Source organism: Triturus cristatus, chromosome 7, assembly GCF_964204655.1.
Source record: "Triturus cristatus chromosome 7, aTriCri1.1, whole genome shotgun sequence".
Lineage (NCBI taxonomy): Eukaryota > Metazoa > Chordata > Amphibia > Caudata > Salamandridae > Triturus > Triturus cristatus.
In genome coordinates, this window is record NC_140590.1 from 122,715,033 (window position 1) to 122,787,121 (window position 72,089).

Sequence of the window (72,089 nt, forward strand, 5' to 3'; positions counted from 1 at the left end):
ATTCCGATTGAGGCCAGGAAACCACTAGTTCAGAGACTTATAATAAACCGCATGGACTACGGCAATGCCCTGTTGTCCTCAATCAACGAAGGTCTTCTTACAAGGCTTCAGATTTTGCAGAACACCGCGGCTAGGCTGGTTCTTAACCTCCCGCCCAGATCCCCTTTGGCCCCTAGTTTGAGGTCTCTACACTGGCTTCCAGTCAGAAAGCGGGTTCAATTTAAGATTCTCTATATAATGCACACAAATATGAACGGAATAGGCCTGGGGTATTGGTCCAAAAAACTAAGTTGGTACCAGCCTTGTAGGACCCAGAGATCCTGCAACGAATCATTTTTCACACCTCTCAGATTTGGCACCGCTAGAAATAGAGGAAGGTCCTTTTCTTTTCTTGCCCCTGCATCTTGGAACAAACTGCCCTAAAATCTACACACCATCACAGATCACAACTGCTTTCGCACAAAGTTAAAGTCATGGCTGTTTGACAACTAATCAACCAATCTTTCAGAGCTGTCTACAAGCGCCATGAGACTTCCGAGTGATATGTGCGCTGAACAAATGTCCCTGGTTTGATTTGATTTGATGGCTTCTACTGGTAGGGCATACCTATCCGACAACGGAAGGATGCAATCCCTATTTCTCAATTGCCGCTCACTACCCAAACATAAATTGGAAATAGCAGACCTAATATCTGAACTTCGGCCTGATGCTTTCTTCTTATCTGAGACCTGGCTAACAGAAGCCTTGGCTCCTGACACACTAGATGCAGTGCCTACAAACTATGCCATACATCACCTTGACAGTCCCAATCTTTAAAAGCACTTTGCGCTGCCAGCTGCAACCTATTCACATTGCGAATTCTGAGACGGCTTTCTTTAGCCTTACTTTAAATAGTAAGGTTACACTGAATGGATTCTTAATCTATCGCCCATCAGCATCAGCAAAGACTTTTGTTAAAAGCCTAGCTGATATAATTCTGAACTACGCAGTCAGATATGCAAATGTTATAGTGCTAGGGGACGTCAATATTCATATAGATAACAAGGACTGCCCGATCATGAAAAACCAAATGGAAGATTTGAGTATGTTGGAACTCACCCAGTTAGTTAATGCCCCTAGGCATGATCTAGGCCATATTTTGGATCCCATCTTTACCAACTCTCGTTCTTTAAAGGTAGCAAAACCCATTCTGGTAGCATGGTCAGAACATCACTTGATTCCTTTTGGAGCTACGGAACCCTTACAGGCAGAGATGCTGCTCCAAAAATCCACCTCGTGCAATTTGGCTCCGATTACCCCCAACAAATTTACGATGGCCTTAAACTCCCATAGACTCACTTGCAGAATGTCCATCACTAGCTAATACACATATTAAGGGGTGGCTTAATCTAGCATTAGACTCTTTAGCACCACTGAAGTCAATTACTAGCAGGCGGGTTAAACCTTCTGCAACCTGGTTTTCAGAGGCACTCCAAGAAACTATGAGATCTTGCAAAAAGTTGGAGCGAGTATGGCGCAAAAAAAGTAATGACCATCAGAAATCTACATATCTTGCAGCCTTAAAGAAATACCACAAGATCTTAGGCATGCCCGGACAAACTATTATGCCCTACAAATCGAGCACTCAAAAAATTCTACCAGTGATCTCTTTCAGGTAATCAAGTCTCTCACCTTCCTAGAATGTGCTACAGCAGTAATACCCCCATCTCTTGAGTGCTGTGATCAAATTGCAGTCTACTTTGTGAATAAGGTGAATAATATCTACGCTCCTTTCCCGGAGAATGCTAGGACCTGTAAGAATCCCTTGCTTTCGAGCACTCCATTAGACACTCCAGGAAAACAATCTATCTCGGGGACGGATACTCACTGTCTAATGCTTAGAGTTGAATCCGGATTCCCCTTAGACCCTGCCTCCCCAGCTATGTTTGAGAAGGGCAGTGCCTCTATTGCTCCGGTATTAACGGAACTTTTCAATTTGTCTTTCTGCACCGGCCTACTCTCGGAAGAATGGAAGCATGCCATGGTCATTCCTTTGCTCAAAAAGCTTACATTAGACCCATTACTACCTGAAACGAAGGAGGTGAAGAAGTTTGTCAAGCAACAGCTAATGCAGTTTGTAGAGGAATTCGACCTCCTCCATGAGACACAGTCTGGATGTAGACCCCTCTTTAGCACAGAATCGGTGTTACTTCTAGCTTCAGACTCAATATGTAAAATTGCTGATGATGGTCAAACGGCAGCTCTAGTCATGCTAGACCTAAGTGCCGCCTTTGATACAGTTTCTCATGGGCTGCTACTTGCCAGACTACACCAGGCGGGTTTAGGAGGTCTGGTCTTGGGCTGGCTGATGAGCTTTCTGGAAGGTTGCACTTTTCAAACTTTCTGCAACCCTATGTCTCCTCCATTCAACTTCTGAAACAAGGGGTGCCACAGGTCTCCGCCTTGAGCCCGACCCCGTTTAATCTATATATGCAGCCACTGTGTGATCTGTTGAGCAAACATGGGGTGAATGCGTTATTATATGCAGATGACATGCAGCTGATCCTCACGTTGGCCCAGGACAATGGCAAAGCAGCAGAGGATTTTAATTCCTGCATGGACAACATGGCTAACTGGATGGAACACAGTTGCACCAGGCTTAATGCTACCAAAACTGACATTCTAGTGGTAGGAAAACAGCCCTCCATCTGGTCCTTAAGCTGGTGGCCTATTTTGTTAGGATCTCTTCCCACTACGAGCCAGAAATTAAAAATCTTAGAGTTTGGTTTGACTCCACCCTATCCTTCTCTGATCAGATTTCAACTCTTACAGGTACCTGCTTTGGGATTTTAAAGATGCTGAAGAAAATCCTAGGACTTATCCCGGACGATGCTAGAAAGACAGTGGTACAGGCACTTGTGACGTCTAAACTGGCCTACTGTAATGTCCAATATCTGGGGGCACCAAAAGGGAGCATATATATGCCCCAACGGGTGCAAAAAGCCGCAGCTCGAATGCTTCTAAACATCCCTAGATTCTCTCCAACAGGGACTGCTCTGGAGATTCTCCATTGGCTCCCTATTAAGGAGAGGATCTCCTTCAAAGCCATATGTTACGTCCACAGGATACTGCAGGGTAAGGACCCAGAACATCTACGCCCTATGATACCTCCCTATCATCCCACACAAAGTCTAAGATCAGCCGGAACCAGACTGGTCAGCATCCCAAAAGACAACAGTAAACGCTTTTGAGGTATCTCTTTTAGGTACCTGGCAACTAAAAAATGGAATTCTCTTCCTATATACCTAAGACAGGAGACCTCAGAATCAGTTTTTACGAGGCAACTTAAAACTGGGTTGTTTAAGAGAAATCTTACTCCCTAGAATTTCATCATCTCCAGCTTTTAATTATGATCTTAGTCTCTAAAGGAATTTAGCGTGGGGACCCTCCGTAATGGAGTAACTATTGCACTTTACAAACTGTCATAACATAACAATGGTAGATGGGAAACACTCATTCCAAAAAACGTCCTTGAGTAAATTGATAACATCTTTGGAATTAGGCTCGCCAAAGAAATGAACCGCTGGACATTTGGAATAGTAATCAATGGCAACAACAGCAAAGTGAGAAGAGGGAGAAAGAAGGTTGAAAGGACCAACCAGATCAATGCCAACTTTCTCCCAGGACCTAGCTGGAAGTTCAATGGTTTGGAGAGGAGGAGTTCTCACTTTCAGTCCTTTTACAGCATTCAACATACAACACACTCATCAAGAATAGCATCAATGTCCTTGTCCATAAGGGGCCACCAAAAACATTCACAAACCCTGCGCTTGGTGAGAATTTTACCCAAATACCCTTCTTGAGCACCACAAACCAATCTTCCTCTGAATTTTTCAGGCGAAATCTCTCTCTCACCACAAACCAACATACCGTCCTCCACAGAAAGTTCAAGGGAGATCTTTACAAAAGTTTGCAAGGAGTAGGGTGCGTTCTTTTCTTTGGGCCAACCACCTATAACACACTTTATGACCTGGGACAGCAAGATGTCTTTAGTCAACTCATCGCTCCATTCTTCCTCACTCACAGCAAATGTGTTACCCATAACCATGGAGGCAATAAAACAATTGTAGAGATCCTCATTATCACCTGACAAGGAATCTTCATTGGCCACAGGTAATCTCGAGAAATAGTCTGACCTGCCATTCTTGTTACTAGGAAGGTAGGAGACTTCAAAATCGTGTTGTAACAACTCAGTGGACAACCTGGCTATTCTGGGAGTGTGTTCTTTGATTTTGTCCCTAGAAAGAATTGAAACAAGGGGACTGTGATTGGTGCGCAACACAAAATGGTTGCCCCAAATATAAGGATGAAAATTCCTGATGGCCCACCAACAGGCCAACAACTCTCTTTCCATAACTGAGAAATTCAACTCTGGACCATGCAAAACCCTAGATGCATACCCCAAAGTGTTCTCTGCACTGTCTTTGGTCTGTGTGAGAATAGCATCCAACCCAACACCTCTGACATCTACAGTGATGGTGCACCCGACATTGGGATCAAAAGGTTTAAGAATATTCGTTCCAACTAATTGAATCTTGAGCCATTCAAAAACTTCCTGACAGTGATTGTGCCAGACAAAAGCTACACTTTCATTCAACAAACAATGTCCCCAGCACACGTAAACAGTAATATATTGGTTAGAATTGCACGTTGTGAGCATCAAGTAAAACAAAGTGCGATGATTCTTGTGATTTTCTTTCTTTTATTCCTTTGTTCATCCAACAGCCGACACGTGTTTCGTCGCACATGGGTAATGCACCCGCAACTTTATCAAGGCAGTACATAAGACACAAACAAGAACAATCAATGTACCACCTAACTTGATACTGGGTGTACATAACCATCCACAGTAACGTCACTGAAATACTCGAAAGTCATAAAATAAAGTCTGTGCACACATGCACATAAGCGGTAAAAGTTAAGTATGTTTTGGAAGGAAAAGGGTTACTAAACACCCGAAGAACCCAATGGATGGAAGAGAAAAGAATGTGCGCCACCAATTACAAGTAGAAGAGTGAAGACTAAAATACAATAGCGTATGATGATTTATACCGATTATAGACGTATGTAACACTCTGGCGAAAATGTATATGATGTAATGCGTTCTCCAATGCCTCGCACTTTGTTTTACTTGATGCTCACAACGTGCAATTCTAACCAATATATTACTGTTTACGTGTGCTGGGGACATTGTTTGTTCAGCCAATTGTCACAGGCCGATTACCTGGGGAGATCAGTGGTGCTCCTCACCTTTCAGCACCGTTAATAATATAGATTACCCTAAATAATTTTTTTAGATGGTATTCTCCTAAAGTGGTGCCATTTGTCCTATACTCCAAACCACTACCTCTCTTTTTTCTCACTTTCCTTCAACATGTTGCTCAGGGGTGGTACCTTTGATGCATAATGAGGCACAAACCGGGAGTAGAAATCACAGAGTCCGATGAACGACTTGAACGACTTGAGGCCAACCTTATCAGTGGGTGCAGTGCTGTCAACTATGGCCCTCACCAGACCAGGCCTCGGTACCACCCCTTGTTCAGACAAAACATGTCCCAAGTACTCCTCTTTTTTTTCAAGGAAGATACACTTTTCCTTTTTGAGAACAGCTCCCTTCTCTTGCTTGATGTCCAGAACAAGATACAAGGATTTATCGAGCTGTTCCTTGAATGCACAAAAGATCAAGACATCCTCCTGAAAGACAGCAACGCCCCTGACCCCTTTAAGCATGTGGCACATAATCCTCTGAAAGACCACCACCGCAGAGGCAAGGCCAAATGGCATCCTACAGTATTGGAACTTTCCAATGGGAGACACGAATGCCATGAGATGCCTTGCAGAAGGGTCCAAAACCACCTGGTGGTTAGCTGATGCTAAGTCCAGTTTGCTGAACCACATTGAACCGTTAATTTCTATCAACTACTCCAAGATCTTGAGAAGGGGTGGGACTCAATACAGTGTTTTTTATTGAGACTGCTTAAGTTAACACAAACACGAAGATCTCCAATCTTCTTCCTGGCAACAAACACAGAGAAGACTCAATAGGATCAATAATGCTCTACACACACAAGCCATTAAGCTCATGCTCAAGCCGATCCCTGACACTAAAGGGGACACTCCTGAGTCTGTGTGTGGCAGGAATAGCATTATCATTAACCCTAATCTGAAGGGTAAAACCCTTGATCTGCCCCAAACCTCCACCAAACACAGAGTGGAAACATCGGAACACATCTTCAAAGAATAGTCATTGGATGAGACAATAGAGATCTGTTCCTTTGTGCTGGACCTAAGACCCACCTGAAAGACACCGCAGAATGGAAAGCCCCTTGATGGCAACATATTATGCAACTTATCCAGGAACTCTCTACCTTTAACTTAAAAAATGTCCCAAAGTAACCAGCCAATTCTATCCTCAGCCCCTCATAAGAAACAGGAGCCCTGTCGGGGGATTTCAAAGGACGAGAACCCCAGACCTCGTGAAACATTTCCTGGGTGATCATGGTTATTCTTGTACCCGAATCCACAAGCAGATACACCTTTTTATCTTGGAGATGTCTCCCACGACAACAGTCTTCTCACCAACCACCATAACCATATCTCTTAGCTAATCCCAGATACGACGGTATTTGTCAGGATCAGCACGTTCCGCATCAGACACATTCGCAACAAAGGGGGTATTGACCTGTTTGCCAATCTGAGGAGTGAAACTACCCCACTTACCACTTTGACAGACTTTGGCAAAATGTCCTAACTTGCCACAGGACCTGCAAGTAACATTTTTGGCCGGGCACCCTCTACCCCCTTTGAAATGAGTGGGGTTTCCATGACGGAAACACATGTTAGCTTGTTTGAATAATGAACTTTCAGAACGTGGGAAACATTGTTTTTAAAATCCTTGGGTCTAACCGCCCCTGCCAGTTCATTAGACTTGTCCTCCAACTCTTTAAAAGAAGCTTTGGAGAGCTCGATGCTCTCTGCAGTGTGAATAGTCTCCTTGAGGGAGGGATTTACCTTGGATAACATTTTCTGCTAGATAGGCTTGTCGGAACACTTACATATGTACTGGTCTCTGACCAATTGCTCTGCTAACACCTCAAACTGACAATCAGCTCTTAATTTATGGAGAGCAGTCACAAAAGCATCAACATCTTCTCCAGATCACTGCTCCCTTTTGAAGAACTTGTGTCTAATGACAACCAAGCTGGGCTGTTCGTTAAAACGCAATTCGAATTTCTTTACTGCCTCAATGTATTCATCAATGTCTTCCTCCGCCAGGGCTCATACTAAAGGTAGCAAGTGTTTGAATACTGATGTACCCTCAAAACCTAAGGAGTGAAGCAGGAGATATTGCTTCCTTTCCGCCCTGTAACGAGACGCTCCAGTAGCTCCCAAGTAAGCCACAAATGCATTGTTCCAATTTTTCCATGTTATGGGTGGGTTTTAAAGCACCTCGAGAAAGGAGGGTGGGGGAAAACAGACTGCATGTTGAGTAAGTATATGACTTAGCTGGCACAATAACACAAGAGGAAATACAAGTAAAATACAACCACCAGAACAGAGGCATCAGCTATTGTGGAAAACCTAAAAAATTCAATAAAATGTAAAAAACAACAAAGAGAGCAAATTCTTTTTACGGTCTGCTTGCCACCATGAGATGCATGCACAGGAAATGAAAACAAACAGGAATGTGTGCCAACATGAGCAAGAACTCACACCATAATTTTTATCAGAGTTAAAAATCTGCCCCGAGTTAAAGTACTTGTAGAACACGCCTGGTGTGCGTGTCACCGTTGTGCTGCTTGCAGTCCATGCACACCCTGAGATAGAAGGACCCAAAGAATGACACACAGGGTGTGCATGTCACCGTTGATGGAAATAACATGAAGCATGTGGAAGAGCTAAGTATGACATGCCAGGTGAGCGTGTCACCGTTGGAGTGTAAAGCGGGCTTGCTGAAGTGCAAACAAAGATAAACTGTGATTGACACGCAAGGTGTTCATGTCACCAAAATTAACCTTGGGCGTGGTTCGCGAAGTAGCGCTACGCGAAGCTACGCAAAGTGCACTTCGCACTACGCGAGCTACGCGTAGCACTTCGCAAACTGCGTAGTACCCTGTTCGCACTGTGCAAGATGACGTTTTCAATGATTGCACAGTGCAGACAAGCATCCGGCACTGTGTAATAATTGAAAACGGTATCTTGCACAGTGCGAGATGTAGATTTTTACTCGAGCGGCAGCTTTGTCAACGCGGACTGGTAGTTTCTCATCGCGAGCGGTCGCGAGCATACGTGACCACTCGCAATGAGAAACCTGACCTCCCCGCGTTGAGAATCTCACCAGGAGGTTTATTTTCCACGCTCGCGATCGCCAACTTGATGTTGCTGATCGCGAACGAGGAAAAGTCCCGCCGGGATGTCATTTTGCTTGCTCGCGGTCGCCAACTTGACGTTGAGGACCGCGAGCATGCAAAAAATGACCGCTGCACTACGCAACGCTACGCTACACGTGTTTGCACTGTGCTACGTGCAATTCGCATAGTGCGAAGTAGCGCAAACTTCGCAAACTACACAAGCGTAGTGGAGTGCTTTGCCCAGGCTTAACCAAAATACCAAGAGCTCTGCTTGAGGAAACAATGCGTCACTGAGGATTTGTCACTGACACGCAAGGTGTATCACTGAAATTTGAAGCTGATTAGCAGATGGGAAGCTGGCTGGAATGCAGGCTGACCCGCAAGGTGTGCATGTCACCTCTGTAATCAATCAATCAATCAATTATGTAATGTAATGTAAAGGAGTTTTGTAAAGCGCAGACAGTTACCCTGAGGCATCCAGGCGCTGGTGGGTAGAGAACTTCTGCTGTGGTGGATCGCTGGCGGATGATTTTATTTAGATATTTTTTGATTAAAAAGAAAAGTTTTTAGTTGTTTACGAAAGGTGAACAAGTTCGGGTTGGACCTTAGGTGGAAAGGGAGAAAGTTCCACATCGTAGACGCATTGTAGGAAAAGCTACGACCACCTACTCTAGCTTTCCGTATCCGTGGAACAGCAGTTAAAAAGGCTTTCGATGAGCGGAGTTCTTTTTTGGGATGGTAGGGAGTGATCAGGGAATGATTAATCAGCGGTCCCGATCTCCAGAAGGATTGGTGGGTAATGCACATGGTCTTAAATTTGATCCTCTCTCTGACAGGGAGCCAGTGCAGGGATTTCAGGCCGGACCCAATAGAGTTCCTACGCGAAATTCCAAGGATGGTACGTGCAGCGCAGTTCTGGACCCGCTGAGGTTTGTTTAAACAATATTCTGGGGATCCCAGATATAAAGCGTTGCTGTAGTCTATACGAGACTGAATTAGGCCCTGGATAACTACCTGTTTTGCCTCAAAAGGGAGTAGTGGTAGAATTTTTTTGAGTTGCCTAATTAGGCCGAAACAGGTTGCTGACACTTTGGTGGCTTGTGTGTTGAAAGTCAAAGCTTTGTCTAACCATACTCCGAGGCTCTTTATATTGTCTTTGGGTGCAGGGGGATCGCCTAGGCTGGAGGGCCACAGAAACTCTAGAGTGGAAGGGGCCTGAGTACCAAGGAGCATTAGCTCCGTCTTGTCTCCATTGAGCTTTAGGCATGAGCTTGTCATCCAGCTCTTTACCTGCTCCAGACAGGGAATCAAGTTGGTTTGTGATTGCTGGCTATCCTTAGGTGCAAGAGAGACCACTAGCTGGGTGTCGTCCGCATAAGTGACGATGGTAATGCAATCATAACATTTGTAAAGCGCACTACTTACCCGTGAGGGTCTCATGGGGCTGGGGGGTGGGGGATGCTGCTACTGCTCAAAAAGCCAGGTCTTGAGGAGTCTTCTGAAGGTCAGCAGGTCTTGGGTCTGCCGTAGGTGGGTGGGGAGGGTGTTCCAGGTCTTGGCGGCGAGGTGGGAGAACGATCTGCCGCCGGAGGTCGCTCTTCGGATGCGTGGGACTGTGGCGAGGGCAAGGTCGGCGGAGTGGAGCTGGCGGGTGGGGGTGTAGAAGCTGAGTCGTCTGTTGCGGTAAGCTGGTCCGGTGTTGTGGAGTGCCTTGTGTTGGTGGGTGAGGAGCTTGAAGGTTATCCTCTTGTTGACGGTGAGCCAGTTTAGGTCTCTCAGGTGGGGTGTGATGTGGCTGCGGCAAGGGATGTCGATGATCAGGTGTGGAGAGGCGTTGTGGATGTGTTGCAGCCGTCTCAGGAGTTTGGCCGAGGCTCCTGCGTAGAGAGCATTTCCGTAGTCCAGTGTGCTGCTGACGAGGGTCTGGGTGACCGTTCTTCTCGTTTCGGTGGGGATCCACTTGTAGATCCTGTGAAGCATGGGGAGGGTGTTGAAGCATAAGGAAGAGACGGCGTTGACCTGCTTAGTCATGGAAAGGGTGGAGTCGAGGATGACCCCTAGGTTGCGTGTGTGGTCGGTGGGTATTGGGGCTGTTCCCGGTGCGGTCGGCCACCAGGAGTCATCCCAGGCAGAGGGGGTGGATCCGAGGATGAGGACCTCCGTCTTGTCCGAGTTCAGCTTCAGTCAGCTGTTCTTCATCCATTCGGCGACGGCCTTCATTCCTTCGTGGAGGTTGGTTCTGGCGGTGTGGGGGTCTTTAGTGAGGGAGAGGATCAGCTGGGTGTCGTCAGCATATGAGATGATATTAAGGTCGTGCAGTCGGGCGACGTGGGCGAGTGGTGCCGTGTAGATGTTGAACAGCATTGGGCTGAGGGATGAGCCTTGGGGTACGCCGCAGATGATCTCGGTGGCTTCGGAGCGGAAGGGGGGAAGGCAGACTCTCTGTGTTCTGCCGGCGAGGAAGGAGGTGGTCCAGTCCAAGGCCTTCTCTTGGAGCCCGGCGTCGTGGAGGCGTGTTCGTAGTGTGCGGTGGCAGACCGTGTCAAAGGCGGATGACAGGTCTAGAAGGATGTGGGCCGCTGTTTCTCCGTTGTCTAGGAGGATCCTGATGTCATCAGTGGTGGCAATGAGGGCAGTTTCGGTGCTGTGTTTGCTGCGGAACCCGGATTGGGAAGGGTCCAGGATGCTGTTCTCCTCGAGATAGCGGGTCAGTTGTTTGTTGACGGTCTTCTCGATGACCTTCACCGGAAAGGGGAGCAGGGAGATGGGCCGGAAATTCTTGAGGTCCTTGGGGTCCGCCTTGGGTTTCTTGAGTAAGGCGTTGATCTCGCCGTGCCTCCAGCTCTCCGGGAAGTTTGCTGTCTCGAAGGAGATGTTGATGACTTTCCGGAGATGGGGTGCAATGGCTGTGCTGGCTTTGTTGAAGATGTGGTGTGGGCATGGGTCTGACGGGGATCCGGAGTGGATGGTGTTCATGGTCTTGATGGCGTCGTCATCGCTGATGTTGGTCCAGGTGAGCAAGCGGTTGGTGCGGATGGTGGTTGTGGGGGCAGAGGTCTCGGTGGTTGTCAGGGCAGGTGTGGCATTGAAGCTGTCGTGGATGTCTGCGATCTTGCGGTGGAAGAAGGTGGCCAGGGAGTTGCACAGGTTTTGCGAAGGTGGGACATCGTTGGTGTTGGAGAGTTCCTTCACGATGTTGAAGAGTTTGCTGTTGTGTGCGTTGTTGTCTAGGCGGTCTTTGAAGGAGGCCGTTTTGGCCGATCTGATGAGGTGATGGTGTCTGTGGGTGGCGCTCTTGTGCGTTGCGTAGCTGTCCGGTGTTTGTTCACAGAGCCAGTTCTTCTCCTGTTTTCGACAGGTTCGCTTGGAGGTTTTCAGTGAACCAGCTGGCTTTCTTGCTGGTGTGAATGTTGGAGGGTCTCTTGAACGGTGCAAGGGTGTTGGCGCAGTCGTCAATCCACTGTCAGCGGTTGCGGGCGGCGGTGACGGGGTCGGCGGGTGGGCTCTGGGCGAGGGAGGTGGTTAGCTGGTCTTCGGTGACTTTGCTCCAGCAGCGGCGGAGCATCTGTTGGGTGTGATGGTGCATGGTGGGCTTCTTGAAGGTGAAGTGGATGCAGCGGTGGTCGGTCCAGTGGAGTTTGGTGGTGTGGTTGAAGGAGACGTAGGGGCTTGCGGAGAAGATGGGGTCGAGCGTGTGGCTGGCGGAGTGGGTGGGTTTTGTAAGCTGCGTCTAATCTGCACCATCGAAAATGGCCAATACAAAATAGGTGCAACACTGGCTACGCTGCAAGCATAACGTGTGTTATGACATCACATATTCCCTCGTCCTAGGCCTGATTCCTGCCTGACGAGCCCCTGAACATGAAATGGCACCTTGGGTGACCTAACGTTGTGTTCCAAATACCTGGCCCCAGCTTGAAGGAAGCTGTTGCTTGGACTGCTGCTTAGGGGAGGGGATAAACACTGAGGGCCCGATTCACAGAACTAACTTAAGACAAAATCCTAAACTTACTTCCATTTTGGTATTCACAGAAGGCACTTACTCATTTTGGTATTCACAGAAGGCACTAACTCATTTTGGTATTCACAGAATTTAGGAGTCCTAACTTTAGGACTCTTAAATGCCTTCTGTGAATACCGAAAGTCTTAAAATTAGGATTTTTCTCAGTTTAGTAGTAGTATAGTTAGGATGCCTAACTTTAGGACTCCTAAATGCCTTCTGTGAATACCGAAAGTCTTAAAATTAGGATTTTTCTCAATTTAGTAGTAGTAAAGTTAGGACTCCTAACTTTAGGACTCCTAAATGCATTCTGTGAATATCGAAAGCCTTAAAATTAGGATTTTTCTCAGTTTAGTAGTAGTAAAGTTAGGACTCCTAACTTTGGGACTCCTAAATGCCTTCTGTGAATACCGAAAGCCTTAAAATTAGGATTTTTCTCAGTTTAGTAGTAGTATAGTTAGGACGCCTAACTTTAGGACTCCTAAATGCCTTCTGTGAATACCGAAAGTCTTAAAATTAGGATTTTTCTCAATTTAGAAGTAGTAAAGTTAGGACTCCTAACTTTAGGACTCCTAAATGCATTCTGTGAATATCGAAAGCCTTAAAATTAGGATTTTTCTCAGTTTAGTAGTAGTAAAGTTAGGAGTCCTAACTTTAGGACTCCTAAACTGAGAAAAATCCTAATTTTGAGACTTTCGGTATTCACAGAAGGCATTTAGGAGTCCTAAAGTTAGGACTCCTAACTTCTGTGAATACCGAAGTGAGTAAGTGTCTTCTGTGAATACCAAAATGAGTAAGTCCCTTCTGTGAATACGAAAATGGTAGTAAGTTTAGGATTTTGTCTTAAGTTAGTTCTGTGAATCGGCCCCTGAGACAGTACCTTGAAATGTCCACTTCTGACATGCTTCCAAACTTGTGCCGATAGGAAGGCGGAAGGTCGCATAAACCACTGGAGGGTTGCAAGGTTTCAGAAGTTCCAAAGTGAAATAGACAAAAATCAGTGTCCCGATCTCGAAGGTCTTCATGGGTTCTGCAGTCCACTGCCGCTTGTGGCCACCATAAATGTAATGAGGAAGTCTCTGGAAACAGGTAGGTGCCAGCAAAACAGCTTTATTGGTGACAGGGACTCTGCACCAGCCAACAGAGGAGACAACTCAAAAAAACTGACTTCTACATTCAAAAAAACGAGTTCAAGGTTCTGTTGTTGAATGCACACACGCAAGGACCCATGAGGGGTGAGATTTCCACAACAGAGAAGCGTAAGTGAGAGAAGCCACCACAAATTGGTAATAAAGAAGCCAAATTACAAGCTGGGACACTCGACAAAGCCGAGATGGCTAAAAAAATCATGGATGGATGGTTCTGCAAACCTACGCAGATTGGAGCCCACAACCTTACCTCATAAGTCATATATCCCCATCAATCCATTATTTTCTGCTTTTAATCTGCCTGGGAGTCTTCCCATCAAAAGAACAGGTTCCAGCCAGGAAACAAACCTGGTTGGACCCTTAGTGTCGTTTATGCTGCAGTTACGAGGAGACGGTATTACATTTTTTGTGCATTTGCCCCACCGTCAGCCAGCTGAGACAGAAACTGCTACAATCAGCCCTCCAGACCCTGCAGATAAGATCCTGCCACCCTACCGCGATGACACTCTTGAACAGTTAGTCGCTCCAGCTCTCTTGCAGGGCAACAAAGTTTCCACTACAAGTTAATAGACTGTTACAAGTGCAGCAGGGGCACAGTGTGGGGACCATGAGTGACAGCCCAGGGCATGAAATACAATCACAATCTCCCACCATACAGTTTTTTGCTTAGAAGCAACAGTACTGCTTCCTAGTAATTAGGAGGATTCTCTGCCCCTTGAGAGTCTTAACCATTTTTTAAATGAATTTTCCTTTTTCCAACAAAAAAGCACTGTCTGAATTGAATTTGTGCCTTATCTGTTACAGATGTTTTACATTTCGTACTGGTCTGTCTTTTTTAATGATTCTAATTAATCAGCAAATAAAAATTATTTATATTGGGTGAAAATTAATTTGTTCTGCATGCAACAGGTGTTTTGCGCCTTCACTGACCTCTGGGCTATGATCTCAGCTTTCAAGTGACTGTGATCATCATTCGAAGGGAGTTTTATTCCGACCTGCAGGATGGCACCATTGCTTGGTTCTGTTAACTAGACGATGCCTGGTAGGTCTGGAGGTACCTGACTTGTTCTACTTCCTGTATAACACATTCCAGCACTGATGGTTTTTAAAGCTGCAGTACTCTTTGATCTGGACTTAAGATCTGGCGTGCCACCCATTTGGTGGTTTTAGTTGGTCGCGTTTTCACACTTGTCTAATTGCTGCTGATGGTCACTGGGACCTGTTTTCTACTGGATAACCCACGGTTCTGCTTGCATCTCATGTACTCTTGCTGACTTCTTTTGTGCTATATGTATGCGGCACACCCACTTTTTTATGTTACAGTTATTTTGCAAAGTGGACCTTGCTGTTGTTGGAGAACTCCAGCTTACTCCTGTTACTATGACCTCCATCTGTCGGGTTCTGTCGGGTATTTGTCCCAAGTCAGAAGAACCAATATGGGCGGGAGCGAAGATAGTGCCTCTCCACTCGCGTAGGGTATAGCTACCTGTAACCAACTAGGCAGACCAAAGGTAAAATGATACCTTCAGGATGTGAAGAGACCAGGAAGGACCACCAGAGACTTCTTCTACTAAGGAGGAGGGAGGATCAGTAGATCGGGGACTCCTGCACAAAACAGACAAAACAGAAAACACTAAGGTTACACTAAGGACAGCTGAAAAGGCATAAATATAAGACAGCATTACATGTTAAATACTCAGATTATATGCTTCCCCGTACTCACTTCTGAAATGCCAGCCTCAGGTTTAATTCAGGTCTCTTCAAAATAAGGACAAAAAAAATGAAGGTAGTATTTCTAATAACAAACACTCTCCAGGAGTGTATGCAAACCACTTCGTGTCAGGCTAATACCTGCCTTGCGTCAGTCCACACTAAAGGAGGGAAGAATATGGCAAACCAATACACTCAAATCAAAACACTTCAAACTTGAAGTTCTCCAGCAGTCCGTGTATTCCGCTGGAGTGCTTTACAAAAAAAAAAATAGCATTCAACTTGCTGGGAGACGCGAACGGGTTCAGAGGGATACAATGTATTAATCGAACTCTGCCCGCACAAGTTCAAAGTAAACAAAAGATCACCGTTACTCGCGTGCACGCGTAAAAACTAAAGGAAAGTTGACCTCATAGCAGCGCTCCTCGCGCTCTACACGCAACGGTTAATAACAGTTTGGCAGTCCGACAGAGGGCATAAAAATGTTAGAGGACAAAAGAATACACAGTGCTCAAAGGCACATAGAAGTAAAAAAAAAACAAGCATTTGCAATGCAAATAGGTCTCGCATTTGTGAGTTAGAGCTATTGACGCTGTAAATGGCAATTTCTTTTTACCTACAGGTTTTATTTTTGGAGTGAATGTATGTAGTGTGCAAAAACACTTGGAAAGGTCCTGCACTTCGTGATAAATATATTGAAAAAGACGCAGTGTGGATTGTGTCAACAATTGCTTGGCACGTACCTCATGGGTGAAGTGTTGCCACACATGCACACCATGGTGCTTTACTAATGCGAAACTCATTTATAAAAGTAGTGCTTACAGACTAAACAACGCGATCGGTATCTGAGCATGTGAATCTGAATCCCGGCTTCTCTTTCATTTTCTGGACTATTTGACTCACTATCCTGCGTCTTGGTTATCGCCAAAACACTGGGCGGCAATGAAGTTTGCCAAGGGGGTGGGGGCAGGGGGCCTTCGGGGGTACATGAAAATGTATTCATTGCCTAGTTGTCAAAGGTCGCCCGGTGCTATTAGTTAAAAGAGTGCAGATTTCATTAAGATTTTAAGAGTACTTTACTTGCATCTATGAGGAAATCGACATTAACTAAACAAAATGCCGAATGCGTGTCAGTTTTCACAGTGTTTTAGACAGTACTGGTTGCTTAGTTTCATTGCATTAATTTTTGTATTTACTCTTTTACACAGCATCCAAAGTAGGTTACCTAACCCCAAAGCCCCGAGTTGTTAAATGACCTATAGAAGGGAGTCTTTCACAGTTGAGCAAATGTGTCCAAATGTAGTTTTGGTAGTGCCATGAAATGATCAGCCAATGAGGTACTCGATGAGCAGTTATTTAACTACACGTTCAAAACGTACGGTATTGTGGCTGTTGTTTGTTTGTACAAAGCCACCTCTTAACACAGAGGTTCATCTACCAGACAGTGCTCACAGAGGGTCGACTAAAGCACAGAAAAAAATTTATTCATTTATCCTGAGTGTGAATGCACCCGGAAGGGTTAGGTGCCCGCCCGGAGAGGCTAGGGATCCTAGCGCTTCTACAGACTCTGCTGTGCTCCTCTGCACCAGCAGGGCACAGCTCAGACTCTGCCACTTCTGCTAAGAATAGGTGAGGGGGATGAGGTTGGGGCATGCAGATTTCCAGGTTATTGAAAGTGATGATTCTGACGTGAGGCAATGGAGACTGACTTTGTCTGTTTGTCTGCACCAGTCTATTTTTCTACCATCTACCGGGCTCACTGTCATGTATCCATTCATCTCTCTTTGTTAGAGGTGCGCAAGCCAATATATTATTTAGCAGGTAGAGCCAGCCGGAGAAGAGCCAAGCGTATATGAGCCAGTGGGCGAGACGTGAAAATGATAGGCATGCTAATCATACAATAAACATGATTTAAATGTGCGATAATGTCTCTTCAGAATTCAAAAAAGTGCATTTCTTTAGCGCGTCACCTCAGTACACAAGAGCACTGAATTGTGAGGAAGTTATTAAAAGTGCTTGTTTTAAGCATTAGTTAAAACACTGCCGCTCCTCCTGCCCGACAACAATGCCATTTGTGAACTAAGAGGCGTCAGTTGCCATGCATACCCCGAATGTTGCCTAGAGTCTTATTATATTTAGAGTAACATTAAAATCTAGTTCATTAAACAAGAGAAGTTTTTGTACAGCACGCATCTTGAACGCGCATATTTCAAGGTGGCAATAATAAAGATGAAAACGGAAGTGCCGGTAGGCAAGAAAACACGAACGAGAGTGGGGGGGAGGGGCAGGGGAGGTTGAAAAGTCACAGACTGAGGGAGGGGGCTATGGGGTGAGGAGACAGTGAAGAAAATAGTGTTAGAAGTAAATGGGCCAATAGCCATGGAAGTATACAAATGAAGAATGAGGAGGGACTAACAAGCCTCAAACCAATCGGAAGGTAGCATTTAAGACAAAAGCCAATGGGCAGAGAGTGGGTGGAACTTCCACGAAGCTTCCACACCACAGTATATACTGCATGCTTTGCAAAGCTATTTCAGCGCATGCGCGCTGCAGCGCTAGACGAGGCCTAAAAGAAAATAGTGCTAGGAGTAAAGGGGTCAATAGCCCTGGATGGATACAAATGATGAATGAGGAGGGACTAACAAGCCTCAAACCAATCGGAAGGCAGCATTTAAGACAAAAGCCAATGGGCAGAGAGTGGGTGGAGCTTCCACGAAGCTTCCACACTACAGTATATACTGCATGCCTCGCAAAGCGATGGCAACGCTAGGCGAGACCTAAAAAAAAAGATAGCCTCCAGCGCGTCCTCGCGCTCAGGGTAATCCGGAAGACTGTGAAATGCAGCGCGTCTTTGCGTGTAAGGAATAACAAAAAAGTAAGACAGGCTCCAGCACATCCTGGCTCTCACGAGAGTCAGGAGGCCAGTGAAATTCAGCACGTCCAGGCTGAATAGGGGTGGAACAAGAGCGAAGGTTTAAAAAATATAAATGCTTTTGACGAGAATATTGCACAACAGCACAGGGACTGAAAGATTCCACACGGTATCAAACAGGCAGGAAGGGTGTGGTCCTCGCTGGGAAAAAATGAAGCACCTGAGATTGGGAGCTGGCTGCCTATATGCTGTGGAGGTCACCTGACCTAGACTAGTGCAGCATGGGAAAGCCATCGCAGTGCATCTGAGGAAAGGTGTTTTTTTAGCTGTTATTAAGCAGAGACAAGGTACAGGAAGCCTGACGGTTAACACCATTGATGATTCCGGAGCTGACACCTTTTTTTAGAAGCTCTTCTGAAGATGGAATATATCTGATCCATCTGTTTGGTTTTGACCCCTTGAGAGGGCTGATTGTTGTGGGCCTTTCTTTGTCATTTGCTTTGCTTTTTGACGCTGACTAGTTAGCCCTCGCCGACGAATCAGTTGTTCTGATGACAAGAGGAGGTCTCTTTGGAGAGGTCTATAGACTCAACCTACTCTGACATTGGGGGTCATTCAGTACTACCATTAACATGTTATCATTGCACTTAGGTTGTAGATTGTTTGTTTTTTGTGGTTGCGCAGTTCCTGGCTTAAGCTGGAGTTTTATTTTGTTTAGTACCGCATCTAGTTATGCAGGCAGCGTGGAAAAATTGTCAGTCAATGGACCGCAGGTACAGGCCACTGACGATTGTGCCGCATCTGCTTGTGATCATTGGATCAAATTAATTAAGGCCGCTATTTTGGTATCGATTGCCCTGACATAAATTCCCAATGTATTAAGTAAATTGACCTGCAGGTCAACTTTGTTTGACTGACACTTTAGAATGCCTACTTCTGCTTGGAATGAACTTAGGAGACCTCCCAAGTCCCCTGAGTTTCATCTATTTGATGCTGCTGTATTGGGGAGTTTCGGGTGTTGTTTACTATTAACTAATTTCAGCCAGATACGTAGATGGATCCCAAGAGACCAAAGTACGCGCTATTGTACCTGTTTCTACCAGACTAATTTCTTGCATTTGGGGGCTAGCTTCCAAGGGAGAGGCAAATGAAATGGTGGAAGAGGCCAGCCTGCCCAACAACTGTCTAGAGTCATTTACAGGTTATCTAAGTGTATGTTCCTGGGGCCAAGGTGCGCTTGTTGGTGGATTCTCTTCGCTTGTCACTTCATCGAATGGAGCACTAAAGTACTCCGATATAGCTGCTAGTAATAATGGAGCATGGTGTACTTCGGCTTTAACTACATGCTCTCTCTTTTCAATGGAAAGTGCGACAGAAGTTCAATTTTTATTTACCTTATTAATACTAAAGTATCCAATCGATAGCCCCCGAGGTTGTTCATCTGAGGTTCGAGGGTGCATCCGTGACCTAAACTTATCACTGCCAGTACTGCATTCGGCGGCTTGCTTTGAATGTACTTGCCCAATTCTCTTTTGATTTAACACTTCTTACTGCCCATTCTTCCATTTTGAATGATGATTTTCTTTTGCTTTCTGATTTTATCTTCTGCACTGAGTCACCCTGGTTACCTTCAAATTGTAATTCATGAGAGGGACTAGTGTGTGGCTGAAGGGGAGCTTGCAGTCCTTTGACTTATTTATTGTATGAAAATATTGCATTCATTGGGTTTTTTAAATAAGTAAATTTATTCCGCTATCGCAGCTTAGCTCGATAGAACTGTTCCACTGCAGCAGGTGAAAATAAGGGCCCCTACTCCTGCTGTAACATTTGCAGTGGACCTTCTGGAACACTGTTACTTTTAGCCGCATGTGTGCATCTCTGCTTAAGCCCAGTGGTTTTCAACACCACCAATGATTTCACCCGACCTCATTCGACCCTGCCTGGTGGGTTGGGTTTGACCTCACCAAGCACTTTTGAGTATCAAGGGAGAGTGGGAGAGATGGCCTCTACTCCCAAAGAGGCACCTGTCTCTATCCCTCTAATTTTTTAGATGATGTTTGGATGTTGCCCTTTCACGTGTCTTACTGGGATTGCAGAAGGGAGCAACTTTTCTGTTGACCTTGAGTAGTTATCCATAAATTGCATGCCACTGAATAGATTGTCATGTACAGTTCTTGTCAATAGCCACACTCTATAGTTGAAACTGATACTGTGGGCCTAGAAAAAAGCTGAGGGTGCCTTCAGAGAGCAAAGATCTTGGTTTTAATGGAGTGGTGACTACCTTTACAATATGCAGTGCTTTGTATGGCTTGGAGTTGGAGACTATTTGGAGACTACTCTTAGATCTTGGGTGGCACGCCCATAAAGGACATGCGAGGATGTGGGCCTTCAGGTGGGCCGACTTACAACTATCCTGTGGGCCTGCAGGAGGTTTTCTATCCCGTGGGGCAGCGTAATTCTAGTTCACCCCTAGAGGTCCAGAAGAGCCAAAATGCTGGGGCATGGAGACAGCCTTGATCGTGAAGTCCCTCGGGCCTCCATGTACTAGCAGTGCTTGCAGTGGCCATGGCTGTGGCAGCGCTGGTAGCAGCTTGAGTGGGAGGGATAGTGTAGGCACAACCTTTCCTGCATGTCAGCAATCCATTCATCTGCCTCTGATATGTTTATTATGAAAAGTTAAGACAAAGGCAGTAAGCCTGACTATTTTATTGTGAAAAGTGTTGGTTAATGCCAACGGGCCTTTAAGTGTGGATAGTTAGTCACTACACTTAGATAAAGGCTGCAGACAGGTATGTTTTTTTAAAGGAATATCACAGATGAACATTGAAATCAAGGGGTGCAGTTTGGGTACCCCCTTGGACAAACACTTGTAGTTCAAGTTTGCATTGTGATAATCCTTGTTAGGCCAAATTAACAAGGGTTGCCAATTGCTTTGCTAAGTGTAACTTTGTATATACTTGTTATTCTTCGGCTGTTGATGATTGTTGCTGGCTCATGTGTAAGACAGGAGGCCTCAGTTTGTTATAGCGATAACTCAATAATGAAGATTGTAGCCTTGATTGGTTCATTGGGAAACGTTATGTCAGATGTCACAGGTCTGATATGTTTATCATTTAACATTACAAAGGGAGTAGGCCTTTCCCACTTATTGTGAAATACATTTATTAACTCCAATAGGCCTTTATGAGTGAATTGTTTTGACACTGTATTGAAGGCTGTAGACTGACATTTTGTTACGTGGCATCTCACAGATACCTCAGACAACTCTTTGAGTAGAAGACCGGTATTGTAGTAATCCTTGTGAGGCCTGCTTAAGTGTGGAAGTGTCTGCCAGGTCCTTGTAAAAAAACCTCTTCTTACCTACATACATAAAGGGCCTTTGGGCCAGGCCTCTTCTATCTGTTCCAGTGTCATTGTTATGTTGCTTCTCTCCATTACAGCATACTGCATGGGGCAATCGTTTTGCCCATTTCTGCAATTGGCAGTAAGTAACAGCATTTGTCCTGGTCATATGTGCACATCCATCTGAAAATGAGGGCACTTCTTTTTCTGGGTTGGTGACCAATCAATTAGTTTTCCGTGTTTTTGTTTAATAGGTCAGCTTTCATTTCATTCCTTCTTTTTCATGAGCGTCCTGCAGCTCACCCACACTCCTACCGGCCGTGGCTTGCCCCAAAATTTAATTTGCTGCATCCGCTGTTGTCACTATTTCTAAAATGGTTGCCCATCTTGAAATGGTATTGTCTATAATGTATCATTGTTTTATAGTTCCAAGATGGTCAACAATTATGTTGACAACCTTGGCTTAATATGGCTTTGGCATTTTAAGTTTGTATTGTGCACATTGTGTCATTGCTTTTACTGCTCCAAGGTGGCCAACACCTTGCTACTTAATGTGGCATCTATGTTTAAAATATAAAACAGTTGTACACTGTGTACAATACCATTGAAAGATAACCGCCTCTTCCTATGTTCAATATTATGTTTGCATTTTTTCACCAAGTTTAGGAGGTGGTATGTTTTCACTTTTCTATATGCGCTCTTTTTATTTATCATACATGTGGGCATTTGTCAGTATGTTCTATAGTGGGTGGATAATTGTCTAAATGCAAGAATAACCCATTGGATGGATAAATCGATCAATTAGTCCAGGAATGAGTGACAGAGTGTATTCATGATGTTTTAGTGTGTTCCTAAGATACAACAGAAGAGGAATGTTCAGTTATATGCCAGACTTATTAGCATTGCCAGTGCTTGTTTCTTTTTTGCAATTTCCTTTTCACGTCAGTTCTTATGGTGCATAACATATAGAAAATGATTCACAAGCCTGTGGCTCAGCATCATTTAATGTACATAGTCCCCAGACTCGAATACCCACATATGTACTACAATATGTTGTACAGTAGAACCAGGTTGTACCTTTGAAAACGTTCTCAGAGCCAACACATATCATAAAAATAGGTTTCCGACAAACATGCTGGGTCAAGTAGCAAAATGGTTGCATAATGGAAAATCTAACAACACATAAAATCTAACAATGTAAACATTCTTTTCTTTTCAGGGAGTTCCCTCATTTGTGAGATGTGCGCAAGCACCAACAAATACAGTTGCTCTGGCGGGTCTCACCCGTGCCCCCAAGAAGTCACTCACTGCACCAGTGGCCTGCGGAAAAAATCAGCAGGTACGTGTACATGGATGCACGGATGAATTGTGTCTTCATTGCCGACTCAGGCGCGTCTTATACATTGTGCCCAGGGGGCGCAACGGGCATGTGCGCCCGCTTCGAGCTCCCCCCAGGCACACTTCTACTACAGAAGGAGCGGGAGACGCTTGTGTTCCCCCTTCTTGTAATGCAGATAGCGCTGGTGCACAAGTTGCTCCAGTGCTATCGTGAGATGGCGTTTCCAGATTTGCATGGGGGCGTGGCTCCATGTAAATGAGGGAATCACTTTGCATCTGCACCCGTGCTGTATTACCGCCATGGGCACAGATGCAAACATGCCATTAAGAGGTGTGCTGAAAGTGTGCCACAAAAAAGGTAGTGCAATTTCAGTGCGCTTCCTAACAGCAACCCTCTCGAGGGGGAGAAATAGGGTCCGATGGACCTCCTCAGACATTACCCTGAATGCAGGTGCAGTCACTCACTGCACACAACTGCAAGGGGATCTCTAATCTCCCTTAAAAGTGTAGGTGGGTTGCCGCCTGCACTGTGAAACATGTGAAGCTTTTAAACATCTGATCCCAATATCAATTGAATGCCCTGCCCCATGGGCAGCACAAGTTTGCGGTTGCTCTGGGGGCAGCACATTAATTCTAATATGGCACACTTTCCTTATTTGCTCAGGGCGCAGTTCAGCACAGCGTGTGAAAAGTAAGACCATGCTCATTTTACTGAAAGCTTGTGTAATTTAGGTAATTTTCCATTGTGCATACTTTGCAAAATGTCAGAGGAAATGCCATTATGTAATTTAATACATTTTCTGGCGTGGAAGCTGTTCGAGCATAAAAGGTCTTGTGGGGGACAGATTCTGGCAGGAAATGTGCCAGAAGAGAAATTTCCGATATGAACCATTCCCTTTGTCGGCGACGTTTGAATGTGAAGTATGTTAAGTGTTCACTCAAGATAATCCAAAGTGCATTCTGTGTACATTACGTGTATTTTTTTCACAATTTTCTGACATTTCACATCATTTCTATGTAACAATTAAGAAATTTTGCACTCCTTTGATTTAGAATTTCTGGAAGATGCAAATTTGGCAGCATATTGGTAAGGTACTGGAACATTGTTGAGACAATCAGGTAAAACCTATTGATGGGCTGGTCTGTTAACAGCAATTAAACCTAAATGCATTCAAACTTGGTTTAAAGAGCATAGCTGAGAAGATATTCTGGAAATTATGTTAGAAAGACCATTTACAAAATGCTGGAAGAAGTTGGTGAACAGTGCAGCGGGAGTCCAGCTAAGGGTCTTGAATTTGCTACGAATGTGTTGCGATTTATGGGGGTGAGAAGTGTGGGTTACTCACCCACACTCTACTAGCTCAATATTTAGATTGAATTGTATGGCCATTCGGTTGTATTGGACGTCATCAGTTGTGCCCGCTTCTATTTATTATAACACAATTTTAATCTCTGGAACATTTATAGAACTTTCTTGCCATGCCAGGAGCAAATTTTGCTGCTGTTAGAACTCAGAAGAGTAGCTGTTGGTCTCAACAACACACTGTGAACTGAGTGACGCGAGCTCATAATGTACTGAAGGGCCAGAGAAAGGAACGAAGAGATTCTAAAAACAGTCTAAAAATCACCCAGGGTGCCACAGTGTCATTCGGAGATAGAGGGCCTGTGTTTGTGAAGGTGTTAGATATTAAGCTGTTTGTTGCTGAAATTTCCTTTTCATTTAACCAAAAAATGTGTTCTTTTCACGTAGGAATCAAAGTCGTTTTCACTGCTTTCAAGGGTTGCGTGCACCCCACCAAACAGGCCACCTGTGGAAAAGACGTTGCGATCAGGGGCGCTGGCGTTTCCTTGCAGATCACAAGAACGTGCTGCGACTCAGATAAATGTAACCATCCAGAATATAAGGGTAAGGAACATGCCTGATCTGCCCTCCAACACGCGACCGGGTTCTTGAAAATGAAAAACGTTTAAAAATGTTTATAGGGGACCTCCATTTGTAAAATGTGTACTTATAAATCCACCACAGCAGCGTTACCAACACAATGTTTTAGATATAAGATGGCTGCTATTTGGAAGCCGAAGGAAAGCAATCCGCCTACCATCAACAAAGAATCCAGGAGGGAGTTCAACATGCCGACTGATTATTGGATGAATATGCAGCTATTTGGAAAATCTTAATAGGTCTGTCAAAGAACGACTGCACATGACCCAATTGAAGGACAATTAATCAGCTGAAAGCAGCCTGCACAGAATGCTGCTGACATCTGCAGGGCTGCATAAGGCAGATTTTCATGACTGAGTTTTTGAGGTGACAGGTTTCCCATAATGTGGCCAGTGATAGAGTGCTTTGCTCCTTGAAAATTCTGGTACAAATTCCGTTTTTGGAAAGCACTTTCCAATAAATCTTTAGTTCTGAGGCTGGTGTCAAACATCAATACAAGTCAATACGTGAAACACATTTGACTCCACCAGTAAGACAGAGACTGGTTAAGTTTCAAAAGCATAAAGGTTTATCAGAGGGGTAGCAAAGTTTTAAACTCAAATCATCAAATTAGTTTTTAATCAATACATAAATGTGTTAGTCAAAATATATTCAAAGAAAATCAAAGATCATGAACAAACACTATTATATATCTCAAACCAAATTAAGCAAGGTCAGTTCTACCATAAAGAGACCAACCTACCTTGCTAAGTCAGGGAAAGGTTCTGCTCGGATGTCAGGAAAAAGGGTTCTTCTGTAAAGGCAGGTGAAAGGGCATCTGTTTTATGCACCTGAATCTCTGTCTACATTGCATTAGTTTAAATCACACAGTTCCAACACTTGATACACCTACCCATGATTCCCACACAAAGGGCCAATCGCTTTAAGGCAACACAAATGTATTACTTTCACAGGCCACTGCACAATGATCCAACTCTAAACGTACTTTGGACTTACAGTTAAATGCAACATAATGAGATACACTTGGTCCAAGAAGTACTCTGCACATGCTCATTAGTGTGTTCTGAACAGGTTGTGTAAACACAACTTTCCACATAGGAACAGAAAACAAAAGTGACACCACTTGAGATTGCTAGTTCATTTTCTCCTGAAAAAAAGAAAGATACACAACATGGAAAAAGATGGCAGCCAGGCACTGCACTACCCATTTTAAAATGAGGCCTACATTAGCTGTGGTCAGTCTAAACGTGAATAGTACACACCTAGTACATTTGTCTGTTACATGGTAATATCAGTATGAATTTCAAAACATTTAATAGTAAAAATATCGTCATCACAAGCACAAAAACAGCAGTAGGTTTAGTCTTGTCAGATTCTGACCCTCCACCCTTGCTATTCCTGGGGCCTCCGTTTCCCCCACTGGGTTCATACCTAATCCCACAGCATTGCTTGCCCCCATAGATAGGGCCGTACACTTTGAAAGATAAAGGGAAAGGTGGATGTTCAAAGAGAGCGAGTGGGATATAGAGTTTCAAATAAATAAGCAAAGGCTTGCTAGAGAAAAAGAAGTAAAGCCACGCGGGATAAAATAGATTGAAAGGGACAGAGAGGAAGATATTAAGCAGAAAGAGGAGATACAGGAGATGAAGCTTGCTAATGTTTTATAATTGAGACAGTATGAGCTTCCAATTGCCACTGTAGCTCCTTCCAGGAAGAGATGCATCTCAAACTAGTACCCCTCCATGACCAGTAAGTTCATGGGTGAATTTTTGAACTGGCACCTTACCTGTTTCCGTTATGTGTAGATGAGAAAATATAGCTGCTTTACTAAGCACTTTCCTTCGCAGGCAACGTGGCTCCAATGGAGCGTAGTAGAACTACCTGAAGGTTTCTATCATTTTAGGATTTGGATGAAACAATAACATAGCCTTAGAGCCCGTCATAGCGGACTCTACTTGGCCATTAAAGGCCTGCTTTAGTGTTAAAGGCCCATGCCGAAAGCGAGGGCCTTTAACAAGGAAGCAGGCCAAATGTTCTAATTTGTAAAACAAAGGCCTCACAGAGCCAAAGAGGTTGTAATCCCCTTGGGCATCATGAGGTCTTTGTTAAACATTAAAATGTTGATGTTCAGTGCGTCTACCAGCCTTTAGACACCCAGAGCACTCCACTGTTTTCAATGGAGCGCCCAACATTCCAATGTTCTAATCAGCATTAAAACAATATGAAGGTCCTAAGGAGATGCTGAATGTGAATTGGAAAACATTTATTAATGAAATTTTTAAAGTTTGGGTGGTATGTGAAGGGAATTAAACTGACAATCTTCCATGGATTGCTTAATTTGATGTGCATAAATCAATTTTGCTACGTCGACTCAGAACATCTTTGTCATGATTGATTCACAGAGCAGTGACATTACATTATTTACAGCACATTCTAATAAGTGAGTTGTGCACAGGGAGGCCAGAAGAAGCAACCTTGGTGACAAGAACATGTGGCAAAAAGCAGAAATGTCAAGAATGAAAACAGTAACAGACTTGAAAGTGTAGGAAACCTATTTGCTAATGGACGCACTGCCAGGTCCTTTGTTTGTCTACTTAATAAAAAGATGTATTAAAAAAAGAATGAAAACAGTGATTCCTTTTTTAAATTTCACAAAAATATGAATGGTGGAGGTAGGAAGGAGGCACATCAGCTCAATAGGGATAGGCGTTATTGCTGTGGGGCACAGGGTCACTTAAAATGTAATGTCCCAAATATTCCCCCACCTGTATAGATTTCAGTCCAGCACATTTATTGCAGTTGTGCTAGAAGCCCCTCTGAGGTAACAGAGCTGGCTGTGAATGGCTTCGATAGGAGGACTGGTACCAAACCTCAAACCTCACCCAACAGCCAGGAATACCAGGAGCCTGTGTTTGTAAAGGGCATCAGTTGGCTCACTTCTAACGCCACCACTCCCTGTCCTACTATGTCTCTTTCAGAAACAGTGGGCCAGTCAAAGAATTTCCTCACAATCCCTTGGCACATAATCATTGCAAATGATGAGCTGAAGATGGATGGTGATTCCAGGCCAGCTACTCTTGCCCCTAAATAAGGTCTAGGTATGGAATGCATGCTGGGCAAGGGTCTTAGAAGTGGAGGTAGTGCTAACCATAGCACCAGCTGCCACAAGAAACCACTTGGTGTATGCTTCCAACAATTGACGTGGAACTGCCTTGGTAGGTCTAGGCAGGACAGGAGCACTATCCCAGGTGCCTTCATATATGATGACGGAAGAGAAATGCTAGCAGTAGATCCTACCAGAATATAAGCCATTGCTGTAAGTTGAAAGTCCCAGCAAAGTAGAATTTACAAAAACTTCACTAGAATGTACCAGCTCAAGCCCAATAGTGGAAAGCCCGTGGATTCATAATGGTTACGTATATGGAATACCCTCCAGTGAGATAGCATATCCTGAACCTATACCACGGAAGAGGCCGTTCTTCTATGGTCATCGGAGAAGCCTGTGGAGCCCAGACACAATAATGTGATGCACTTCACCCTGACTAAAAAGTGTCTGGCCTGTTAAAATAAAGAAGCACTTGATTGTGTCACACTTCTTGCCTTGACCACTAAACCACTAAAGGGGGATACAAACTTTAGAGGGCCTCTTATTTGGATATCTTTGCACCAGCTCAAAACAAGTACATTACTTTGAAACAAACTTCTGGAGGGTTGTTATTTTCCTACCCCATTTGGGGACAAAATGTGTATTCTGAGAATATGCTTGGCTGGTGTGACATGTGAGGAGTAGAGAAGCTGACAGAAGCTGACTTCCTCGATGAAAGAAGGAGCTGAAGTCCTCTTTAAAAAATAGAGGTTGTCCTAATAATGGGATGATCTGCACAAGGCCCAGCAGGATGGAGAACATGGAGGATGCAAGGCTGGACAGGCCCTATTGGGAATCATTTGTTTCCCCTTGAGGATGGAAGGGTGGGGGGCGGGTTTGTTAGTGGGGGCCGGTTTTAAAAGCACTGCAAGTATCTTGTTTTTTCAGCAGTTTTCAGGCAATAATAAAAGTGTCAAGATTACTCTTGTGATTAAAGTACCTGCTGGAGATAGATGGGTGTTTTGTCTAGTGTCAGTATTGACTCATCAAAGGTAGCGCTGAGGGTTAATATGCCTGCTGCAAAGAACAAGTACCATGCATTTTCACAGAACAGTATTTTTTGTGTAAGCTCATTAGGCTACTTCTTTTGTCGCAGAGATTCTTTTGTGACTGTGCAGTTCATAAGTTGCAATGGTAATCTAGCACTATTAGCAATGAAGTGCCATCAAAGAGCTGCATGCAAGCTGCATGGTATAGGTTAGAAAGGTAAGTCTTTCGTTATCCTGATGATGCTAAAAAAGGTTTGTTTGGGTAGAAATAAATTCTTATTAGTAAGGTCAACCCTAACCACTGTGATATGTTCTAAATCTTGGACTTGTGCTTCTCCAGACCAAGCACTCTTAAAACCTGCCTACCAGTATAAGTAGCATGTGAATCCTACATCTTTGCCGTATGTAACATTTTCCATACCCTGATTACACAGTGCTCCAACACCCTACACTAGTATGAGAGGTGATTTAAAACGAATAAAATACATGTGAGAGAGAGGCTGTGCTGAGAGGGAGGTGCTGGTTGTCGTATCCTGTTGCACAGTAAGGTCTTCATTTACTATGCTTTAAAGCTAATAAAATTGAATATATAAAGTGAAAAATGTGTTGCACATTGCACTATTTTTTCCCAAACTTTTCTCGGGCGGAGAACCCCCTCCCCAACACCCCTATTTGTAGTAGTCAGGCTTTCTCAATGCACACGCTATGCACCGTTGGGGAGCTAGTCTGACAAAATTTGCCAGGGCTGCTTTTGATTCCCAGTCCGCCTGGGAGGATGTGCTGATGAATAGAGCGCAACCGAGAGTCATCAATCTCCACTTCCAAGGAAACAAAGAAGAAGACTAGATGGTGGACCTTATAGAGATGATACTGTTTTTCTTTGTGCTGGGTATCCATCCTAAAGTCCTGTTTTCATGGGGACTGTTGGTGTACCTTACAACTAGAAGATTTCAGTTGTGCCAGGAGTGTGATAACACCATCAATAGTCAATGGAGGACTTCACAGTGAGTATCAATCGACCATCACATCCCTCCATTGCTACAAACTAAAAAACTGTTACAGCCTTAATAGGTTTTGAACAGTGTTCTGTCTAAAAATTGAGTAGCTGAAGCTTCAACCAGCAGACTAGTCCTCTCGGGCCAGAGCCATTAGAACAGAGTTGGAAATATCAGAAGATTGTTGCAATAATGTAACATTGCATCAATTATGGCAAGTGCCAAAGCTCCCTTGTTCAACGCAAGCATAGCCCGTTGGGACACCAATGTTATAGCAACCAAGTGCATGAACGCTATATGAGTGCTCTATGTTGTTCCTCAACACAAGATGGTGTTGGGGCCTTTCAGGGTTTTCTGTGTATTGTGTTTAATTTACTCTTTAACACACATTTAAATAAAAACCCATTCCATCGCGAGTTTGTGTGATATTTACTTTATTGTGCTATAGATTAGTCTCTATTAAATACTTATCCAAGAATAAGCCTTCATGGCGTGGTTCCACTACCCCAGTCGATAGTGAAAAGGCCTCACAGTCTACATTATATGAGGTCTGTGGGGTTGGCTCCAAAGTTTATTCTGTGGAGTCCATGGGCTACAGTGTTGTGGTCAGATGTTCTGGGGAAAATGTAAATCCATTCATTTATACAGATGCTGGGACAGTTTTCATTGCAGGTGAGACTGGCAGGACCTTTGATGCTGCATGTCCCAAGTAGAGGAGATGTACAGATGGACTCGGTTATCCTCTGTATGGAAACTGTATGTTTGTCCAGGAGTGCAAACTGAGACTCCCTTTCTATGGGAGATCTGAGAAGTGAGTAGCAACCTCGTGGATGTGGCTAACTGGGATAGTCTTACAGGGAGCGATGTGGTCCATGTAAGGACAGGTCCTCATATCCCGTTGACGTTGGGTTGGACTTCATCACCCTGGTGACGTGTTTTATTCCTCAAATGTAGTGAAAAAAACCCTAAGATGTATTTTCCTTGTTCCATTAGAGAATCCTGCAAAATTGACAGCGAACGGATACAAGTGTCCAACTTGCTTCACGGACCAGTCCTCAGATGGATGCACACCCGAGGGGCACATTTTCTGTGTAGGCAAGGAGGACCAGTGTGCCACCTTCACTAGATCAGGCTCCAAACCAGGTAACCCCCATTGATGATGCATCATCGTTATCAGTTATTTAATATGGCTACTTATTAATACGTCCCAGTAAAAAGCTGTGCATCATGTTGTATAATTGTACAGTGCGCTGATACACTGTGCCTTAGAGCACTAGATAAGAATGCTAAAATAAAATAAGCATTTTTTTTTAAATAAAATAAAATGTGAGTTTATTTAAATGCAAAACAGTATTATACATTATAGAAAGAATACACTTAGTACATGGGAGTGAAAACGGGTGGAGTGGAACAAAAAACAACAAGGTCAATGATATGTGAGTACAGTAGAACCTGAAACATGTTAACAGGGCAGTGTAACGGGCAAATGACTGCTTGCTTGGGGTACATAGGCACAACTGAAATAGCTGTACTCTTAGGAAGAACTGCCTGCAGGGCTCAAATCAGATAAAAAAGGTGGGGGGGGGGGGTGTAGGAGAGTAGGGTCTGCAATCCTATGATCACCCAGATTTTTTGCTTTTGCTTCATTGGTTTACGACTTTCTCCGGCTGTGGGCCTGCCAATCAGACCCACAGCCTAGCTGTTCTCTCTCGAAATTAACACACATGTACGTTAGGTGCATCCACTAATTGGAACTGGGCCGCCTTGTCAGTCCCTGTCTCAGCATACCACAGGTATCCAGGGCATCGGTGTACCCAGGGCCTACCCGGGGCTGAAGCATGTATTATGCCACCCCTGGAATGGCCGCCCAAATCTGACACAACTGGCTGCACGACAGCTGGGGCCACGTGGTGTAATCACCCGTTGCTGTAGGTGTAGTATTCCTACACCTAAACCCTAAAATGGACACATGGATTCCTATCAGTCACTCCTATAGCAGGCCTTATCAATCCTGAAGGCAGAGTGCAGGGAATCATGTGGGACGGTGCTCTGGCGCGAGCTGAGCCCGTCGACGGCTTGCGGAACCAAGTCCTAATAGCCGTTCCATGGTGACGCGGGCCAACTACTTTTAATGCCTTATAATCCTTGCGGTTATTTGCTAACTTTGGCCTCACATCACCTACACATGTCGAGTAAGGTGTCATACGAATGGGAATACGAACCCCTCGCCAGTCCTGGTGATGGGGTTGGCATTCCCCCCCTTTTAGAGGGACACGACATGGAAGTAACCTTGAACCCCGGTTAAAGTTGACTTAAGCCTCAGCATCACAAAATGGATGCTGCCACCAGACACAAGTCTGACCTCCCGCTGCTGGGGGACCTTCCAGCAAGGGGAGCTTGGACAAAGGGTTTCCTGTCGAGGGCGGTGTTAGCACCGTCCCAGACAGGGTTTGTGTATCCCAGGTAGGCAGGGCTGAAAGGAAGGTGATCGCCAGTGGCACCCCGGTGCTCACTGTGCATAGCCCGGCTCAAACCAGTTTCGGGGGCACACCAGCCCCTGAGCTGGCGCGAAGCCGGACAAAGGATAGGGGTGTAACCACCCCCCTCCTGGCTCCACCCATAGGTAGAACCTAGTCACGGGCCAGCCCCTTTTCTTAGAATAAAGGTAGGAGCGCGTCCCCTTCCCAAATTGGATAATCAGATAATCGGATAACTCCGAATCACGAACCACTTTCCACGAAAGGAACTCTTGACTATTTCTGAAGACTCTCCCTTGTGGCTAAGGAGTAGCCACCCTGCACCAGCAGGCACCATCTAAGCGCTTGCGGTTTGCTGTAAGTCTCTCCTACGGATCAAGACTGCCCAGCTCGACGAGACCCGAGTTCCCTGACATCTCTGACCTTTTACCTACCTCATCAGCTCAGCTGAGAGTCGTAGGTGTGACGAGACCTGCGGGACCGGCTATCCTCAGAACCTGCACGACGCTTATCTAGCACGCCCACCGAGGGACCCTCGAGTGAGTGCACCTAGGGTTTGAGAAGCCCTAAACCCTGAGCAGCTCCAGCTTCGAAGTCTGTCTCCCCAGCATCCACGAGATCTGCGTGGGGGCCCTTCCGCTCCTTGCTGTTCACCGCGTTGTCCGACCACTGGCCGACCGGCTTGTGGCCCTCTTCACGACGCACCACGTTTGTTTCATCACTAGTCTGGTTGCTCCAGACTGGCTCTTGCTCCCCTTCAACAGAGGAGTACCCCGGACCCTCCTGGTCCACTCCCGACGCCATCTTGACTCCCCCGCTTGGGTTGCCACTGCCAAGATCCGCTGCCCCTTCCTGGGCCCAGCATCATCGACAGCAGACACCTTCGTGGGACAGCTCGCCCTCCATCCTGGTCGCCGCCGCGCCTCCTGGTCCGAGGAACAGCCGAGTCCGACGTCACCCACTCACCTGGTCGAGGTGACTTCAGCCGGTACCCTCCTGGTACCCACACGATCGCTGGCTAGCGGTTGAGAACTGAGTCCCCTCTGCTTTCAGGTTTCCTTCATCACCGATCCAGGCTTGGATCGCTCTGAACATCGTCACTGGTCGCCTGCCAGCAACTTCTTCTTTCAGGCTCCTGAGACTACACGAGGACTCCCGACATCTTGCCGAACTTCACGCAGCCGCAGCCTCCGGGCTAGGTAACTCGAGCATCTCGGTGCTCCATCGCAGGTTCGCTCTACAAGTGTCCAGTTCCTTTTTCGTTTAGTCCCACTGATCGGATCACTCCGGAATCAGTACCTCCAGACTCTAACCATTCGCATTTCACTGTTAGTGTAGATGGTTTCTCGTGCCCCTCGGGCATTTGTTTAAATTGTGCAACTGAAGTATTTTCCTAAGAGTTTTGTAGTGTGCTTAGCTCCCTGACTCATAAAGAGCCAGGGTAGTCTTGTTATAAATAAATATCCTTTATTTTCATAACAACTTGTGTGGTGTCCTTTCACTTGGTGTTCAAGGGGTATATGTGATGGTAAACAGCTGGCTTAACACGCCCTCTAGAGTTTAGCCTAAGACTGCTCGTATCCACGCTACTAGGATAGCTGGTCTAAAAGGTTGACTTACAACCAATCATCAATAAGGGTCGTTTGGAATGATACACAGTGATCACTAGAATAGTGAGCACTACATATCAGGCCAACTTCTCACATTGGTGAGCAGCGGTTGGGATTTGAGCTTGCTGTTGTTTTACCACACACGTATCCTAAGAATATCGCAGTGAAAGATCACATAAGTACCCAGGTACATATAACTTAACTTAGAATACTCCGAGTTCTACTGAACCGGCTGTTGTAGTGTAACAGGGCTTAGCACACCCTGACTACAACTCTTAGCAAGGGATCAGTAGGTAAACCCATAGTGTAGGTAGGTGCAACACTTACACCTCACTAGAAAAGCATGTCGATCCACGGAGAGTCTTCGCAGACTCCCTTAGTGGTCAGTGACCCTCCACAGGTCGTGTCACGATATGCAACTCTTAGCTTCAAGGAGATGCGACAACTGTGTGCCTCCAGGAAGCTAAACCAGGGTTCTAACCCTACCATCGCAATACTGATAGGTCTCTTAGAGGCGTACGATGCTAGGAGGTCCTCTAACCCAGGTCCCCCCAGTGCAGATGGGAACATGCCTCCCTTAGAGGGAACCCTCGGTGACCCAGACCTCGACCCCCACACAGAGGAGGAGGACGAGGACGAGTTATCGGGAGACGAGGCAGACAAAGGTCCAGTGGTAGTCGGCAGGCTTACAAGGACCAACTTAAGCAGGCATGAGAATGGAACTGGGGGAGCCCCGGGCCCACGCTCAAGCAGGCTTAACCTTGGGAACGGACGAGCTAGGTCTCTCTCCAGAGGCTCTGGCAGATCGGTTCATACACATGTCTCTCAGGCATCTTCTCAGAGAGGAATGACTTCCCCTCAGAGGAGGGAGCATGAAGCGAAGATGTGGGAGGTCAATCTGAGGATCGAGCGGGAAGAACTTGCCCTCGCCAAAGAAAGACTTGCCTTGGCCCGAGAGCAGAAATTAAGTGGGTTAGATCCCACTGGTGGCAGCATTCTCAATAGAGAGAAAGACAGGGGTATAGACACTAGACACCTGAGTAAAATCGTGCCCCCCTTTAAACAAGGGGACGACATCCACAAGTGGATAACTGCCTTGGAGAGGGCCTGCACTGTCCAGTGCGTCCCCCCAAGTCAGTGGGCAGCTATACTGTGGCTTTCCTTTGAAGGTAAAGGAAGGGACAAGCTCCTCACTACAAGAGCTGAGGATGCTAACAACTACCAAGTCCTGAAGAACACACTGATTGATGGGTTCGGCTTAACCACGGAACAGTACCGGGTGCTGTTCCGGGACACCCAGAAAATTCAGTCTCAGGATTGGGCTGACTTTGTCGATTGTGCCACTAAGGCTTTGGAAGGCTGGTTGCTGGGTAGCAAGGTTACTGATTACACAGGATTGTACAATCTTATCATGCGAGAACAGATTTTAAACAACTGTCAGAACCAATTGTTGCATCAGCACCTTGTCGACTCGGATCTGACCTCTCCCCAAGAATTGGGAAAGAAGGCAGACAGATGGGTCAGAACAAGGGTCAAGCAGAACCAGAATCAGAACCAGGGTGGTCAGAAGAAAGCAGACCAAAAGGGTAACAAGAACGAACAAAATGACCAGAAGTCTTCGACAGGTCCCCAACAAACCAAAGAGGGTGGGGGTCAGGCTTCACAGAAGAAGAAGACTCAAGAAGGCCAGTCAAAAAGGTGGTGCCAATACTGTAAAAGTAAGACTCACTGGTTTAGTGAGTGCACCAAGAAAGGAGGGCAAACTCCTACCACTGCAGCCCCTAAGGCACCTGCACCCCCTAGTACAGTCAGCAGTGGTAGTGCGCCTCCCAAGGCATTAGTTGGGTTAACCTTGGGAACCGAGGGGAGTGACGACTTAGTCGGCACTCTCACTCAGGCCGTCCTTGTCTGTACAGGGGATATGGATATGTCCCCTGACGCCAGTCCCAATACTTTGGGCAAATACAGACAGACACCTTTGATAAATGGAAAAGTGGCTCAGGCCTACAGGGACACGTGTGCCAGTGTCACCATGGTGACGCCTAACTTCGTGGACCCTGGACAGATCATGCTAGGTACCAGTTACCTAGTGACCAATGCCAGCAACGTCACTACCAATCACAGTATGGCAGTTGTTGATTTCTCCTGGGGAGGGGTAAGTGGCCCGAAAAAGGTTGTGGTTAGTTCAGACCTCCCCGTAGAATGTCTGTTGGGCAATGATTTGGAAACGTCACAATGGTCAGAAGTGGAGCAGAGGACTCACATGGAGATGTTAGGCTTGCCAGCACATGTCCTTGCTGTGACCAGGTCACAGGCCAAAAGATGCCCCACTGAACAGGTGCTGGATCCTGGAAGAACGGACCAGGCACCTTCCAAGAAAAGGAGCAGTAAGGGTAAGGCTTCGCCTTCCCCCAGGTCGTGGATCAAGTCTCCGAGGAGGCTGACCTTAAAGAACTGAGGGAAACTGAGCCGCAAGAGCTTGAACCTGGTCAGGTTGAGTTTCTGGGCTCAGGGGGACCCTCCAGGGAAGACCTGGGGAAGGCACAGTTAGACTGCCCCTCACTTGAACCCCTCAGACAGCAGGCCGCTGCTGAGGCTGCAGGGAACGCCACAGGTACCCACAAAGTGTACTGGGACGATGGACTCCTGTACTCCGAGGCAAGAGACCCCAAACCTGGTGCGACCAGGAGGCTGGTCATCCCCTTGTCTCTGAGAGGTTTCCTTCTCACCTTGGCCCACGAGATTCCCCTTGCAGGTCACTTAGGCCAGAATAAGACTTGGGACAGAATTGTTCCACACTTTCACTGGCCCCACATGTCCGAAGATACGAAGGAGTTTTGCCGCTCCTGTGTCACTTGCCAAGCCAGTGGTAAGTCAGGTGGCACGACAAAGGCCCCCCTCATACCACTACCAGTGGTGGGGGTACCCTTTGAACGAGTGGGGATCGACATTGTCGGACCAATGGAACCCCAGACAGCATCAGGGCACAAGTTCATACTGGTGGTGGTGGACCACGCCACCAGGTATCCTGAAGCTATTCCCCTTAGGACCACTACAGCACCTGTGGTGGCACGGGCCCTACTTGGAGTGTTCTCCAGAGTGGGCTTCCCTAAGGAGGTCGTCTCAGACAGAGGTGCAAACTTCATGTCGGGATATCTGACTGCTATGTGGAAGGAATGTGGTGTCAACTACAAGTTCACCACACCCTATCACCCACAATGCAATGGGCTGGTTGAGAGATTCAACCGGACCCTAAAAGGGATGATTCACGGACTACCTGAAAAGCTTCGGCGGAGATGGGATGTTCTGATACCCTGCCTCTTGTTCGCCTACAGAGAGGTCCCGCAGAAGGGGGTTGGCTACAGCCCTTTCGAGCTTCTGTTCGGACATCCTGTAAGGGGACCCCTTTGTTTGGTAAAGGAAGGATGGGAGAGACCTCTCAGAAAGCCGGCATCAAACATTGTGGACTATGTGCTCGGTCTCCGCTCGCGGATGGCGGAGTACATGGAAAAGGCGTCTAAAAACCTGGAGGCGAGCCAAGAATTACAGAAAGCTTGGCACGACCAAAAGGCTGTTCTGACTGTGTACCAGCCTGGACAGAAGGTGTGGGTGCTGGAGCCAGTGGCCCCAGCAGCACTCAAAGACAAATGGTCTGGGCCCCACACGATCATTGAGCAGAAGGGAGAGGTCACCTACTTGGTAGACCTGGGAACTCCCCGGAGCCCCCACAGGGTGCTCCATGTAAACAGGCTCAAGGCATATGTCGACAGGGAGGGCATGGGCTTGCTCATGGCCACAGATGAGGGACAGGAGGAGGAGAGTGACCCTCTCCCAGACCTGCTCTCTCAGAACCCTGACGATGGATCCGTAGATGGTGTTGTCTTTTGTGGCAGCCTCTCTGGACATCAACAAGAGGATTGTAAACAGGTTCTTCAATCCTTTCGACATATGTTCTCTCTGACACCCAGTCAGACCAAGTGGTGTACCCATGAGGTCGACACTGGGGACAGTCTGCCCGTAAAGAGTAAAATCTATCGGCAGCCTGATCATGTCAGAGACTGCATCAAGACAGAGGTGCAGAATATGTTGGAGCTGGGAGTCATTGAACCCTCGGACAGCCCCTGGGCTAGTCCCGTAGTGCTCGTGCCGAAACCTCACACCCAGGGCGGTAAGAAAGAGATGAGGTTTTGCGTGGACTACAGAGGTCTCAATGCGGTCACTAAGACTGACGCCCACCCGATACCAAGAGCAGACGAACTTATCGACCGGTTGGCCTCGGCCAACTACTTAAGTACGTTTGACCTGACAGCTGGGTATTGGCAAATCAGGTTAGCTGAGGAGGCCAAGCCCAAAACAGCATTTTCTACCCCGGGTGGGCATTATCAGTTCGTGGTAATGCCCTTTGGTTTGAAAAATGCACCTGCCACCTTCCAAAGGCTGGTGAATCGAGTTCTCACTGGGTTGGACGACTTCTGTGCGGCGTATCTGGACGATATCGCTGTCTTTAGCTCCACCTGGGAGGATCACCTGGTCCACCTGAGGAAAGTGTTAGAGGCCCTGCAGAAGGCAGGCCTCAATATCAAGGCCACCAAGTGCCAGATAGGGCAGACACAGGTTGTATACCTGGGCCACCTTGTAGGTGGAGGCCAGGTTCAACCATTGGAGAGCAAAATACAGGCCATCCAGGACTGGGCTCCTCCAACCACCCAGACTCAGGTTCGAGCTTTCTTGGGCCTGACTGGTTATTACCGGAAATTTGTCAGAAATTATGGATCCATTGTGACCCCGCTAAACGACCTGACAAGTAAAAAGATGCCAAAAAAAGTTCAGTGGACAGCAAGCTGTCAGAAGGCATTCGATGACCTAAAGCAGGCCATGTGCACAGCACCTATCCTAAAGAGTCCAGACTACTCCAAACCATTCATTGTCCAAACAGACGCTTCGGAGCTGGGTGTGGGAGCTGTTCTATCGCAACTGAATTTTGATGGTCATGACCAGCCCATAGCTTTTATTAGCAGGAGGCTGACCCCCAGAGAGAAGAATTGGTCAGCTATTGAGAGGGAGGCCTTTGCTGTGGTTTGGGCCCTGAAGAAGTTGAGGCCATACTTGTTTGGCACTCACTTCAAGATTCAGACCGACCATAAGCCCCTCTTGTGGCTAAATCAAATGAAGGGTGAAAACCCCAAACTACTTAGGTGGTCCATTTCCCTACAGGGGATGGACTTCACAGTGGAGCATAGACCTGGCACTGATCATGGCAATGCAGATGGGCTCTCCAGGTATTTCCACTTAGAGCAAGAAGACTCACCTGGTCAAGGTTAGCTTATTGTCCCAAAGTTTGGGGGGGGGTCATGTAGGAGAGTAGGGTCTGCAATTAGGCCTGGGCAAAAATTTCGTTCCGTTCGCGGAAATTGCGATAATTTGACATTTTTGCGTTCCGCGGAGAGCGCGAAAATGTCAAAAATTCCGGTTTCCGCAGCTTGGCGATAATTTGTTTCTTGCTCGCGCTGTAAAATGATACATTCTCGCGCGCGCGCGATCGCCTTACCTGAATCCCTGCGTTCGCCGACAAGTTTTCTTGATCCGGTCGCGTTCTCCATGAGATGTTGTATTGTTTTTAGCCATTTGCGCTGTCTCGCGACAGTTCGCGCCCGCAGTGACGTCATGCGTCGCGCGATCACGTCTTTCTTCTCGCGATCATGCACCGCGAGAACAACTCAAAACAAGATGGCCGCGCCCGCAAGCAACCACATGGGTAAGTTGGCGACCCGCAACCATGCAGAAAATCTCGCGAACATGCCGGAAAAAAACTTCCGCATCTTTGCGATATTTCTGCTTGTTTGCGATAATTTTAAACATTCTCGCGATAATTTGCGAAGGTTAATTCCGCAAATTCCGCCCACCCCTATCTGCAATCCTATGATCACCCAGATTTTTTGCTTTTGCTTCATTGGTTTACGACTTTCTCCGGCTGTGGGCCTGCCAATCAGACCCACAGCCTAGCTGTTCTCTCTCGAAATTAACACACATGTACGTTAGGTGCATCCACTAATTGGAACTGGGCCGCCTTGTCAGTCCCTGTCTCAGCATACCACAGGTATCCAGGGCATCGGTGTACCCAGGGCCTACCCGGGGCTGAAGCATGTATTATGCCACCCCTGGAATGGACGCCCAAATCTGACACAACTGGCTGCACGACAGCTGGGGCCACGTGGTGTAATCACCCGTTGCTGTAGGTGTAGTATTCCTACACCTAAACCCTAAAATGGACACATGGATTCCTATCAGTCACTCCTATAGCAGGCCTTATCAATCCTGAAGGCAGAGTGCAGGGAATCATGTGGGACGGTGCTCTGGCGCGAGCTGAGCCCGTCGACGGCTTGCGGAACCAAGTCCTAATAGCCGTTCCATGGTGACGCGGGCCAACTACTTTTAATGCCTTATAATCCTTGCGGTTATTTGCTAACTTTGGCCTCACATCACCTACACATGTCGAGTAAGGTGTCATACGAATGGGAATACGAACCCCTCGCCAGTCCTGGTGACGGGGTTGGCATTCCCCCCCTTTTAGAGGGACACGACATGGAAGTAACCTTGAACCCCGGTTAAAGTTGACTTAAGCCTCAGCATCACAAAATGGATGCTGCCACCAGACACAAGTCTGACCTCCCGCTGCTGGGGGACCTTCCAGCAAGGGGAGCTTGGACAAAGGGTTTCCTGTCGAGGGCGGTGTTAGCACCGTCCCAGACAGGGTTTGTGTATCCCAGGTAGGCAGGGCTGAAAGGAAGGTGATCGCCAGTGGCACCCCGGTGCTCACTGTGCATAGCCCAGCTCAAACCAGTTTCGGGGGCACACCAGCCCCTGAGCTGGCGCGAAGCCGGACAAAGGATAGGGGTGTAACCACCCCCCTCCTGGCTCCACCCATAGGTAGAACCTAGTCACGGGCCAGCCCCTTTTCTTAGAATAAAGGTAGGAGCGCGTCCCCTTCCCAAATTGGATAATCAGATAATCGGATAACTCCGAATCACGAACCACTTTCCACGAAAGGAACTCTTGACTATTTCTGAAGACTCTCCCTTGTGGCTAAGGAGTAGCCACCCTGCAACAGCAGGCACCATCTAAGCGCTTGCGGTTTGCTGTAAGTCTCTCCTACGGATCAAGACTGCCCAGCTCGACGAGACCCGAGTTCCCTGACATCTCTGACCTTTTACCTACCTCATCAGCTCAGCTGAGAGTCGTAGGTGTGACGAGACCTGCGGGACCGGCTATCCTCAGAACCTGCATGACGCTTATCTAGCACGCCCACCGAGGGACCCTCGAGTGAGTGCACCTAGGGTTTGAGAAGCCCTAAACCCTGAGCAGCTCCAGCTTCGAAGTCTGTCTCCCCAGCATCCACGAGATCTGCGTGGGGGCCCTTCCGCTCCTTGCTGTTCACCGCGTTGTCCGAGCACTGGCCGACCGGCTTGTGGCCCTCTTCACGACGCACCACGTTTGTTTCATCACTAGTCTGGTTGCTCCAGACTGGCTCTTGCTCCCCTTCAACAGAAGAGTACCCCGGACCCTCCTGGTCCACTCCCGACGCCATCTTGACTCCCCCGCTTGGGTTGCCACTGCCAAGATCCGCTGCCCCTTCCTGGGCCCAGCATCATCGACAGCAGACACCTTCGTGGGACAGCTCGCCCTCCATCCTGGTCGCCGCCGCGCCTCCTGGTCCGAGGAACAGCCGAGTCCGACGTCACCCACTCACCTGGTCGAGGTGACTTCAGCCGGTACCCTCCTGGTACCCACACGATCGCTGGCTAGCGGTTGAGAACTGAGTCCCCTCTGCTTTCAGGTTTCCTTCATCACCGATCCAGGCTTGGATCGCTCTGAACATCGTCACTGGTCGCCTGCCAGCAACTTCTTCTTTCAGGCTCCTGAGACTACACGAGGACTCCCGACATCTTGCCGAACTTCACGCAGCCGCAGCCTCCGGGCTAGGTAACTCGAGCATCTCGGTGCTCCATCGCAGGTTCGCTCTACAAGTGTCCAGTTCCTTTTTCGTTTAGTCCCACTGATCGGATCACTCCGGAATCAGTACCTCCAGACTCTAACCATTCGCATTTCACTGTTAGTGTAGATGGTTTCTCGTGCCCCTCGGGCATTTGTTTAAATTGTGCAACTGAAGTATTTTCCTAAGAGTTTTGTAGTGTGCTTAGCTCCCTGACTCATAAAGAGCCAGGGTAGTCTTGTTATAAATAAATATCCTTTATTTTCATAACAACTTGTGTGGTGTCCTTTCACTTGGTGTTCAAGGGGTATATGTGATGGTAAACAGCTGGCTTAACACGCCCTCTAGAGTTTAGCCTAAGACTGCTCGTATCCACGCTACTAGGATAGCTGGTCTAAAAGGTTGACTTACAACCAATCATCAATAAGGGTCGTTTGGAATGATACACAGTGATCACTAGAATAGTGAGCACTACATATCAGGCCAACTTCTCACAGGGGGGATCTCTGCAAGGGGCGTGGCCTTCGCAATTATAGCCGTGACTTAAACACAAACCATTTATCTGTGTTTGTACCACCCAACCAGCCTTTTGGTTTCTCTCTGAGCTTTTTGTTATTTTATCCCATATAATAATACAACAACATAAAACACATAAAACTAGACAAGACTGTTGGCTTTGTTAATGGTTGTTTGTGTGGAGAAAAGCCAGGGATTGGTTTACCATGTATTCCGAACATCCCAATGACAGGCATTGAGAGAAACTCACACTGCTTTTAGTCTCAAGTCCAGAGCTCTCAGTCGCGGCTGTTATAGACACCTGAAGATGGCTTAGTCCAAAGCATGCACCATATAAGAGCAATATGCTACAAATAAATACAGAAAACCAAGATCCTGGAAATAGCTAATACTAATGAAGTACAAGATTCAGGACAAGCTGTGAAATATAAACCAGAACTGAATCACTGACATAGATTACCTCAAATTTTATTACATTTATTGTTCAGAAATCCCATGGAAGTCAAGGGTATGAATATAGGCCCTGATAGGAACCCGTTTCAATGTCTGTTCTAAAATACTATCGGGTCCGAGAGCTGAAGGGACCCAGCCCATTTGAAGCCTGGCTGCATAAACAGTTAAGCACATGACTTTTGAACTCCTGTCCTGTTGGGCTGGCCCAACGGCAAGTGGAAGAGTATTCAGGTGTTTTGATCCCAGAAGGACCAAACCTAGACGTGCAGGGGGGAGTCTATTTGCGGTTGTGAAGCAATGATGAGCTGATATTAAGTTGTAGGAAGAGATATATTTGACATGAGAAAGAACATTTTGGGATTACCATAAACGGCTTTGAGAACTATTGCAAGTAGTTTGTAGAGGGAGGGCCCTGTTCTTAACGAAGAGCCCGTCAGCTTGGCAATCGTGTGAAGGTAGAGGTGCCCAATTCACAAAGATGTTGATGTGATTACACTTGTTGCACTCCTTAATTCCAGGAGAATGCCAGGGGTAATCTTGGTTCACTTGTGAAATTCATGAGTAAGCGGGAGGTACTTCAATAGTAAGTCACACATACTCATACATAGTGCTCTAGTGGTGAGTAAGTGATAAAGAAGGGTCACTAAAGTATTAATACAGTAGCCCAAATTCCTGATAACGAATTAGTTAATTACAACCTTGACTTGCTGAAAGGACCTCTGTGCAGAAGCAAATCTCTCTGGGAAGTGGAATTAGAAGGCATTTTACATAGATTTAGGATTTTATGCATAGCTTTGGTAGTGATAAAATTGTGGTAGTGGTAAATGCCGTTGAATCAGAAGGAAACTATATATACCTAGGAGTAGGGGTAATAGTAGTAGAGGACTACTGCTGCTGTGTGTGGGGGTACAGAGCCCCCTGCCATTTTGAACATCACTGCATTCCTGGAAAGGACCTTCAGTCCCAGAGATCCCCGAGCTGTCAGAATGCCAACGCTCAGAGAGGGGCTGGGCTGCCCGATAATCTGCGCTACAAAAGTGTTGCACCTGAGCCTTTGGCACGGAACACGCATGGGTTGTGACCGGGCAGAGCCCATGCCAAGGGCGAGCCCATCCACACAGAGGAGGATGGGCTGGGCGCCCCTCTAGGTTTTTTAAACTTGGCCCATCTACCTGCCTGAACCCGCTGGGACATCTGGAACTCATGCAGGTACTGTAACTACACTGCCCTGTGTGTTTTATGGCCCCTTCATTATTTACTTGCCCGAGTGGCCATGGGAAAGGAAACTTGTTTGCGTGCTCTTGTTCGCATGAGTGCAGGAACGCTTTTCCATTTATTGAATCCCATTAGCTTATAACGGTCGGAAATGGACAAATTAGCAGAATCTGTCCCTTTGCGACCGGCATTTGTGCATTTGGGATACATCATCCCAAATGCAAAAATCGCAATGTCAGTAATTGCAAAACTTGCGATTACTTAAATTACTATTGCATTTAAGGAATCGCAAATTGCAATTCCTTAAATGCAATGCATGAAGCAAATTGAAATTGCGATTTCGCTATTAGTGGGTCACAAATTACCGTTCAATGAAACTGGACGGTAATTCGCTAAAAATTTGAAAAATGCACAAAGTTACATGTTACACACACACATGCCCTTGTTGCATGTGTGTGTGCAACATGTGGTCACATGGCAATTTTCAGGGGTGCAACAGGGTGTCTTTTTGGCACCCTTGCACCCTTGAAATTGCATGCGCAATTTGCAAGTACCTATTTGGTACTCCCAAATTGAGCATGCAATTTCTGTTGATTCCTATCGGCCTCTAGGCCCATAGGAATGAATGGGTAGCAATTACTTAATTGAGACTCGCAATTTGCAAGTCACAATTAAGCAATGTTCCTACATTCATAGGCGATTCTTTAATAGCGATTCTTTAAAAATTACAATTAAAGAATCGCACATTTATGTTTTAAGGCAGCCGCTGGGGAGGGGGATTTGATGCTGCCTTCAGATTACGCTGCTCATCCTATCCCCCCACCAGAAACTCCTTAGCTATAATTCCATTTAAAGTTTCCAAGACTATGTAGACACAGGCTAGTGGGGGTTGGACATAATGCTAAACTTTTTGTCTCTGCACCAGTTTGGGGTGGGACTATTTCCCCCAGACATTTCCAGTGCAAGGCGGGGCCCGGGAGCGGGGAGAGTCTCATAGCGAAAGAAGAGACCAGGCCTATTTTCTTTCATTTGCTTGCTGACCCTCCTGTTGTTGTCATGTAGTGCCCTGGCTGTGCTATCTCTAGGTGGTTGTCGGCTCCGGTGCACTTAGCACCTTCTTTTCACTCCTACCCCAAATTTTCTTGAGGTCCTTTCATAGCGGGGCAAGAATAATGGGCAAAAAGAAAATTGTAAGGGACAGGGTCTATACTTCTGGAGTCTTTTTTGTATTTGTGTTGTCAATGTTGTTTCAAAGGAAATAGACCTGACCGAAAGGAATCTCTCTCTAGATTTTGGAGTTGCCTCTGGTTATCTTCTAGCTTCCTCGGCATGTCCATCCACAGGTCCCATCATTCTACCTGGATTAATGGTGGATATGGCTACAGACCAGATGGCTGCCCTGCCCTCTGCATGTTTCTGCAATCCAGACGGTATGCAAATCAGTGACAGTGAACCTAGCTCCAAAAGGAAGTATAAAACGAAGGCTGGGGGACATGCTAAATTACAATTCAGTTTCAGTCGTAGTACTGGTCGCAATACCCCCCTTGCTGCTGTCTGGGCAGGCTTCAATTAAACCTACAGCTGAGGATGTTGTACCGCCACCTTTCGACAGGGATTGCATTTTGGACAGATGTTCGTCTTCTCTGCATGCATGTATTTCTCCCTAGTTGGATGAGATTTGTAACCATGAACATAATGTTAGCCTGTTGATTTCTTCTTTAAACATTGCCTCAGGTTGACAGTTTTCTGCACAGCCACAGTTGCCTACCTCTGTTGATAATAGTACTCCTTCAGCTGTCCCCTCAAGGTTACTGGATAGCGTAGGTCCTGACCAGTCCTCCCAAGTTTGAGGTGATTTGTGCCCCCCACAGTCAGGAGTATGAGGGGCAGATGATTCAGGGGTTCAAACTTTAGGATTGGGTGCCCTGTACAGGGCACATCGATAAGGGCCTAACTCGCAGATTCAAGATACGCCCCTCAGCCTCAGTCCTGCCTGAGCCTCCCCCTAACTGCTGTCCCTATGTGGTCATTCTAACTGGAGTTCCCCCACCCCAGGGATGCCATGAAGATTCTTATGGGTACCATAAAAATAAGGTATGTCATTGGTTGATCAGTCATACGAATTTCAAAATCCCTGAGTATTATGACATCCAATTGGTAAGGAGGTTGAGCTCATCACCCACACCCAAAAACATTAGAGAGGATTGTATTATCAATTGTAGGAACCGTGGTCTGGCACAGTGGTTGGTCAAGAGAGGGGATATGGCCCGTTTAGTGAGAGACAACATTAACCTTGTCCACATGGCTTTTTCTTATAAGCATGTTTCTCCCAGGAAAATGGTGGTATCCAAGCCCTTGCCCTCCAGGGTTGCTGCTGGGGATGGGTTTTCAGTCTCAACCTCCAACAGATTTCTTCCTCTCTCTAACCTGGATAGTTTAGACTGATGCTCTGGTCTGTCTACCAGCAATAGCAATATTCTGGCTACTAGTCTCCAACTTCCTTCCCACCAAGGTGCAGCCGCCCCCCACTAATCCCACATGTTCTTCCCATACTCCTTCTGGAGTGTGCACGCTCTCCCTTAGTTCTGTTGAGCCTCCGCTTTTATCCCAAATAGCCTTGGAGTCTCACGTTTTGGGCGACACTGCACCGCTCCTGCACACCCATAAGATTGTCACCTGGAATGTTGCTGGCTTAGTGTGAAAACTTGAGACCCCTGATTTGGGTCTTTCAACAGATAAATTTGACATCTGCCTGTTCCAAGAGACTTTTGGTCAGATTTACCAATTTACCAATTTACCAAGATCCCAACCATATTGATTTCAGGCAATACCATTTTATTATTGAATTCCCTATAGGGGTCTAGAGTCTTCCGGATTGTTTTGGGTCCTTCTGCAAGCAGCTGACGCTGAAGATTAACCTCAGCAAGACAAAATACATGGGGGCAGATTTATGTTTCCTGGCGCATCCCTGCAAATCAGCAAGGATGCGCCAGGAATGATGCGTCACGCAAGTTTACCCTTGCGCCACACATGATGCACCGCATTTACAATGCGGCGCATCATGGCACAGGAATAAACAGATGCGTGACGCATCCGATGGCGTAAGGTTGGCGCAGTGCTTCAGTTGCGTCGCAAGCGCGACGCAACTCCAGCATTGTTCCAACCTACCCTATCCCTAACATGGTGCGTCAAGCTTTACGCCTGCTTCAAGCAGGCGCAGGGTTTTGGCGCATCAGCGTTGGGAAAGTGACTCAGTCAAATCTTATAAATTTGACTGAGTCACTTTTCAGGGGCGTTCCTGCGACGGAACGCCCCCCCCCACTGTCAACACGCCCACGTGAAACCTGACGCAGGTTTTACGTGGCGCAGGGCTTTACATCGTGACGCATCTCCATAGATGCGTCACGATGTAAATATGGCGCAACGTGGCGCAGGGTTTACACCACCGCTGCGTCACAAAAGTGACGCAACGGCGGCGTAAAAGTGGCGCATCTCCAATATAGATCTGCCCCATGGTTTTCAACCCCTGTCCAACTACCCATGCAAACCCAACTCTCAGTGGAGTGGCTCTTGAGAGAGTTCAGATATTCGATTATCTGGGGGTTATGCTCACCATAGATTTGATTGGTTATCCCATATTCAGATAAGAGGGCTCAAAATACATTGTGGGGGTATTTTGAGGGCTCACTGCAGCTCCTTTTTTCACCCGGTGGCTCCAGCCCTTGAAATCGACAAAAGACAAGCACTAAGAGCCACTCTGTACGGTGGAGAGCTTTTGGGCTTCCAAGACACTATACCCTTAGGGGCAGATTTATGAGTCCCTTGCGCCACTTTTGCGTCACTTTTCCCATGTTAAAAGTGACGCAAAAGTGGCGCAAGGGGCTCATAAATCTGCCCCTTAGAGATTATAGAAAATCATTTTTATGAGGAACCTATGTAGCTTACTAGCTAGCACCTGCATGTACCCCTGCATCTAGATTATGGCATTAGATGCATCAATGACACAGCTGGGTTAAGATGGCTTTTGTGCTGGCTGAGACTCCAGAGCCCGTGACATTTCACATGGCCATAGATGACATGTAGGATTGCCTGGCTTCGGATAACGAAAGATTGGCTGGGCCAGATTGGATACAAAAATCTTTGGTTTTCCATCTGAGCTAAAAGGCATCTGTTGGCATTATACTGACAACCAAATTCAATACCCTCTTATGGGCGGGTCTCTTACTGTTTCCTTTTTAGAGTTCAAAGTAGATTACCATCTGCCATCTGGAAGCATTCTTGGATAAGATTGAACCCCCCCACCCCCCCCCCCCGCCCCCTTGTAAAGCCTTTCTATGGTAAATTTGCAAGGGGATTGTGCCTATTTGCTCTTTTACAGTCAAATGGAATTGTCACTCTAGTGATTGTGACAGATTCTGCCTGTTCTGCCCTCAGATGGCCAAATCGGCTGAGCATGTCATATTTTTCTGTTCAACATACCAAAGCATCAGAAGGAAGTGGATTTGCTGCAACCTGAGGATTAGGAATTTGAGGACCTCATACAGAATTTTCAGAAGTGTTACCAGACCATGCATTGTGTTCTCTTGCTCACGATTTTTGACGTACACGTGGGGGCTATTTCAATGTGTGCTGCAGAATGCAGCACACATAGAAAAAGCAAAAAAGAGGGGAAATAAAAGTATTTCTCCTCGTTTCTCCATTCTAATGCCTGCTCTTGAATGGGGTTAGTTTTTGGCACAACCTCAGATTTACACCCCCCTGTAAATCTGGGGCACCGTCAAAAGCAATGGATGTTGTAGTAGAACGCCCACAGATACACCCATTGCATGCCCCTTTCATGCTAAGTGATGCGTCTAAAGGGACCTTATTTACAAGGCAGCGTTAAGCCACAAAAAGTGGCTTAATGCCACTTTGTAAATATAGAGAAGGGCATATCACCACCAGAACATCGCTAAAAGTGATGTTCTGGCGGCGATATCTTCTTGTAAATATGCCCCTCTGTGTTTTGTGGACTGAAAGGGTGCGATGGAGCTCAAGAAGGGTGAGCAGACATAAAGTACTGAGATAGTGCTCGATGAAGCAGCCAAGTACTGAGGGTCTGATTCCAATCCGGGTCGGAAGGTCACCGAACCCGATCCGGCCAGAAAAACTACGAGCCGTACGCGTGTTTTCTGGCCGACTCGTACAGCTGTACGAGCGAGCAAGTACGATGCGAGCTACATGAAATTCACCGACTGAGTTGTTTCCGGGTCCAAACCGCTCCGTACGTCTCGGTCGTAAGCTAACCATGGCGTGCAATGGATGTGATTCACGACCGAGCCAGTACTATGAACGCGTCGGACAGCCTGTGCGAGCCGGAGTGTCCGGCTCGCAAAAGTTCCCAGAGTCGGACTTCGGGTGTCCATGTCGCACCCCCGACACCCGCAGCTGCACGACTCGCACACAGGGGGAGACACATGGGTCTCCCCCACACAGGCATGTACAGCGTGGATGGCACCGACGCGTACCCACTGTAGGGGGCGCACTTGTTCGAGACGTACCCATTCAGTCAATGGGAGCGCATGAACGCGTCGTACAACTGGCTGCCATTGACTTCTATGGGAGTTCGGCCGAACCGAGTCCGACAACATATGTGCGCATCGTACTCGCTCGGTCGGACTGCAGGACTCTGATCGGTCGGAAAAGATTCCAGATCAGGCTCGGTCGGAGTGCTTTCTGACCCAGATCGGAATCGGCTCCTGAGTGTAGTACTTGATGGCATAGCGTAGGTAAGAAGGTTAATAGGTGTAAAGAGAAGTTATGTCTAATTGCTTTGGTTTTATAGCGATGCAAACCAGAAAATATACTGCAGAAAGTAATGAAAGTAGTTCATCTAAGAGGATTTCCGATAGTCTGTACTGTTTTTGAAGGTTGCCTATTGTGTGTTTAGTTTTTGAAGGTTGCCTATTGTGTCTGCTGTTTTATGCAGTTGTTATAGATGTGGTGGAAGTGAGGTATTGAGGTTTAGTAAGTAGAGTATTGGACCCGAATGCTGATGTACGTGACATATTCTGTTTAAAAGTCATGACCACTGTATCACAGTTATAATAAGTCACTTTGGTGCAAACACATATGCTGTTTACCATTTAAGTGAAGGAGAATAATGGAGATGTGAAGTTTTGTGATAAATGAATAAAAAAAAATACCTGGTCTAGTTTAATACTACAGCCAATTGAAATAAAAAACATATGTTTCCGCTAAATCGTCCGAAATTGTGAGGAATGCAGTGCCTTCAATAACAATGCAGTGTTTGTATCTCTCTAGAATCTATTTGACTATATTGTATAGGTGGGGGATTATGGGCATGGTGATTTGTTTTGCGGGTCTACCAAATGATTGTCCTCAGACAAGTTGTTGTCTAATTATTCTCTGCATTATTTTTGATGACAAACTTTGTGGCACATATTGAGAAGCTTACCACTTGCTTCTTTATGCTTAAAGTAATCAGAAAAATTACTCAATTCCTGCAGAGCTGCTCCAGAAAAATCTATTTCATGCTCTTATAATTGCTAGGTTTGATTATTGCAATTCTGTTTTGTAGGATTGTCAGCTATCTCCCCTAAAAACTACAACTTAACCAGAGTGCTTATTCTGGGGCTGAGCAGGAAAACTTGCATTTCTGTCCATCTTCCTCTCCTTTACAGGCTCCCTATGAGAAAGTGTTGGTTATTGAAGATCTTATGTTTCAGGGCCATATACAGTTACTTGGCTTCTCTTTTTTTAACCTATCCTGCAGCTAGATACCTCCAATCAAGATCTTTACATTATGCTTCCCTACATGACAAAAATATATATGTAACATAGTCTGGTTCTCTTGTAGAACCCTCCTTGTGAACCAAGATCACAATGCAAAAAATATGCCACAAGAGCAGACTAGTGAAAGGCAGAAAATGCTTTTGCACCCAAACACAGAAAGCCACTAACAGCCAGATCAGAATGGTTTTAACTGTATGAAATAACTTCTAATTGGTTGAAAGCATGCCCAATCAGAACTGTTGAAAGATCTTGTTGTTGTAGAATCGGATTGACAATGCATTCAACCAATCAGAACAAGGCCTTGCACTCACACCGTTTTCAATGGTTATATGGTAGTCAGTAGGAGCAGCTGTGGCATGGGGGATGGCAAACATGTAGTCGTCTGTAGACTGGTGTGAGATGCTCTTCCTATTATTTTTGATTGCCTGGTAAGCCAAAGTGGGTCCCCCCAAGATTTGCTTCTTCTTACCGTGAACTAAAAAAGATAAAAATGTGTTGAGCTCCCATATGTACAATGGGGCTAACAGTCAGACAACACACAATGGTTCAGTAAATGCTAGCCTGAACAGCCACAGCAGCTATGGTATTACAATACATAAATGAAACGTTATGCTTTGTTAACCATGTACCAAGTTATTACCCCTCTAAGTGCACCTGATGTCTTTCCACTAAAATATACATCACTGATATCCTTATACGTCAGTATCCTGGCTGTTGGGCACCCGTACTGACTTATTGCTGTGGAAGGTTACGCTCTTAAAATGTATTGTTAGTCAAGCACATGAGGCCCCTAATATACTTACTGCATACCTGAGAAAAAATAGGATTAACTTTGGAATGAGCTTCTTCATCTGTATCAACGTTTGGTTTCTTGTTTTATTGCCCAATTCAGCCTTCAGAAAGCTTATTCGATCAATCCAAACACCAAGCGAAACATGTGTCAGCTTAAAGATTGTAAGAATGTAGAATGCAGTACAATGAACAAATAGAATAGAATAATACTGAATTGCCTTATTACCTTATTGCAGCAAGAGTTTATTCTGGTATTTTCGCCCTGAGAAAATTACCTATCTGCGTATGAGGTTCCCACCAAGAGCAGTAAATGGCACATTATGTTTTCCTCTGAAGTTCTTAGTATCATTACTGAACAGAAATAAGTGAATTGTTTGGTGCCTTCTTTTTGTAGAAACAAAAGTCTCAGTTCAATCATCAAACATGCAGGTTTATGTGATGTACAGCTTTTCATACTCACACACTATTTCACCCAGTCAAACAATGCATGTTTTGCAGAGTTCTACAGTTTTACCAACTTACAAAGTACACTAGAGGATGGGAAACTGAGGTGTGCTGTCTTTGTGTTTCAGGTAAGCCGGTGAAAAGTTATAGCGTGAGAGGGTGTGCTTCCAAGGATGCCTGTGAAGTCGGACTTCTCAGCATGGTGTCATCTAAATCATATCATTATGAGTTAAAGTGTATTCCTTCCAATAAAGTTTAAAATGGGCCTAATTCACTGTGGCCACCGGAACCATCGGATGCTGAGAGTCAGGTTTTATGAAAAGGACCACAATTTGAACTAACCACATCTCCTTATCACCATCCTGGCTTCCAAAACATTTGGCCAAAGTGATGCACATTGTAAATACACCATGCTGTTTATGGGCCAATCCCACTTCCATTGGGCCAGCTTTGTCTGTAGGTTGGGTTCCACCTGTAGGCACATTGAAGCCTTGAGCATTTATTATATGTAAGTATATATATATTCACTGAAAAAACCATAGGTTTCACACATGTTATAGTTAGTGGAAATTTTACTGATAAAAAACCAATGCAATTGCCCCGTTATAGTTAGCGCAGGCAACTATAACTCACGCGACCGCAATCCTCTGCTGATGCTAATACTGTATTTAGACACTTATTTGCCCATGTCTTCTTCCATACATTTTTAGCTATACATATATTACAAATATTTTTTTTTCATAAAGACACATATGTCATCAGCAGAGGATTGCGGTCGCGTGAGTTATAGTTGCCTGCGCTAACTATAACGGGGCAATTTCATTGGTTTTTTATCAGTAAAATTTCCACTAACTATAACATGTGTGAAACCTATGGTTTTTTCAGTGAATTTGCAAGGTTTTTTAAATGCTAATTCCTAACTATAACGTGTGTGAAACCTATGGTTTTTTCAGTGAATTAGTACGGTTTTTTAAAGTCTAAGTTTTTTTCCCTTATAATAAGCCCTGTACATTTGGTGGCCTACGGCCACCAAAAGCACAGGGGGTGGGGTAAGTGTGGATAGTGTTTTTTTCCATTGTAATAAGCCCAGCACATTTGGTGGCCTTCGGCCACCAAAAGCACAGGGGGTGGGGTAAGTGTGGATAGTGTTTTTTTTATTTTTATTTTTTTACCGTACGCTTACCGTAAGCGTACGGTAAGCGTACCCCGTGAAATTGCCGAAAAAAAAATAAAACCGTTTTTGCACTTGGGGGATGTTTGGGGACTCCCTCCACATGACTATGTGGGAGGGAGTTGTCAAAACAGCCCCTTTACATGTTTTTGGGCTTCCGATTTTAAAAATCTCTCTCAGTGCGAGAGACAAAATGGCGGCCGCCGCTTCCTGGTTTCGGCCGATTCGAATGTTTACTAAGATCTAAGAGCCAATCAGAATCGCGCTCGCGCACGCCACCGTACGCTTACCGTAAGCGTACGGTAAGCGTACCGTAAGCTGGCTCAGATATATATATTGATTTAAAGGCTATTTTCTCAGAATCTACTGAACAGATTTACACCAAACCTACAAAAGGCACTTCCTTGACCTAGGGACTACCTCTCTGCCAAATTTTGAGTAATTCTGTTCAGCCATTCGGGCTGTAGCTCGTTCTAAAGGTCCTATGGAAAAATGCATGGGAAAAACGTGTTTTGGGACCCCCCTTTTATCTCAGCCCCCGCTTGACGAATCCCCCCGAGACTTTCAGGGTAGGAGCGGAGCGTAGCGCCCCACCTATTTTGAGAAATTCGCGAGGATTCGTCGACCGGCGCCAAAGTTATTCAAAATAGAATGTTGAGGTTTTCCTATGGAAACGTGGTCCTAACTATAACTACCTACTGGCTATCGCCAGTAGGTAATGTCACTTATAGAGAGTAAATAAAATGATGTGGATGGTAGATTGTGACAGTACAGAGAGGGCAGACAAAGAGGAGATGGATTTTTGGAGCAAGGATACAGCCCTGAGTGGTGAACTTAGAAGAGCCATAAAGAAGACAGGCACCATGAGCATTGTAGTGAACATGTATATGGTTAATCAAAACCTAAGAACAAGTTATTATAGTACTGTCCAACATTTGTGATGTACTTGGTCCCAGAGGTCTCAGTGGGAGCCGCTGGGTGCATGGGGCAGGTTTGACCAATAAACAAGACTTCAAAGGGGTTTAACTTCCCACTGACATTGTATCTGAGACAAATGAGAATTTGAAAGAGGGATACCATGGCTGATCCTTATTAATTTGTCTGATAAACCTTGAAATATGTTGCAGGCTGCATGGCTAGCTAACCACATCCCTTACTTCCCAGTATTATCTCAAACTTGAGCAGCTCCTTCTCAGGACTAGCAAGAAAAGGCCCACTCACCTCTGAGAGAGTACTCTAAAAAGTGCAGATGATCAACTCTGTAGCTGATCATCCCCATGTTCTACTCCACCTCTGGCCAATGTCCCCCACACCAATTTTCCACACTTGTGCAACACAGAATGCACTTATATTTGTGGGACTTTCCTGTTTGTTCCCATATCCATCCTGGTCTGACACATCATTTTTTGTTGGTGGTAACAAGTAAACACAGGGAAAGCGGCCTAGGCAAACAAATCTGTCAATAAATTGACCTTGATACTTTTCATACTTTTGTACCTGGCTTCTGTGGTGATGGCAGCGCGACACATTTTTGGTTTGGTAATTGGAATTGGATTTCTTCGTGTATCTTTGAGCCTTCATGACTGTTGGTAATGATCATTTTTTGTGTGTTATTCCCCCAGATTTTTGCCTTCTTTTGCAGTATTTGTTTTTGCTGTCCATTGGACTGTGTACACCTTACTACTGCTGACCAGTGGCAAAGTGCTTGTGATCTCCTCTATAAAAATGTTAGAATCGGTATACCACTAAGCAGCATATTTAAATTATTTGTGAATTCCCTAGTAGATAGCACCACATGTATCCAGTTTGGTACAATGACTTTGCCCCAAGAGGCATGAGGCATGCGTTTGTAGGTCTGGTGAAATATCAATAAGGTGTGTTGTTGGTCCACTGCCTTCATTACTGAGATGTAGACACAAACAGACTCTGCAGACTGTTAGGTCATTGTGATTGACAAGAAAGCAGTCATGTGTTTCTTTCAGGTCGGGAGATGATAACATTTCAGTCCTAATACACTGTCAGTTTGATGCTTGGAAGTGTTTGCCCTGCTCAGGTGCAGGGGAAGAAGACTCCTGCTTCTAAGTGAATGTCTGCTTCATACTTGGCAGAGAAAGCTTCCAGGGTGTGGCCCAAGAACATCATCACCAGAATATTGACTGACATAAGTATTGTATCTTAAATGTATTTACAAAAATATTGCTCCATTGGGGTTGAGTAAAGAAAAGCTACACCCAATGGGGCTATATGTGAGTAAATTCATGTTTTTTTCTTTGAGCCAATACTTTTAAAAATGATATTCTGACATATAACTGTTTCCAGAGCAGACCCACTGAGGATGTTAGAGCCCACAAACTGTTGGCTATTGAATGGAGAACTTGATCCCTGGAGAAGCCAAGGGGTAGTGGTCCAGCAGGTCTTCCACCTTTCTGTAATTCGGACACAGGTGTGATTAAGTGTTGACTGGAGGTGTCAGCAACACTAGGCATTCTGTTACCATTAAGATGCTTGCTTCTATGGTGTCTAAAAGCTAAGAAGCAGCTTCCAAGAGTAAACCAATGTGCATTGGGTTGAGAGTGTTGTATAGAAAGCTGAATGTGTCATAGAGAGTACGGCATGAAAATTTAGTCTGCCACTGAGCTAGTGTGTACCCAATGAGCTTTCTCAAGGCTCAAATTAGCATGACATAGTATTTTGGTGAGATGGGACAATGAAATATAAATGGTGTATGTTCTACAAATAATGGGCCCGATTCACAGAACTAACTTAAGACAAAGTCCTAAACTTACTACCATTTTGGTATTCACAGAAGGCACTTACTCATTTTGGTATTCACAGAAGGCACTTACTCATTTCGGTATTCACAGAAGTTAGGAGTCCTAACTTTAGGACTCCTAAATGCCTTCTGTGAATACCTAAAGTTAGGACTCCTAAATGCCTTCTGTGAATACTGAAAGTCTTAAAATTAGGATTTTTCTCAATTTAGGAGTCCTAAAGTTAGGACTCCTAACTTTACTACTACTAAACTGAGAAAAATCCTGATTTTAAGGCTTTCAGTATTCACAGAAGGCATTTGGGAGTCCTAAAGTTAGGAGTCCTAACTTTATTACTACTAAATGGAGAAACATCCTAATTGTAAGACTTTCGGTATTCACAGAAGGCATTTAGGAGTCCTAAAGTTAGGACTCCTAACTTCTGTGAATACCGAAATGAGTAAGTGCCTTCTGTGAATACCAAAATGGTAGTAAGTTTAGAATTTTGTCTTAAGTTAGTTCTGTGAATCGGTCCCAATGCGTCTGGCTAGATCATTAACCATGGGATTTTCAGTCTATAAAGACTTAGAGCTTTTTCTCACCAGTGTATGTGACATCAAGATTTCTTGGGCAGGCTAAGGGACTAATTTATGAGGAATTGAGGTAGGGCAGCACCTCAAGTCTTCTTGCTGTGCTTCCCTACGCCAATGTGAAAGGGTAGGAATGCACCGTATTTATGAAGCAAGGTGCATTCCTGTTCTTTTCTACCTTCTGTGGCACACAATTTGCTGCCTAGCACCAATGCACCATGGCGAAAGGGTGCCTCCGTTTCATGCAGGATTGTGTTTGAGCTGGAAAGGATACTTTCTCACACAAAACATACCAAGAGGCTTTTTACTCTTTCTATGTGTGCTACATTGTTCCCACACAAAACATACTGAGAGGTTTTTTGCTGCACAATGCACAACACATGGAAAGCAGTAAAAACGAGAAGTAAATATATTTCTCCTAGTTACACCTGCTCTGGGGAGGTGTATGTTTTTGGCGCTGCCCCAGGTTTACGTGATTAAGCAAATCAGGGGGCAGAGTCAAAATCCATGGATGTTTCATGGGAAAACCCACAACAATGCCCATGGAATGCCTTCTTGATGTAGAGTAAGGCAAGGCAGCGACTTGCGCTGCTTCGTCTTACTCCATATCTATGAGGCCATGAAAAGGCATGCAGAGTGGCTTTGCTTCACCTCATAGGTGTGATTGAAGGACTTGTGCCGCTGTAGCATCAAAACAAGTGACTCAACAGCGGTGCAGCTCGCTTGTAAGTGACACCCTGAGTCTTCTGTATGAGGCTTAGAACTGTGACTCAAATATCAACATGAAGCCTGCAATTCCTCAGAAGTCTCATGTGGTGTCTGTTTTGGAACAGATGATCATTTTCAGATTGTGACTATTGAGATTGTGGAGGGGACACTGGGATGTGACACGGGCGAGGTAAGACACAGCAGATGAAGTCCTCTGCACAATGTTCAGTACCACCACCCAGAGATCAACAGGAATCCCGTGGTGCCTTAGCACTGAGTATTGGGACCCACAAAACTGCCAAGATTTCAGATTGCTTATGATTAACATTTTCATAATACAGGGTAATTATGAGTGTCATTCAGCGACTATGAGTGACACTTTTTTGTGAGCCTAACCAAGCAATGTATAGGAGAGAAACATATAAATATCAGAAGTTGCACCAATTTGAGCAACAAGAATCTCTAAGAAGATCTTAAAACTGCTGCAAAGCACTAGAAATGGAAAGGTGCTAACCTAGTGCCCCACTGTAATTATTTCAAAAGACTCAACTTAGGCTCATGGTGACATGCTCTAAGTTAGTAAATTTATTAGGATTCATTGGAGATGATCATATATGCAGACAAACGTGGCAGCTGTGTGAAATTTCCGTGTGTGCATTGTGATTGTTTGGGACACTTCAGTGCCTTACGATTGATCCTTTGAGTGACACCTTTATGCATGTAAAACTAAAAAGTTATGCCTGGTTAGTGATATCAATTTCAGATATTACTCTTCTGTTTTTAAAGCCCATGTGCTGCTGGATTTACTGCGCTTTTGAACTGCGGTTATTGTTTTTGCTTTATTGTAACTTTTGAGATATGATCCCAGCAGTGTGTAATGTGTGTCAGAGTCTTATAACTGGACAGGAGCTCACACCCTTTTCCAGTGAAATGGAAGTGGAAAACATAGTTCCTGGACATGGGCAGCTTTAAACTTGGAGCCCTTCATGGTGAGAGATGCTTCTAAGAGCAGCCTCATCCCAAGGTACTGCATCTCACTGAGCCTTAACTGCCTCTGAGAGCTCTTAATATCCAGAAAAGCTTTCTTTTTACTTCTGGAAACTTAAGTGATAGGATAGAGTGTTCAGTGCATTACAGTGATGAGAGAGGGCCCCAACCACCAAACACCCATGACAGCGTTGCATAGCTGAGAGTACTGCTGTCTTCTTGCTTCATCTGTGGCACTGCAAGTACACTGCTTCTGCCTAGCTGTCAAATGAGGTTAAACTGGGAAGTCTCCAATGGGGTAAGTTGGTAGAGCAGCTCAAAATGTGTTTATTTCAGGTGACATCACTAAATCACTTCCGAAGGATGCTATTGGATGAAACTACACTTGTTACTGTTCAGCTCCACTTTGGGGGGATATTGGCTCATTTGAATGCAACTTTAAGTCCACTGCTTTCGACTGCCTAAAGCCTGTTGCTCTGAAGAGCTAGGCAGCTGCATAAAACTGAGGTAGACGTCTCATCTAAGAATTGGCCTTACAGCGTCAGTAGTAATCCAAAGGGGTAATGAGTGCTCTCACAAAACACACCAAATATCTGCTTGTCACAGTGCAGTCAAACATATACTGCTGTTTCTTTCTTGTAAATCTAATGAGGGTTATTGAATAATATATATTGTGTTTGGTGGTTTTTAGTTTTAAATGAAACCTACTATATGCATTAGACTTGCCAAATATTATAAAGGAATGATGAAGTGATCATCACTGAAGAGCCAACCTTTGAAACTTAAACACTACTTGTAAGATTAAAAGACAGCTGAATTTTAAATTAATAATGAATAAAATCATGACCCCCACCTAAAATACAGGTAAAAATGGTTTTACAATGTATGCTTTGTCGAAACAAATATGACTATTTTTTTTGTAAAAGACTTCATTTTGGAAATGGGGAAAAATAACATTGAATCAGGAGAAATATTTTCTTGAAACCGAGTGAGAAATCTTTATTTAACATTCAGAGGAGCTGATGAATCCCAATGAAAATATTATTTGTGCTTTGTTTATTTAACCCAAACAACCCTTTCAAAATATCAGTAAAGAGGAAAATGCTGCAATAGAAAGCCTGAGGAACTGTGACACCATTGTTATCAAACCAGCCGACAAAGGAGGTGGGATTGTGATCCAAGATAAAGAAGCCTATTGCAATGAGTGCCTCAGGCTGTTGTCAGATAATAGGAAGTATCAGAAAATAAACATCGATCCGTCTGCAGATTTGCGACAAGAGATAGCATTTCTGACAGACCAGGCAGAAACCCAGGCACATATCTCTAAACAAGAGGCAACCTTTTTGTGTGACAGTGAAGGAAAAATTCCATACTTCTACACTCTACCAAAAATGCATAAAAACAAACACCCTCCCCCTGGTAGACCCATTGTTTCGGGCATTGGCTCTTTGCTGGAGCCTTTATCACGTTTCTGTGACGTCTTCCTTAAACCCATTGTTCAGGACATCACCACATATCTTCAAGATACTAAAAGCCTACTTCAACTTCTAGAAGATATCAGAGTCAATGATACCACGATATTGGTAAGCTTTAACATAGAAAGCTTATATACGAGCATTCCCCAGGATGACACCCTTGAAGTTCTTAGAAGCACCCTTGATGCCACTAACTGGACGTATCGAACACCCAAGAATTTTGTTCTGGAATGTGCCAGACTGGCCTTAAAGAAGAATTTTTTTGAATTTGAAGGTACCCTCTATCTCCAAACGGGGGGTACTTCTATGGGAAGCACATTTGCGCCGAGCGTGGCAAGACTCTATGGTGCCGATTACGATCCTGGAGAAACCGGGTACGAACCGTCGGTCGGAGCGTATTCTCCGTCCGACTCGTACCCGGTTGCAAAACTTTACAAACATGAAAGTACGATTCGCACGGAAACACTCTTTCCGTACGAATCGTACAAAACACCAACCGAGGAAAATATACACACAAATGACATCAGGAAAAGCGCCGACGTGACGTCGGGACGCATGCAGCCTGCGTTCCACGAACCAGGAAGTACGATTCGCACCAACGTCATCCCACGCGGAGAATATTTTCCGGCAGCCAAAAACTGCCGGGAAATCAGGACGACACGCACAAGGAGCACCTGTACGCGACGGACAGACATGGACCCGAACCTACGTGTCATCCCGGCCCTCATAGCAGTCGACCTCCTCTACAGGTACCAACGCAGACGCCGCAGAAGGTCAGAACCACACCCAGGGGCAAAGGGGGGGGGGCAGGGGCAGGACACAAAACCCCCACCCAAGTCACACAGCACACATGCCCTGGACATACCTGGCCTCCAGGCCCTGGTCACTTCGAGGGGGTGGGGGCGTGTACATCAACGCCAGCGTCCACCACAACGGAAGTGGGCGACAACGCGAACTGGCAACACAAAAATAAAGGTACGTACCATACCCACGCCTTAAGAGCGTGGGTACGAGTCGTACCACGCCCACACCCACATCACCCCAACAATGGCGGTACGGCCCGTACCCATGTGCCAAAGGCCTGGGTACGGGCCGCACAAGCACTCCACAGCGTGGGCACGGGTACGTACGGACCGTACCCCCACCTGCGTATGTATGGAGCGTACCCCCACCCCAACAGTGTATGTACAGACCGTACCCACACCCGCGTATGTATGGAGCGTACCCCCACCCCAACAGTGTATGTACGGCCCGTACCCCCACCCGTGTATAAATGGACCGTACCCCCACCCGTGTATGAATGGACCGTACCCCCACCCCAACAGTGTATGTACGGCCTGTACCCTCACCCGCATATGTATGGAGCGTACCCCCACCCCAACAGTGTATGTACGGACCGTACCCCCACCCCAACAGTGTATGTACGGACCGTACCCCCACCCGTGTATGTACGGACCGTACCCCCACCCGCGTATGTATGGAGCATACCCCCACCCCAACAGTGTATGTACGGACCGTACCCCCACCCGTGTATGAATGGAACATACCCCCACCCGTGTATGAATGGACCGTACCCCCACCCGTGCATGAATGGACCGTACCCACACCCACGTATGTATGGAGCGTACCCCCACCCCAACAGTGTATGTATGGAGCGCACATGGCCACACACAGGAGGGGTGTGTGCAGAGTCCTCCCAGCAGTGCCCAGACACAGGAGGGGTGGGTGTAGAGTCCCCCCAGCAGTTCCCAGACACAGGAGGGGTAGGTGCCCATCACTACCAGCAGTGCCCAGACACAGGAGGGGTGTGTGCAGAGTCCTCCCAGCAGTGCCCAGACACAGGAGGGGTGTGTGTAGAGTCCTCCCAGCAGTGCCCAGACACAGGAGGGGTGTGTGCAGAGTCCTCCCAGCAGTGCCCAGACACAGGAGGGGTGGGTGTAGAGTCCCCCCAGCAGTGCCCAGACACAGGAGGGGTGTGTGCAGAGTCCTCCCAGCAGTGCCCAGACACAGGAGGGGTGTGTGCAGAGTCCTCCCAGCAGTGCCAAGACACAGGAGGGGTGGGTGCCTATCACTACCAGCAGTGCCCAGACACGGGAGGGGTGTGTGCAGAGTCCTCCCAGCAGTGCCCAGACACAGGAGGGGTGTGTGCAGAGTCCTCCCAGCAGTGCCCAGACACAGGAGGGGTGGGTGTAGAGTCCCCCCAGCAGTGCCCAGACACAGGAGGGGGGTGTGCAGAGTCCTCCCAGCAGTGCCCAGACACAGGAGGGGTGTGTGCAGAGTCCTCCCAGCAGTGCCCAGACACAGGAGGGGTGTGTGCAGAGTCCTCCCAGCAGTGCCCAGACACAGGAGGGGTGGGTGCCTTTCACTACCAGCAGTGCCCAGACGCAGGAGGGGTGTGTGCAGAGTCCTCCCAGCAGTGCCCAGACACAGGAGGGGTGTGTGCAGAGTCCTCCCAGCAGTGCCCAGACACAGGAGGGGTGGGTGTAGAGTCCTCCCAGCAGTGCCCATGGAACGCAAAGGGTGGAGTACCCACAGATACAATGCCCACAAATGTCAGTCAGGTGCACAAAGACCCTGCAGTACATGTACCACATGTGTGCGAGGCTGGGAGTACACACATGCATAGCGCCTAAAAGAGAACATGTCCACATGAAGTCTTCTCAACAGTCTACACACACAAGTACAGTGACCACCAAGGATGCCACAAATGATGCAGGTGGAGACATCGCACAGCATGCATGTGCAAAGTTGAAGGAGTCCGTCACACCCCCAGCTGATGTAGACACAGCTCAGCACCACATAGTGGAAACACCCTGCAGGGAAGATGTCAGGTTACACAGAGGAAGGAACACCTTGGGACGATGTCGCCATGCACTAACTGCTTACATGAACAAACTAATTTAGCCAACAGCTTGTGATGGCACACAGATACCAGGGTCCACCCTATGACCAGCACAAGACTACATTTCCCACACACCCAACACATTATCACCACCCAAAATCATGGAGCTGGTCCACCAACAGCAACACCAGATAAACAGTAGTGTCCAAAGGAAAAAACAAATTGCTTTATTCAGCATGATGTAAGTAAAAAGCAACATAAATGTCAATATATACAAGGCCCATAGGGCAGTCCATGACTCCAATCCGGATGGGGGACACAGTGGTACGTGTGTCCCCTAGCTTGCCTGCACAGTCAGACTCCTTTGTCTTCCACAGGGGGGGGCATCATGTTGGGGGGAAGGACCAGGCACCGCAGGGACAGGAGGGGCAAGGGGAGGTGTTGTGGGTGCAGGGACGGACGACTCCAACACAGGGGGTGGGGCAGCGCCAAAGGTGGATTCGAGCACGGCGCTGCACACTACTGCCAGGTCGCTCAGCGTCTCCCCTGCACCCGAAGGAACCACAGGCCCCAAGGAGGGGGGGGTCACAGGGATGGGTCGCAGCGCTACTGGGGGGGTCTGGACAGGGGGGGGGACTCAACTCCCCTGCCGGTGTCCTTCCTCCACCGCTTGCGGGGTGGTGCCACACTGGGGCTGATGGACAGACTGGGCAGGACTGACCCTGTGTCCGACTCTTGGCCAGGAGAGCTGAGGGGAGTGGATTTGGAGGGTGGTGGTCGTGAAAAATGTGGACTCCCACTCTGGCTGTGTGTCTTCCGTTTCCCGCCCGACCCAGTGGGTGTGCCTACTTCACACTGTGTGTGCGTGCCAGGAGGTGTGCGCTTTGCCTTCCCTGCTGGTGTGGTGCCTGTGTTTGGTGGGGTGTGTGCATGCTGACGTCTGGGTGTACGTGGGACAGGCATGGGAGTGGGCAGTGTGGATGGGGCATGGGTAGGGGGTGGGACGAAGTGCTGCAGGAGACCCACTGCTGCAGACAGTGTCGAGTCAATAGACCACAGCAAGTTGCGTTGGTCAGCCTGCGATGCTGAAATGCCCTCCAAGTATGCCTCCATGTTGGTGAGCACTTGGCCGTGGCCATGGAGGACATTAAGCATCGCAGCCTGACCAACCTGCAACTGCCGCAGGATGTCCACAGACTCGGCATTGGCGGCAGCAGTGGATACAGGGGCAGGGGGTGCGGTGCCTGGCAGGAAGGAGACACGGTGTGACCTAGCACGCCAGGAAGGGACACGAGCAAGTGGGAGGCCGGTGATGGCAATGGAGGGGGCGGGGTGAGATGTTGTGCTGCTGTCAGCTGTTGGAGCATCCTCCGCCCCCTCGGAGTGGTCAGCCTCGGACCCGTCAGCTTCATAATCTGTGGTGGCAGTGGACAGGTCCTCCGGCTCACTCCCCTCGGCCTCAGTTACACTCGATGTGCCAGCTAAGGTGTCACTGCTGGCACTGGTGCCCGGTCCCTCCGCACGGTCCGTGCCGGTGTCTCCATCCGTGTCCCCCGACGATGCTGTGGGTAAGGTGAATGAACAGGAATTATTCAGACACCTGTAAACATATGTCACATGAGTCAAATCAACATAGGTTACAGTGCATAGCCTGAAATGAAAGATGAGTAACATCTACAATACAAGGTACATATATAGGCCCTGCAACACACAGTTGGTTCACCCACCATGCCACTGAGAAACTATGGAGAGCATGACATTTGCAAATGACATGATATGGAATTGGACAGAGGAGCCAGGCTCTGGGGACAATCCAGCACTGTATCTGCACCACACAGCGTTGCCCTAACTAGGGATGAGCAGGGACCATCTCCATGAACTTGAGGCACATGCTGCAAAGGTAATACTTAAAGACATGCCCAACATGAATGGGACACTGCACCTTGAGTGTATGTCCAGACAAACAGCACACACTGGCCCGACCGAGCAATGATATTTCAGGGGTCGACATGTAGGCCTTGCCCGCACCAACCACCCCCTACATGAGACAATGTGATGAGACACAGGAAGCGCTTGCATCTCTTAGTCTGGGAGAAATACACATGGGCTGCCAGAAACCCATATTGCACCCAAAATACCCCATGTGCACCTGTACAACGATCTCATTTACAAATGGCCATCATCAGTAATTGTAACAAGACACACAGGCACTGGCCACCGTGAGTATGAACGAGGAAAATTAGGTCAGGCTGTACAGTGGACACTTGTAGAACACGTTACGTAAATATACATAGTGCCAGGGGACAATGGCACAGAGCACATCCTATGCTGTAGACACTGAGAGTGTCCACATATTGTGATGACACACATGATACCTAGCAAAGTATGCCCCAGGGGACAGTAGTGGCCAGAATATTCCATGGTCCTGAATGGTAATGACTGCAACACAGGCCACCATCCCTGCACTCTGCGTATCGCACACTCATGCACATCATGTCACAGGCCACAACATAGGACATGCTTGCTGTAAGGCATTACACTTCAGAAACATACTCCTATGTCTGGACTCAGCATCAGTGCCAATTGACATGGACCCCACAAGTACTGTACTGGACAGGGCACAGGCAAGGTGCCAAAACCTGTTACACACCACCCCCACACATGATGCTGCAAGCATTGGTCACTTGGATTAACTGCCAGCCCAGATGACCTTGTGAAAGAGTGACTACACACAGACCAGGGAACACATGGCAAGGAGGGGAAGGGAGGAAGGACAGCACCGCTATACTGTGTGTGACAGGACCTGCACTGCAGAATTAAACACTGGCAGTGTATCCATGCAACTGTGCACTTGCAAATGCTGGTGACACACAACAAACACACATGTACCTACCCCCTTCCTGCTGCTGCTTCTCCCGTAAGCGCCTGTCCATGTCTGGAAAGACCACCGCCAGCACACGCTTGTGGATGTGGGTCAGACGGCGACGCCCATGGTTCTTAGGGCCCACAGGTGAGTCGCCCAGCAGGACCCGTGCGATCCTCCGCGTCCAGCACCGGATATCCTGCCAGCGTTTTCTCACCTGGGCCAGGCGCCGCTTGCGACCATCCGTCCTCCTCACGGCACTGACGGCGTCCCTCCAGATCTGCTCTTTGGCAGCGGCGCCTACCTGTGGGGTTGAAAAAGTGAGACTACATCAATACACCTGCCACATGTCATAGAGACACACATTAGTACAATTTAGCTTGTTTCAACAAGGCATAGTATGCAGCCAAAGCATTGCACCTTTGTCTTAGGGACATTTTTCTCTGTGTAATGGCAAAAGCACCACGTGCCATTGAAAGTACACGGTGGCATGAGGGGTACGACACAATAAATGATCCAGACTCACACTGTGCATCACAAGGTACACCATGATTATGTGCAGCACCTCAAAGCAGTCACATGCCACAGGCCACTGACGCTACCTCAGCAGAGTACACAGACACACACAGGCACAGGACATTCACCTGCCATTGCCAAATGCAGCTACAAACCTCACTCTGCACATGTGCCACTAGACTGGGGGGGCTCACAGGTGTGGGGCTGGCTCTGCACGTCAGACACACAGCACTGCTCCCTGCTCGCATCAGATGGCCAGGGTATATCCATCCCTCATGCAGCTTGGGCACTACACTCCACATATGCACCCACCCACATGACAGGGGACTTACACACACACCGATGTCCAGGGTACGAACACATCATGTGGACACTCTCAGCACAGGTACACTGAACTAACACACATCTGTGGGTACAGTCACCTGTCACACTGGGCTGACCACATAATCACATGAGGACTGTAGAAGCAACATTCCCAGGAGGCTTAGACAGGCAGAATGTGGCATGCACCATGCAGTGATTGTCACAGTAAACACAATGCAAGTGAGGACGGCAGACATGAACCACAGCATGCTCTGGCTGGGAGACATCAGGCATTCCCCCCCTGGGACCCAGTACAATGCATGTGTGTCACACCTGGACACAATGCCAGAAATTCCAGTCACAAAAAAGGGACACAGTCTGTGCTAGTGGACTCTGCACTCACCTGAAACCCTGGTCGCCCATACAGCATGGGGTACTGTGGGAGGATCACATCCAGCAATGCCAGATTCTCCTCCAGGGTGAATGGCTGGGCCCTCTCCACAGACCCTGACATGGTGCCAGGGAATCACGAGCAGCAGCAGTCTTGTAGAATCAAAAGATGTGCAGGCAAGTGCTCTCTCATGGGACCTGGCTGCCTTATATCTGCCTTGCTTGCCTGTTTCATGCACAGGAGTTCAGAGTGATTGATCAATCACATTTGCATCCTATGTTTCCTCCAATCCATTTAAACCTAGCACAGTCAGTGGCTTTGCTAATTTTTTTTCTTGAGCATGATGTAAACTCCACAACCACATTGCAACAAAGTAGATTCATTCAAACCGACTTTTGCTGGGCACCTGCTGAAAAAAATTCAAACTTTAAACTTGGTCTCCATGACAACCAGTATGCATGTAGGGCTTTATACTTGTCCCTCATGTGTCCCCTATGTAATTTGGAGATTCACACACAGGTACGGTGCGTCCCAGGGCCCTAGGGCACCCCAAATGCATGGCAACGGCCCGTACACGCGTGTGTGCGGTCCGTATCACTATGGGTACGCATACGCGAGCACACCCATAGTGATAGTGAGCGTACAGGCGTGTGTACGGTCCGTATCACTATGGGTACGCATACGCGAGCACACCCATAGTGATAGTGAGCGTACAGGCGTGTGTACGGTCCGTATCACTATGGGTACGCATACGCGAGCACACCCATAGTGATAGTGAGCGTACAGGCGTGTGTACGGTCCGTATCACTATGGGTTTGCTCGCGTATGCGTACCCATAGTGATACGGCCCGTACACACGCTGACTCAGCGTTACACGCACGGACAAGTTTGGAAGTCTCCTTAGGGTAAGGGATGCATCAGGGGTGTATTGGGTGTGGCAGTTGTTTACGATGTGTGCACACTGCCCCTGTCGATGTTTGGTTCCTCTGCAGACATGTTGCATCACCATGGGACACATTACATGTAGCTGGATACACCTGAATAGATGGTCAGACTTGTTGACAGTCATCTGTAATGGGATAGTGGTTTGTGATGATGGCATCAATGTGTGTAACACTGCCCTCGGACACATACGGTTTGCATTGGCTTGACATGGTGTGGGACTTCCACATCAGAGGATCAATGGTGTATGGCAGCCTGTCCGTGAGCAGCAGGGGGTGTTTAGCTGTTACCCGACACTTGTGTGCCAGTTCCATGGATATCAGGCATTTGTGGTGCAGAAGGGGGGCGCCAGTGTTGGACCCACATGTTTTGTTAATCCACATGACCTGTGTATGTGTACTCCGAGTTGCCTCTGCATTCCGGAATACATGACTAATAAAGGTGTCCCTATGCCTCCAAGGTGCCTCTTCTCAGTCAATGCTGGTGTGTTGCCATGTGCATACGGCATGTCTGGCATGGTTTTCAGTGATAGTGGCTATGTGTCTATGTGTGGAGTAGCAAGATGCAAGCTGTTTGTGTGGGATTAGACTCTGCATTGTGCATGATGTCCATGACTGTGTGGGTATTGTGACATGTGCCATCCCCATGCATCCAACGTTGGCCAGGTCACCATTCTCTGCATCCACCTGACTCAAGCTTGCAGGACATGGTTCTGCCACCTGTCTACACTTACCTGGGTGCCCCCAGGACACTCCACATGATCCCTGACCTCTGCGCATGACTGTTGCTGTACTCAATATGTCTGTCGGCATGATTGTGCGGCCACCCCCTCAGCTGGTTGGGCCCATCACGGGTGTGTATGGTGCTCCATGTCTGTCTTGCCTAATACATTGTGACCCATGTGTGTCCTGTGCCAGACTCAGGCCCCAGGGTATGGATGGTTGAAGTCATATGAGAACTCAGGCATGGTTAGACTTTACAAGACACATGTAAGGTAATAATGCAAAATGTAGGCATCATCTCTTTATCGAGTAAGTTTTTATTTGTGTTGGGGTATGTGTTGGGGGGGGGGGGTCTGACAAGAGGGGCTTTCCGGGTGTGTGGAATCCAAAGTTCACTGGGAGAGTTGGTGTCCTTGCCATTGGAAATCATCAGAGTCCATGCCACAGTCTTTGTCAACATTGGTCAGACAGTGACCAGCAAGTCCATGTGGCAGAGAATGTCATTTGCTGATGTGCTGCTGTTGGTCCAGTGGGCCAGGTGCCAGTCCAGGTGTCCTGGGAGATGGTGCTGTTGCGCCGACCCTCACGGTCTTTTCCGTGGACGACCCGCCCTCCTGCGGGAACCCTCAGAAGCAGGCCGTGACGATGTTTGGGATGCTCCATCGGATGTATCCTCCTCCTCCTGATCCCTCCCTGTGGGTGGTGATGTTTTTCGCCTGGTGGCACAGGGAGGGTTGCCCATGTTGTCGGCTATCCGACGGAGTGACCGGTTAATTCCCGTGAGCACCGTCACGAGCTCAGCCTGTCTGTCCTCCATCCGCCCTTGGTGTCGCAGTTGACAGGCATGTTGCTCCGCATGTTGCTGGGCCTGCTGGGTCTTGATCTCCTCGAGGGTCCCCTTCATGTCGTTGAGGGTGGACACAACCTGGCTCATGCCCGTGGTGTCCTGCCGGTATGTGTCCAGGATGTTTCTTACATGGGAATATACCGGTTCCGCAGCCAACTGGTCAGGCTCGCGCCTCCGCCGTCCTCCACTCCCGGATGTATGACGTTACAACGCACACTTTTACAACGCATGCACTTACAACGCATTTTTTACAACGCATAATCCATTACAACGCATGACATTACAACGCAGGACACTACAACGCATTTTAAAAAAATACCTTTACAACGCATTACCATTACAACGCATACTACCTTTACAACGCATACCATTACAACGCATAATATTAAATTACATTTAAGGTAAGTATTAGATAGTATAGGGGTAAAAATTACTAATCTAACTCCAGGGGGTGCAACAGTAGGTTAAGTGTTGGATAGTATAGGGGTAAAAATTACTATTCTAACTCCAGGGGGTGCATCAGTAGGGTAAGTGTTGGATAGTATAGGGGTAACAATTACTATTCTAACTCCAGGGGGTGCATCAGTAGGGTAAGTGTTGGATAGTATAGGGGTAAAAATTACTATTCTAACTCCAGGGGGTGCATCAGTAGGGTAAGTGTTGGATAGTATAGGGGTAAAAATTACTATTCTAACTCCAGGGGGTGCAACAGTAGGGTAAGTGTTGGATAGTATAGGGGTAAAAATTACTATTCTAACTCCAGGGGGTGCATCAGTAGGGTAAGTGTTGGATAGTATAGGGGTAAAAATTACTATTCTAACTCCAGGGGGTGCATCAGTAGGGTAAGTGTTGGATAGTATAGGGGTAAAAATTACTATTCTAACTCCAGGGGGTGCATCAGTAGGGTAAGTGTTGGATAGTATAGGGGTAAAAATTACTATTCTAACTCCAGGGGGTGCAACAGTAGGGTAAGTGTTGGATAGTGTAGTGTAATATTATGCGTTGTAATGGTATGCGTTGTAATGGTAGTATGCGTTGTAATGGAATGCGTTGTAAAGGTAGTTTTAAAAAATGCGTTGTAATGGTATGCGTTGTAATGTCATGCATTGTAATGGATTATGCGTTGTAAAAAATGCGTTGTAAAGGTAGTGCGTTGTAAAAGTTGCGTTGTAAAGGTTGTTCCCCTCCACTCCCACCACCCCTGCCCACTTGCACCTGGCCTGCCCTTGTCGGCACATCGGGTCTCCGGGACCCCTGAGGGGTGGCATTTGCGTTGTCGCCTGCCTCCTCCTGGGTGCCCGGTACACCGTGTTCCTCCTGGTCAGCCTGGCTGCGTTGTGGTGGTGGGGCAGGGATCCTGGGTGTCTCCTGGGATGTGGCAGGAGTGGGGGTGGTGGTTGGCCCAGTTGTACCTGACGCAGGTGCTGCAGGTGGTTGGACACCAGAGGGGCCAGGTTGGTCGGGGTCGTCCACAGAGTGGTGAGAGTCGTCGCTGCCGGTGGGATCGTCATCCCGCAGAGCCGGGTCCTGTGAGTCTTCCCCCCCAGTGTTGGGGGGTGATCCACGACGTTGACCTGTGTGTGTGAGAGACAATGTTATTTTTGTTCCATGCAACATCCATGTTTCATTAGTTTCAAAGTTGGCACATTTCCTCTGGGTATTTGGATATGTCTTGCATTCCACTCACAGTGCACTTGTGCATGGGTATGTCCCTTGGCCACAGCTTTTGAGACTTTACCTATGTGTGACACAGTCTTACTTGCTGCGTCAATTGTGACTGCAGTCAGCAGTGGAGTGAGCAGGTGTGGCGAGCCATGCATTGGCGCCTTCCATGTTGCACTGTACGTGGGCACATGGAGTTGTTCCACACACTTATATAATGCAGGTAGCTGTCGTTGTGCTCGTGCACAGGTTGAGACATGGCCCAGTGTTTTGCCATGGAGAAGAGAGGGGGATTCAGGCACTGGCCACCCTTGTCTACATGCACGCAGTCCACCTGCTGACGAGCAGACATTCCCACACCACCCAAGGCTGAATTGGTCTCCCTGTGTATCCCTTTCTCACTCCCTCTCTGTCCCCCTCTCCCTCCCTCTGTGTGTCACCCTCTGTCACCTCAGGCCAGCTTCCTAGGCACACACTTTTTGCAGATCTTTGAATGGCCCTTGGCTTGTTCATGTGAGTTTGTTTCTGATCTCCAGGCACCCATTGGGTGTAGTGTCTGTGTCTGCGCTGCTGCTGTGGTGGTGTGTGCTGCCACTCTTTCACAGTGTTGGCTGTTCATTGGCTGCAGTCATGTGCAAAAAGGTGCCTTCACTCTCATGTCTTCATGCAAGGCGTCCGCCATTTGCAGGCAAGTCTTTCCTGTGTGGGGACACACTGTTTGTCTGGCTGTGACCTAGGCCATATGGGCAGAGGGCATTGTTGTCTGCTTCTGAGTTGCACTATGTGATTTTTGAGGCCCACACTCCCGCCATCCGGGTTACCGTGTCTTGTGTTGGTGTTTTCTGTGGCCTGTGACTTGGCATTGTCCAGCTGGGTGCATGGGGCATGGTGGCGATAGTGGCATGTGCGTGTTTATGGAGTGTGGTTGAGTCATGCGATAGCTTGGGGTGGTTGCGTGCATGATTGTGAGTTTTGGTTGTGGATGACGTTTCCCCCATGTGAGGTGAGTTGTTTGTGTACTCATCAGGCTCTCGGAGTCCTTCTACTCCGTCCACTGCCACCACCGGCAGTATGGCCATCACCTTCTCTTCCCAGGGATGGTATTGTACGCGTCTGCGGGGCGGCCCTCCTCCAGTGATGTTGGCCTGGTTGTGGTC

The 72,089-nt window shown here is 46.9% G+C and overlaps 1 protein-coding gene across 1 annotated transcript; it reads left to right on the top strand.

Annotated features, from left to right (window-relative positions):
- The first annotated feature begins 2,532 nt into the window (after window positions 1-2,532).
- On the top strand, window positions 2,533-52,422 carry LOC146809004 (urokinase plasminogen activator surface receptor-like). Its single transcript, XM_085614814.1, has 6 exons — window positions 2,533-2,667; window positions 16,675-16,705; window positions 22,682-22,801; window positions 24,551-24,706; window positions 30,865-31,014; window positions 52,292-52,422. Exons 1-6 carry the CDS (start codon window positions 2,533-2,535, stop codon window positions 52,420-52,422), a joined length of 723 nt encoding a protein of 240 aa, XP_085470940.1.
- Window positions 52,423-72,089: the final 19,667 nt, after the last annotated feature.

Coding starts and splice junctions, on each gene's coding strand:
- LOC146809004 (XM_085614814.1), top strand. CDS start 2,533: ATGCAGCTGATCCTCACGTTGGCCCAGGACAATGGCAAAGCAGCAGAG. Junction 2,668..16,674: donor CCAAAACTGACATTCTAGTG/GTAGGAAAACAG, acceptor CTCTTAACACAG/AGGTTCATCTACCAGACAGT. Junction 16,706..22,681: donor CCAGACAGTGCTCACAGAGG/GTCGACTAAAGC, acceptor TTTTCTTTTCAG/GGAGTTCCCTCATTTGTGAG.